Source organism: Pundamilia nyererei, unplaced genomic scaffold (assembly GCF_000239375.1).
Source record: "Pundamilia nyererei isolate P.nyererei 1_Seehausen unplaced genomic scaffold, PunNye1.0 scaffold00025, whole genome shotgun sequence".
Classification (NCBI taxonomy): Eukaryota; Metazoa; Chordata; class Actinopteri; order Cichliformes; family Cichlidae; genus Pundamilia; species Pundamilia nyererei.
This window is the reverse complement of record NW_005187426.1, coordinates 3,002,617-3,063,982: the sequence shown is the minus strand read 5'-3', so window position 1 is coordinate 3,063,982 and position 61,366 is coordinate 3,002,617. Positions and strand designations below refer to the sequence as shown.

General features: G+C 40.7%; 1 protein-coding gene across 1 annotated transcript; it reads right to left on the bottom strand.

Annotated features, from left to right (window-relative positions):
* Positions 1 to 10,570: 10,570 nt before the first annotated feature.
* nkd1 (NKD inhibitor of WNT signaling pathway 1) lies at positions 10,571 to 43,292 on the bottom strand. Its single transcript, XM_005727627.1, has 10 exons — positions 43,086 to 43,292; positions 42,937 to 42,969; positions 42,568 to 42,707; positions 23,758 to 23,815; positions 19,012 to 19,115; positions 18,791 to 18,886; positions 17,016 to 17,163; positions 16,080 to 16,161; positions 15,502 to 15,629; positions 10,571 to 14,736 (listed from the first exon to the last, which is right to left on the bottom strand). The coding sequence occupies exons 1-10, from the start codon at positions 43,108 to 43,110 to the stop codon at positions 14,204 to 14,206; spliced, it is 1,347 nt and encodes a 448-aa protein (XP_005727684.1). The 5' UTR covers positions 43,111 to 43,292; the 3' UTR covers positions 10,571 to 14,203.
* Positions 43,293 to 61,366: the final 18,074 nt, after the last annotated feature.

Sequence of the window (61,366 nt, the reverse complement as noted above, 5' to 3'; positions counted from 1 at the left end):
GAACGTAAAACAAACTGGAGGCTGGCTTGACTGCAAGTCTCGAATTGGAGGCTGGCTTGACACCAGTCCTATACTGCAGCTGAAAGTGAAACTTGCCCTGATTCCAAGTCCCTCCCATAATATGGTAGCTAAATACAGGCGGAGATGTGGCATAGACGCAATGGTCAACTTCCCTGGTGCTTTCCAAACAGAGCAAACAATGGTGACTTGATACTTAAGGTTGGTTAAATATAGCTTGCCACACTCAAGCGCTTACATTTCACTGAGACTTCCACATCCTCTTGTCTCGTTTGCAAGATACTGCATTCTTCAGACCACAAAGAGGAACTGCAGTTTTTAAAAAAGCAGAAGGTTGAATAGAAAGGGTAATTCGGGGTGGGATTTTTTTCTCTCTCTTCTTTTAAAGAAAGTGGCGGAAACTTTTACGGGTCCTAGGTATTTCCAATCCTCATCGCAGTTTGGTGTTGCAACCACTTGATGGAACTATTGCATAAGAAAACAACATGGTGTCGGCACAGATTTTCCACTTTTAGCAGTTTCTTTTTGTATCACTAAAGCTGTCTTCTTCGAATCAATTCAATCAGAGCTCAAACTGTGTCTGTGGGCACAAGATACTGCGGTTCAATTAGAAATCAAGCAGAAAATCCCAGCAGATTCATAAAGAGGTTGTAGGAAATCATCTTGCTACGGTATCAGTTTTACAATGTTAGAACAGAAACTGAGAACCTGCAGTGTAGGCTGCATGCTGTGCATCTGATCTAAACTTCAAAAAAACCCAACCCTAAAACCGCACATAATGCTCCTTACTCCCTCTGCATTCTTTGAAGCTGAGATAAAATAGGTGCGAGAGTGACTTTTCGGGCAGTCATATATTTATCATTTTCATTATTACAGCTCCCTCCTGAGTAACATGATTAGCTTATTGTGTGTGTTCGCTGTGCCCTGTTCGAGAAAATCCTCAAACACTCAAGGGCAGGAGTAATCAAAGACAAACTGGAGTAAAACTTTCAAACGGGAGTTTCTCTTCTTCTTTTGCTTGTTCTTCTTGTCTGAAAACAGGCAACTCCACCAAGGGGAGTGTAATGCAGAGTGCTCTCTGTCAGGCATCTTACTTGAAGCTTTAAGGTGGAGTTCTGTTATCCAAATCACAGCAGGGGGGTCGAGAGAAGTTTCAACACATAAGAAAAAGGGTAAAATAATGTCGAAAATAAAAAAAATAAAATACACACACGGTCCCAAAAGACATAGCTGTATATTTCTGTGCTCTGTTTAGAGACAGTTCCAAACACTTTTTTTATTGCAGGAAAAATATGTAACTCCACTTCATTTGTTTGGACTATATAATATTCTTCATTATTAGTATTATTTTTATATTATTAGGAGCTGTTTTGTTGTTCAATCACTTTAAAGACAACTATATATATATAAAAAATTCTTTATCCTTCAAGTAGAGGTCCTCTGCCAGAGGCCTGGGAGCTTGATGGTCCTGCACAGTATCTTAGCTGTTCCTGGGACTGCGCTCTTCTGGACAGAGATGTTGCTCTTGGGATGTGCTGGAGCCACTCACCTAGCTTGGTGGTCACGCCACCAAATGCTGGGATTACCACTAAGACTACTGTTGCCTTCATCCTCCACATCTTCTCGAGTTCTTCTCTTAGCCTTTGGGACTTCTTCAGCTTCACATGTTCTTTCTTCCTGATGTCTCTGTCATTCAGTATAGCTACTTCTATCCCTATGGCTGTCTTCCTCTGTATGTGTATGCGTGTTTGTGTATGTTATTTATTTATTTATTTTTCATGACAAGCTTGAAATCGCAAATGACATCAAATTACGCTTGAACCACAGGATCTAATCCTTATCTTGGACTTTATTGGACATGAGTGTTAAGTCTTGACCCACCCAGCACTAAATAACCTCACCCACTAAATCAGCTTTAAACTGCATGTCTATGAGTAAGAGTGCAGCTCGGGGCTGGATCCTTCTCAGTCCTGTAACAGAGATGGAATACTTTGGCTGCAGCCATTTTATCACTGTGCATTCTTTCTGTGCAGATATCAAAAGCACATGTTGTGAGCTCAGTGTTAAGCCAGGTGCACTGATGGGCTGTTTGTGTACTGATTGCTTTACCAGAGATTCAGAACTCCCAGAAGCAAGCCAGCATGTTTCATTTTAGTGTAATCTTACAGTTACACAAAGTTTGCTTGTTTTTAAAACATATGTAGTGAACTTTGAAACTACTATATTGCAAAAAAAAATAACATAACATAACATAACATGATATGACAAAATCAAACAGTCAAATAATCAGAAGCTGTAAATGATCACTGTCAGAAATTCGGTACAATGACACCACAAACATGAGCACACCGATTTGCATTATTGTTAAAATGCATTGACTTAAAATCAGTCAGCTAACAGTTTATGTTTTGTATGAGATAGTGCTTCCTTAGCAGGTTACTGAAATTATAGTGGCACTTTGTCAAAAAGACTTTGGAAAACAGTCATATCTTTTTTACAATTAAAAGTTTCATATTTGTTTCAGAGATCAGTTCCCATAACTCCTAGACATAATTCTCTAGGAAACATAAATAAGAGAATATTAGAGATGTTTTAATCAAAATACAGAGAACTCCAAACCAGTGATGCAAAAAAAAAGCATTCTTCCCAGTGTGCTTGTTTACACAAGCAGTAAAACTTTTATTTTAACAGGTTGCAAACTAAAAACAACAAGGCAGCCATGTTATCTGTGGTATTGCAGGTTAAAAAGCTGAGTGTGTGGTATATTGACATGCTGTAATATTGCTTTCCACTGAGAGAATGGCTGAGTGAATTACCTCATTCAATTTCTAAAGTTAAAGTTGGAGGACAACTAGTGCAGCATGCATAAATATAAGCCATAAAATGCCTTTTATATTGGAAGGATTTATGTATAATTAGAAATAGCCTCTTCAAGCCAGAAAGACAAGTATTCAGCAGAGGAAGTGGATGGCGTCGCTTTCGGAGCTGACGGGTTAAGAGGAACATGTGTCCATGATGATGTGTGTATGGGTGTGTGTGTCAATCAGGATTTAATTGACAGGAAGATTAAAGCTCACATCTGAGAGCTCCCTTTTTGCAGGAGCAGCCAAGTTGAAGGAGTCTGGTCTCCGGCATCTGCCCGAGGTTTAGGGTGCTGTGCTCAAGGTTAGCGCAAGCACCCTGCTGAGTGTGCGCTGTCTGAGATGGGTCCTACTTGTTGGACATTCATTATCAAACTCTGTTTGCGCCTTTCATCTGCAGCTCTTTGCAGCACTCAACGTAAACTACAGAGGCACCTTGCAGCTTGACACCTCTCCATTCAGTCTGTACCTTAAACAGCATGCTGCCACATCAAAGCGCTGCGGCTGCCTTTGATGTTGCAAAAAGAAAGAGCTCCAATGATCTACTAAAAACCAATGCAACTTTCTGGAGCCTTGTTTTATTCATTTGCTATCTCGAGAAGTCTGGAGTCAGCCTCTGGAAGTCCAGACAGATTTGGACTTTGTAAAAGTTGGACAGTGCAATTTGCAGAATGGAGTGAAAAGGAACAGTCTGCTGCCTTTTGTGTTGTTGTTGTGGCAGGGTTTATATCTTATGGTGAGCTATTTAATTCATAAGTTAAAGCGGATTAAGACTGAGTTTAGATATAAATGTATGTAAAATGGCAAAACAACTTTGCTCTCTGTGTTATTACATCAGTTCATGCAATAAAACTGCAAAGATCAGGCCACATATCAATATCACGGATCCTCTTAAACCTCTCATGCAGACTGCTGTAGATGCAAAACAATCTATTTTAACTTTTTAAAATGGACTCACCGTATAGCCTCACAATCTCTTTTGCTTGGCAAAGGTAAAATAAAGGATGCATAGAACATTGTTCTTTACTTCTGCCATTCATTTGACCAAGTTCTTCAAAAACATAGGGATCAGAATATACAAGACAAAATTAAACTGTGATCCTTGTTTGTTGTTTTGTTTTTTTTATACCCAATACTAAATAACATAATAATAACTTAATAAACAGATTGTGTTTGCTTAAAATGTTCACATTGTTCTGGAGTTATGATATATAAGAAATACTGGACTAGTGGAAAAATAACTTTCAGTCCTATGCACGAGCCACCACAGCACCAGAGCTAAACAAAGTCATTGCCATCTTAGTAATTACAGGATGAATTAAATCCTTCTAATTATGATTTCATCAGCTATAACAAAGGAATTGTCCAAAATGAAAAGTGGCATTTAATGAAAATGAGTTCTGGGTCAGTCACACTGAACTTTAACACTTTGTCAGCGTCTTTCCTAATTGAATGAACTTGACAATAATTGAAGTGTTTTATTTTTGCCCTTCTTTAGACACATAAAAGACTGCCATGGCAATTAGCTTTAATTCTCTATTTTCCCCTTTTCTTTTCATGCTCTTGAGGAGGCTGGGACCGGCATATTCCGATCATTTGCATTATCCAAAGCAAATCTGCTTTGAAGTTCTGAGATTCTGTAAGAAAAAAGAACCACTTATCCCACATGAAAAAATGTTCAAAGCTCATAAATTCACTGGAACAGATGTACATTATCATTGGATTTGCCTTTCCCCCTCTCTTTGCTCCTTTATTGGTAATAGACTACCTCATGTCCTTCTCATCCTTTAGCGTTTAGCATCTTCCCTTTACAGAAGCTAGCACCCTGCTGTGCCAATCCACACTTCAAAGCTTTTTGCCTATCTGCTGGAAACAAAGCACAGAGGACATATTATGGCAGCCTCTCATTTCCCCATATTTAAGTCAATATCATTGCGTCTTGCCAGTGGTATCACAGAGATGGGGTATTTCTAAAAGACCATTCCTTCTAACCCATGTCTCCCAACAACTCAAATATAACACAGTACACATTCACAGCAGCTGTTTATCCTATTATAGTCCCAGCTAATGTGGATTTTTTCCATGACTGTCACCAGAGTCTTCATAGCCTTAAATATGGAATAACCACACACATGGTTATTATCTCAGTAATGACTTTAAACTAAACATAAAAAAATAATCAAAGTTTAGAAAAATCACTGTGTCACTATTAGGAAGTAAACTCTGCTGTGCTGAGCTCCTCACCTTTAATTACACTAAGCAACTGTCACTTTCAATAATATCCTCTTAGCCAACAGCACACTTAAATACCTTTATGATGTGCAGTGCTGAGAGAGTGCAGCTCTTTATTTTCTTCTGTAAGCTGCTTTTCTTGGTAATTGTTCACTGTAATTGCTGTTAGCAGAGGTTAGGTATGGAGGCCTATCTGCTCCCACCACTCCCCGTGCCAGTGGCAGACACCCTCAGATATCGGTGCGTTGGTGGTTCTTGGTGTTCGGGGATGAGCGTTCAGGTACGCACCGGCTCACTCCTGGTTGCTGCTTGTCGAGGCCTGGAGCCTGGGGCTCGCTCAGGTCCCTTCGGGGGGTGGGGTGCCCTCGGCCTCTGGGCCTGGGGCTTGGTCACTCTGGCACAGCTGGCTGCCGGCGGAGCTCACCGGCTTCTGCTCCGCGGCTGCTGAGTGACCCCTCATCTGGGGCTCTCCTCAGCTCTTTCCGGGAGAGTGGCACGGTTGTCCCTCTGTTGGTCTTCCTTGGTCTCCTGTGCTCTGAGGGCCTCTGGATGTCTGGAGCCTGGATCTCCTCCATACCTGCTTCATGCCCTGGAGGACGGGGCTGTGGCCCCCCACACCCTCTAGCAGATCATTACATGAAGGAACCTTTTGAATACAAGCGCGCTCATGCTCACAGGTGTACACACGAGTGCTCACACACACAAACTACACCCTTTTTGGCTCCTACCTCAAAGCACACTGCGCTGTCGATCTTACGTGCTGCACAATAATATTCAACATTTAGTATTTACTGTTATATTCACATAGATTATTGCGATGATGTTGTTCATTATATTGCTCTCTTTTTTTGCTTGTATTCTCTTTTTTCTTTCTCAACAGGTGATCCAGGTGATTGATATATGTATTTTTTGTTTGTTTTTGTTTGTTGCCCTTTATCACCGTTCCTCTTCCCCGCTGTTTTTCTTTCCCTACCTCTCTTTCTTTCTCCCTTTTCTTTCCCCCAGTCATGTCTGTCCCGTGTGTAGCAAGTGAAAATAAAATAAAAGAAATAATAAAAACAAAGGTCAATCAAATGGACCAATACGGCAAGGGATGGTCCATTTGGTAAAGTAAATCCATTGGGCATCTTTCTTGGCCTTTAGACAATAATTCTGATGGCAAAAGAACCAAACGGGACAGGCCAAAAAAAAAAAGAAAAAAAAGAAGTAGAGTTTATGTATAACTGACTCTGTGCCATATGCTCAGACTTTCTATCTATGGTGTAAGCCAGAAGTTGACCTTCCATCCATCAGTACCTCTAGATCATTTGCATTTGTATTTATATTGACTATTTTTATTAACTAGACTTTAAACTCATATCGGCACTCGAGTTTGCACAGCATATAGCATTCAAGGATAGAGAAGACCTGATTGCAACTCTAGCAATAAATAAAATGCTACTACTATTGCTATAAACAATAATAGTAATAACAACTGAATTATAACATTATGGTTTAACAGCACACAAAAACACTTTTCAGGTGGATGAAAATGTAATGAATATGGTTGGTAGACCTTCCTATTTATTGTAATTTATCTTCATTTGCCCAACAGTTTTTAAAGAACCTCATAAGCTCAGCAGTAACTCATCATCACCCTCAAAAAGGACAATTAAAGTCTGTTACAACTTGCCAGTTAGTAGTAATGGAAATCAATACTGATATCTCCTGACACCTTGAATAATTCTTGCTATGTCTGCTTGCAGACAATAACAAGTTGCTAGTTGTTTAAAAAAAAAAACTGTTGGAAAACTAGACATCTGGATTGCGTCTCACAATGGAAAAAATTGTATATTTCCAATTGTCATATGACACAAAGCCCATATCAGCTAAGCTAAGAATAATGATATAATGATATCTGTTTCAAGTTTGGCTTTTTTGGAAGTCACATGATAGTAGTCCCCAGCCCATGTGAGTGAATCCAAAGCCTTTTTTTTAACTGCAGGGCAATTATTGCGCTCAACAGAAGAGGCAAGAGTTTCATAAAAAGCACAGTGGGCAGCATTGTAAAGTGAAAAAAAAAAACAATGTCCGTCTGTACTAACGAGCTTATAAAGAAAGAAAGAAAGAAAGAAAAAGAAAAAGAACTGCAAAAGAACAAAGGTGGCAAATGTAAGACCACATATTTATTTTGCTTGGCTGGATGATAAATCAGTAGAAGAAGAACAATGAGAGCGTAATAAAAAGGGGAAATCATTGCATGTGGAAAACCATATCTAGCTCTGCTTGTTGACTATAACTCCAAGAGCTGAGAAATGGTACAACTTCAAGTTATAGGCTTATAAGGCTTATACACAGAGATCATTTCAGTTAAAGTTCTTTATGAAATGACAAAAAAATTGTGGATGTTCAGATCTGTAGAGGTTAACAAAGTTGAAATGAACAGTCAGTAGTAGATCACCTTTCTTAAGACCTCCAAATTTGGAACTTGCAAAGCATGTTCTACATCCTTAACACTTTTACCTGCCACACTTATGAAGTGTCCTGAACCAAAGAGATTGAGCAGCAGAGACAGGCTTACAGATGGGAAGAAGGCACTGTCTCCAGTGCCGTCATTTCAAAAGGCGTGAATGCATTATCCAACCGTTACTCTGCACTGGAGGAGAAAATCTCCATGAACACCAAGGCTATTACCAACATATGTGAAGAGTTGAAAGGAGTGGAGATCAAAGTCAGTAAAAAAAAAAAAAAGAAGAAGAAGAAGAAGAAAATGTCAGAAAAAAAGAAGAAGCAGCCTCATGCCAGGCTACAGAGAAAAGCTGATGCAGTAGGATACAGTAAGAAATGGCACTTTCAGCTATATGGCATCTGAGACTCGCAATGTAGATGTATGGACTGTAAGTTTTTGAACACTTCTTCTTCTTCTTTTGAGAAAAGAATTTCAGGGTTCATGTAACAAAACATCCATCTATGAACCCAGTCTGAAATTCACATGTTTAGAATAAATTGCAGTTGGTGGTTTGCGAATTTTAATAAAGGGCCTGAAAGCTCCAGTCAAAAATGGTCAGCTGGTGTTTCTTTTACTGATTGCTCTGCTCTCTTGGTTTTCATTAGTTATGGACAATGCAGCTTTACACAGGGCAATTATGGCATTTATTAGCTTTGCCAGGATCTTACAAAAGATTTCTGTTTATGATGAGCGATGCTCTCCGTGATGCTCACTTGCGTAATCTTTAAATCACTTCAGAATTTTTTATCTGTATACAATGTGATTAAAGGCTTGTGGCTAACAAACTACAGCTCTGCAGGAACTATTATGCTCTTTATTATACTTCAGAATTGCTTTCAGAGGATGACCGTTTTGAGTTCGAGAGCGTTTCTTTAGTTTGTATGCACCTAATGATACACCTCAGGCCAGGACTATACTTTCCCTTCCATCTTTGAAATTTAAAAATCACTAGGATAAGTGCAAGTAAGCCTGTCTTATCCCAGGTGGTGACTAAAAGTGCATCTGATATAAATGGATGACCATGTGGAGATTTCTCAAAATCTTAACACTTGGAAGGTTAAAACTTTTCGTGTGATCTGTTGATGGCTACAAACATCTGAGTTCAAACAAATACTGTTATGTGTATCTTCCTATGTATGTTTTTCCTCCTTAACCTTATGCAGGAAACATGTTAAACATTAGCCGAAAATTAGCTTCATAATACTAAATATATCTGTGTTTCCATCGAAAAGCAAGAAGTATTTCTGTGGTATGTTTTATGTAGTTAAAGCGACATAGCTCATGCTTTCCATTTAAGTGATCACGCTGTGACAACTGTAACCACTTACTACTTACCTCTGATTGGATGTCTGATGCTTTTAATAGCCAATCTTTAAAGCAGTAGTAACAGTAACCTGGTAAGCTGTTTTAGGATAGAAACCATTTGTAATGATGATACATACAAGTTCTGCGGGTTACACTGGCTCGCTCACACAAATAGCCATGTTCGTGAGAGGAAGCCATATCACATTGCCAAGAGGCAGACTCTCTGCAGTTGCCACGACCAGAGATAAGCTGCTAAGCTTCAGATGAAAGTGCATGTACATGTCGAGAGTGTGGCATGGTGAGCAGCTGTCTGTGGTCAGCCTGATTTGGGAGCCCTCTGTGACACCACCAGTTAAGATACAGTGGAGTGGAGGATTTACTGTATACATTTCACCCACACCCTTTTTCATCAGTCCAGTTTAATTCTTCCATCCATCCATCCATCCATTCGCTTCCGCTTATTCTTTTCAGGGTCGCGGGGGGCGCTGGAGCCTATCCCAGCTGTCATAGGGCGAGAGGCGGGGTACACCCTGGACAGGTCGCCAGTCTGTCGCAGGGCCAACACACAGGGACAGACAACCAACAGTTTAATTCTTGGAAAATAAAAAAAAAGTCAATCCACCAAAAAGAAGAGCAAATTACACGAGATATTTAATTAACTAGAAGCAGTCTATTGAGACAATATGGAACTGAGCACTTTAAGATGTGATGGGGCCTGATTATTCGAGACTTTGAATGTGAGCAGAGGGATTTAAAATTCAATTCTGAATTCAACAGGGCTGCATGGTGGTGTGGTTGTGCTAACCACCACACTACAGAAGACCCTGAGTTCAGCTCTGGCTGTGGCCTTTCTGTGTGGAGTTTCAGGTTATCCCTGTGTTTGTGTGGGTTCTCACTATAAGCAAGGAAACTGTAGAACCTAAAATTAGAGTAACATTAAATCATTCGACTATTTTGTTTTTGTACATGCTCATTATGGCGCCTTGGTAATATATACATTTTACCTTTTCTGAACATGGATGAAGGGCTGGTGATTATATTGTGCTTTTTCATTCTGATTGACCATTCAACACACTATTAGTCCAACCCTCATTCACCCAATTACACGCACACACTCTCATACAAGCTCTTTTTTTAAACCTAGCATCCACACTACTTCAGACACACTTTGATGGATATACTGGGGGTAACTCAGGGTTTAGTATTCTGACAATAGATATTTTGACATGCAGTTACCTTGAGGTCCAGTAATTTCCCCTAGGAGGTACACAGTCATGTAGATTGTATCTATAGGGATATTGATACAGTCTACAGTTCTTACAGTCTACAGAAATTGTGCATCACTATGGAGGAGGAAGAGTAGTAGCAATCTATATACACTGAAAAAAGAACAAAAAACCCATGATAACATATCTATACATCCCAACTGGTTTCTTATATTTCAATGCACAAAGTGTACATAAGACAAAGTGTAAAGTTTTTATGAGTGCTTAATGACTACTTAATGAAGACATTGCTATAGTTTCAACAGAATCTGACATGTAGTCAAAAAAAAGAGGAAATTGACACAGCTTTCCATATTGATCTCTGATATTGTATGTCCTGTGCATAATTTTTAAAAACATTAAACAGAAAATATTCTTAAGTAACTCCAGAAGTCATGCAGTTTAATAGGAACAGGTTCATACTTTAATAAAAGGGTATTTTCCCTTGGCACAGATCTGCTATCAAATAAATAAAGCAATTAATCAAATACAATCTAATATAAACTAAATGTCATGGAAATAGAAAAAAACATTAGGTGACCATGGAAGATGCGAAAAGACAGCTAGAGCTAAACAGGTTTACAGCAAACAGCAAGTGAAAGTGTATATCTCTGTGGGTGAACAGACAGATTTCCTTCCAGATAAGTGGGACGGTCACTGTGGATACTATGGGACGGCAGGAAAATGAAAAACCTTGACAGTTATTTAACTATAAAAAACCCTATCTTTATATATGATGCTGGTTTAACCTTTCTGCAGTCCAATATATACATCAGGTTAAAAACAGTGATGATACATAAATATTATAAAGCAAATTACTGGTGCATTAGATACTACTGTGACTCAGAATACTGACAGTTCAACAGGACCAAAGTAGGTGCATCAAAAGCAGTTTGTGTGACACAGATTAAAATGTTATGTTTGAAAAGCGGCATTCATACATTGAAATTCATGTTACACTCATGCCCACATAACAATCTGCCAAAAAGAGTAATAAAAAATACATTTTGTTAGATTTTGAGGGACAGCTGAGGACTTGGCTGCTAAGAAACGAAACAACAACAAAAAATCTGAGTTTTCTTCCTCACAAAATATAACTCCGTTACCTTGGTGTGATAAAAGAAACAATAGGGATAGCAACAGAGGGAGGTTGTAAGAACACAAGGTTTTCTTAGAGGTTGAGGTACGCTCCCTCAAAGAAAGTCTGCTCGACAAACCAGAAACGCAACTGCTTTCCCAACCCTTAACAAATGCTGTTGAGGCACACGCTATCAAGAACATTTGAGGTTTTTAGTGAAGGTTAGTCTATGAATGTGAAGCAGGGCATTAAAAAAATTCAAATGAAGAGAGAGCTCTGTGTGTTCAGTCAAACACTTTCAGGGTTAAAAGAAATTTTAAAAATTCCAACCTGGCTTTTGGTCTGAGTCACTCAAATTCCTTCAGAAGCTCTCGTCCACCATGACAAATGAGACCACCCTACAGTCGCCTGCTCACTGTCCATTACCACAGGAGAACCATTTTCACACTTGTATTTGGAAACTAGTATCTACAAACCTACAGCGCTGAGAGGGCTCCAGTAGAAATGACTTTTTATCTAGGAAAAACAGTAAGAGGTGAGAAAGCTAAGGCATGGAGCACAGCTGTGACCCCAGCCTGAAAATGAGGCCGTCATTGCCACCAGGTCCCACGAGATGGCCCGTCTGACCGGTGCTTCTGCTGAAAACAGGCTACAGCTGTGAGACAACACCACAGGGCTAAGGGCAAGACTGGCATACGCTGCATTCCTGTGTATTACAATCACACACACACACCCTTACGACAAACTAAGACAATCAAAAACAATCCTTTCAATGTACTTCAAGTGGATGCATTGTGGACAATTATGAGCCCTGGGGCCTGATTTGCAAAAGCCATATGGTGAAAACGCCCTTCCTCTGAATGTAGATTTCCATTGCACAAGGCACTTAAACACAGAAAACTACAGCTGCGCAGGGGCAAGTTCTTTTCAGTGTGACACTGAAAAGTGCTTGCCTAGAACTAAGGAAATCAGCACTCTCATACCAGCAGCTAGTAGGTTACTGCTTCTGTCAGAGCTGAGATGGCACAGGTATGGTGATGCTAGTCCCCTCGAGCATCAGGGGACAATATGAATAGACAGTCCCGGTGCTGGCAGGACAGCAGCAGTGAGCGGTGAATTATGGCTGCAGTGGAGACTGCAGGGCCCCATGTCATCCAGCACCAGAGGAATGAGACAGCTGAAAGAGCACCACAAACAGAGCCTTGTTGGCTGAGCGCTGAGGCCACATGGCGGCACGGTGAAAGACCTGCTGACAGCTGAGGGACAGGAAGATGCCATGGAAACAGAGGGAGAAGCCGTGTGACCCTGGGCAAGGATGACAAAGCTGCTACCAATTGGGGAAAGAACTAGACTTGGAAACAGAAAACCAGAGTGCGCAAAACTGTGGACAAATTCTGGGAGTGTGAATATGTGTCTCTGCTAATAGCCGAAACACAACACTTCGGAAATATTGCATGCATGCTCAGCAAAGCATTTTTGCTGCATAAATAATAAACTGTAAATAAGTCTTGTTAAAGGCCACACTGCACTGTGATGAATGAACACACCCACCTTGTGCTGGTAACAAGGTTTCAATTTATGCAAACATGCCACTAAAGCTATGTGATTTATCTCTAACATTTTAAATATTTAAATAAAGAAAGAGCTTCTTGGAGCGCATCGAGATCTTTACACCAGATATATTCTAAAAGCTAACTGCTGTCTGAAAAAATCACAGGACATAACATAAAATAACATAACATTTTAAAAACACTGGCAACTCAGTTTTGCTTGTGTCATGAGTTGGAGCTTCTGAACAGCACTGTTGAGGGTTGGGATTTTAGTCACTTGCCATAATTACAGGTTACATTTGGGTGAGAGTTGAAAGTCAGTGTGAAGGAGTGTGTGACACTGGATCACTAACAGAGTTTGATAGAAAAAATGAGGCTGCTAGTGGTCTTAATAAAAATGCAGTTGTGAAGGAAAACACAGAGCTTCCGATAGTGAATACAAAGATATCACATTATCAATAAAGCTTATAAAATTGACAACAATATTTACTTTATGTACAGCAAATGTTAGTTAATAAATGTAAGGAGCTATTCAACATTTCAGTACTGCAGATTGTGACAAAAATGTTTAAGTACATTGAAAATAACCTCTGAATACTTAGTCAAAGTCACCTTTACAACAACAATTAGGATAAAATTAGAGGTAGCAGCGGATTTAGGATCGCTCTTCTTTTTCACTTTAGAACATTTCAACATTTTCCTTCCCATTTTTGCTGACGGGGCGTTGTATGCTTAAATCAGAATCTTCATAATCATCTCTACAGCCTACATTAAATACTCACACACAAACGAGTGCACTTCAAGTGGTTTTCAGCAGACAGCGGTGTTGTGACACTCAGACACGCACACGCAGACCCTTGTTTACCCATGCATTCACACAAAATTTCGCTCTCACACACACACACACACTGCACCCTGCTCTGCAATCACTTAAATTCCTTCATATGTTTTCATCTTAATGTCACTCTTCCTCTTGTCCCTCTTTTCCTTGAAAACCTTTTGGCTTAGTGGTCTGGAAGGATTGTGGTGCTGGTTTGGAGTTGTACAGTTCATCCAGTAGAGGATCAGAGAACCAGGGCGAGAGGAACAAGTGAGCAGCTCCTCTTTGCTTCCTCTCAACCCCCCACCCTCAAGCTCCTTAGTCTTATATTACTGTACTGTGGCCTCCTGCTGCATACCCAACCTTCTCTATGTTTGGCAACCTCTTTAATAATACTGATTAACAACATGTCAGTATGTGCACCCGTCCCATGATCCTCCTCTCCACCTCAATGTCTATCAGCATGCCACTACATGGGTAACTGCCCAGAGTTTTAGGAGGGAGCAGCCTGCACTCTGTGTCTGCTGACCGGGATGGGTTTTGTGGCCTTACAGGAGTGCTGAGCTGTTCCAGGCAGGATGGAAATTCAGGACTGGTAAAAATGGTGGTAGTGGTGATGGTGTTCGTGGTGATGGTGATGCTCATGCCGCTGCACAACTTGCGCCAGACCCCCCTCATAGAGCAGCACGCTAGGTAGGTCCCTCACCTGCTCCTTCTCCACCACTGGCCCAGGTGCTGGTAGAGGGCCTAAGGCTCTGTAGCCCTGGCTCTCTTTGGACCGTTGCTTGTGTTTGCGGTACGGAGCTGTAGACTGATGAGGAGGAGTCTGACTGGGTAGAGCTGGAGGAGGGGGAATACCTCGGCTCCTCATCACTCTGCCATTGATCTGCGCAGGAGGTGTACGGCTGTGTGTCTTTGGAGAACGGAGGGCATGTTTCCCTGAGTCTTGGCCTCGCAGCCGGGCAGAGTGGAGGTTGTCTGGAGCAACGGTGTCCACAACAGTCTGTAAGCGGCGGTGATGGGGATGGGAGTGACCATTTTCTGGTTCATGGGAGCGAGAACGAGTCTGGTTAGATGACCTGGCCTGAGGCTCTGCTTTAGTCATCTCTGCAGCAGGGGCTGTGAAGGAGAGACAAAAATTTTTATTTTAAACAACTGCAAACAACTACAAACTATGATGGGGTCACAGAACTGACATTCAAAGTGAAGTGGGCCCTTTAAATTCAGTAATAAAATCAGAGAAAATGGAGCAACTCAATGACAGAGTGGTTAGAAAGCATATTGTGTGGCAGAGAATGGTATAACCTCCCAGTCTGTGGCATCTCATTCCCCTGCTCTCTTTACCCAAATTTCCCATCTATTCCAACTCTGCTATCTTAACAATGGCAAATGGCAAAAGAAGAATTTGATAAAAGTAAAGTGAACCACAGTGTAAAAAATGCTGTGTGACCAGCTTTCTAATAAATTTTGTCTTAAGGTTTGACGGTAGGATTCTGGCAGCCACGTGTCAGGTTCTTTCTCCGCGCAGATAACCCTGAAACAACTTGACAGAGAGCAGATCTCTGTTAGCACTTTCCTGACAGAGCTAACATTAAAATAATCACATGTCATCACTAACCATCAGATCAAGGCTGTTGCTCATTACACCTAATACTTCACTTAACAACAGCCCACTCTGTTGATGGGCTCTAGCCTTGAACACTTGATGTATTGTGCTTGCCTGAGCCCAGATGTTTGTACTGGCGAGGAGCGCAGTGGGCTGCTAGTTCCATCTAATGGCTCCAAGCAGGTGCCGCAGTAATGAGGGCCCCTGGATGCAGCTTCAAAGGGCCACCGTCTGCATTTCTCCCTCCCCTCCCCTTCCACTGGCCCCTGTCCACTCACCGGCTCCGAAGCGGGACGTGTAGTTTTCAATGCCTGCCAGGTCCAAGTAGTGGTTCCTGCGTTCCAGGTTCTCATCCACACAGTGGCGCTGGCAGCCAGGCTGGGTGTGGTGGTCACTGTGGTGGCGCCTGTGGACACAAGCGGCACCGCTCATTAGGTAGCAGTTTGGGCCACTGAGGTTCACTATGGTAATGTTTGGAGAAAGTAAAACAAGTGTTCCTTATGATCAGCCTGTGGCACGGTAATTGTTAGAGAAGTGAGATTGTGATAGGAAAATCACTGGTTTGAATGTCAACTGGGAGTACTTGAACAGCACAGAGAGTGAAGTGTCTCTGCTGTTTATTCTTCCTCATTGCAATGCACTGGGCACAGCTAATTAGAGAGTAAAGGAATATTACAGAAGCCATGTAAGAAGTCCTCCTAAAACAAACTTTGCCCCTAGACGTGTTTTGTAGGAATGTTTCTACTTTTAGATTGAAAAATCTGTGGCACAAGCCTTAACATGCTGCTTATTCATATGCAACTGTATACACTACAACCAGCAGACACTGAGACACGTACAAGAGAGATGGGTTTACCTTAGGAGTGCTCGAGACTTCTTCTCTGCACTCTTGGGGTCTTCAATGCACTTGTCATTTTTCTCTCTTGGGTGGGGTAAGTCTGAGTATGTGTGAAAGACAGGAGGCTATTATCAAAGAGAGCAACACAGAGCTGCCACACACACACGCACCCAAGCACGAACGACAACAGTCACACAAGCCTCAGAAGAAAGCAACCTTTGTTTTGGGGTTTTACTTTGAAGATCTATAGAAAAGGAAAAACAACAGTGCTTCATTTATTCTATTTTCAACTCCCAGTCTTTTATAAGGCGTGGAATAAAAAAAAAAACATGCAGACTTCAGAAATAGTTTATTAAGGACGTGAGATCTGATGCGGTTTGAAATTAGCATGAAGTCAACCAGCAATCTTTTCAAAGCATGCTCTGCCTCAATCTCTTGACAGATATTTATAGCCGAAACAATAGGACGCAAACACACAGGAATATATACTTTTTGAGATATTTCTCCCTGACGACTTGTTTACCAAGTCGTCAGTGAGAAAAGTTAAGTTGAACGCAGCTATATTTTCCCAGCAGCTCTGAGAAGGGGGGACGAAGAGAGGGGGAGCAGGGGGGAAAAAAGGGAACTTTGGAGAAAAGAAAAATGGCTGTGGTTATCAAAAGGACTCAGCACATCTCTTAAGGTTTCTTTCAGAGTATTTGAAGGCGCTGAGGGAGGGGGCTCTCTCTTGGCTCTGTCACTCCCCCCATCATTAAAAATGAACCCCATTGAGTGGGAGAGATGGAGCGACGCCGAAGCTGCAAGGAACAAAGCGCTGACAGGCCTGAAGAAGCCGCCTTTCTGCATGACAACAAACACATGTCTGGATGAGCTGACAGCATGCAACACAAGGGGGACCCCGAAATGCCCTCTCTTCTCCGCTGCTCCCACCCACTGCGTTAATGCGAGCTTTACCTGTGGCACCCTGCGTGCAGCTCCTCCACCGCTGGCTGGAGTCAGGAGCCACAGAGAGCTTGACACGTAATGTCTTGCTGCTGCCAGGAGAATGGTTGACTGAAGCGTCGACAACCTCGTAGATGGTGTGCAGCAGGCTGGTGATATCCTGCAGGAAACAGAAGATGAGAATTTGTTAAATTGGAGAGCGTTTTTTTAATCTTTCATTAATTAAATGTTCAATCTTGCAGATTCTTAGTCACACTGGTACAAATACAGATTCTCAAGAGAAATGGAACATGGGAGAGTATTCTTATGCCGACACTCTGAATCCAAGAATCTTAAGCTTTAAGCATTTAGACCATGCATAATAAATATCATGCTAGCGAAGAATTTACAGAAGTGTCTTAGACAACAGTGAACAGAGAAACTGACATCAGTTACTTCTGCTTTCCAAGTGAAGCGATCAAGTTGGGTATAAAGACAAGTTATAAATTCATAAAAACAAATGTCTTGTCAGTGGCACGGAAGCCTGTCAGGCCTGATATGAGTTGTATTAAGCTGTGAGCGCTGCACTTTCTATATTTGTTAAATTTGTTGAAGATACATCTACAGTAGCGGCAACATCTAGGCATAGTAACACATACAAACAAGGATCAGATAAATACTATGCTGAAAAGGGGAAAAGCTAAAACTGTTTATACAAACGAATAACTTTTGTTGTCAATACTCTAAAATGAAAAATGTTTACATAGCAGTAAGCTGAGTGACCACACATTGTAACATAGTGCTAGCTCTTGTGGCTCGTTAATCGGTATATTTTGCACTGAACTAATGACTCCCGCTTAAGTATCGGGAACTATGATGGATTCTTTCCTGGGTACAGAAGTAAAATGTCCAGACTCGTATCATGTGCTGCATCTCAGATGTCTTTAGGAAGTAAGAGGGTTTCACTATAACTGCTAAGAATCAAGACCGAACCACACAAGACTGCAAAAGCATGATTTTTACTCACTATATCACTATGACTCATAAAAAAGACTATTATAAATTCTACAGGGATCAGTTCCACATACTGGTTTCAGACACAGACAAAATGTAAAAAATTTCAATTAAAATAAAATAAAAGCTTCCCGTGTCATTTTTGGGTTTCCTTTTCTTTTTATTTGTGTGAATGGATTACAAAAAAAGAGAGAGAGAGAGCTGGAGAAGAAAGCTTTTCTTTCCCCCCTCCAAGCCGCTGTCTCATGAGCCGTGGAGCCACAGGCAATGCCAAAAAAGCTGCACAGCCAACCACACAGAGGACAGCTCCAGTCTCTTTGCGCTGTTTCAAGTTGTTCTCAAAAAACACGGGCCTTTCTCGATGTTCTCTCAGATCTGTACCAGGCAGACGCAAGCCACAAGGTGCCTCACAGGAGCGGAAACACATACCTTTGCTGGATTCAGTTCTTACAAGTAAGACTGGGTTACAGGCTTTTTCTATCCATGCTTCCCTTTCGGGTGTGGCGATACCAAAAAGAAGTGAACAGGGAAGTTATTGATTTTTATTCCAACCTAAGGTGGGACATGATTCAGGATAAGCAAACTGCCGGCCAGGCTTTTTCTGTGCAAATCTCTTTAATGTGTGAAACATGCAGGAGAATAAACAAATACAGATTTCACGTTTCAAGGATTTCAATTTAAATTTAGTGCATGTTTTTGGCAGTTATTTGGATGTATTCACTGTCTTATTATCACGTCTTCTTTTATTTATTCATTAGGCAATTAAAGGCTTTTCCACTGAAGCAGGCGATTACCTCTCGCGTAACTTTGCCGCTGTTGTCAAAGTCGTAGAGGGTGAAGGTCCACTCCTGCCTGTTATCCTCCTCCACAGACACAGCGCACTCCAACTCCTGAAACAGCCCAGCATTGAATCAGTACCATACAGTGTGTGAGTGTGTATTTGTGTGTCCTGCTATTGCCCTAGTTTCATCCAGAGGGGGAAGTAATAAATGTCCTGTTTTGTGTTGACACTCACTTCAAACTGGAGCTGTTTCTGTGGCCCTGCGGGAGATTGGCTGTCCCTCTCCTGCATCTTCTCCTCCACACAGCAGCTGTCTGTCTTCTCCGGGGGTAAAGCCACTGCAATGGCACACACACAGACACACACAAAGATAAAAGAGAGAGCCTGAGGATGGCAGCATTGGGTGCAGCCACAACCTGAGGATATGTCGTTGCAATCAAGTGCGCCTTGTAAGCTCTGACTTCCGAGTTTGGCAGCCACAATTAAGACATGTCATCCATTCCAGCGCTCCTGGATGTAAAAACACAGCCAAACTCTTAACCGTTTTTGCCTTACACTTTTTATCATTAAATTGTATTTCTATTTATTTGATCCCAGTTATATATTTTGCAAGCAGAACAGCACTTTGATGAGCTTAGGAACAACTTGCAAATTAGGTTGGATTTTCTGTTTGGTTGGGGGGTTTTTTTTCCACTGGGCTGCTGAGGTGCACTGAAGTTGTAGGTTTTATTTACACTGTTTTTGATCATGCTCAAAGGCTGCAGAAAATCAAAGCACAGTTTGGTTCTCACAGTTCAAAAATGCTTTTTGGAACATTTCATGTTAGCAATCAGAGCAAACTGATCCATGACAGTGTGGGGTCAAGTCCCTACAGCGATAAAAAAAAAAAACAAGGAAGTGATTCTTGTTTTTTAAAAGACATTTAAAGGAGCCTCTACCAGAAACTGAAAAAACACTTTTGTATTTTTCTGCATGAAGTTAGGCAAAGAGTTCATTACTTCATCATTCCATTGAGCAGAAGTACTACAGAATCAAAACAATAAAATCAAGGATGGGAGATGAAACGTTGAAACTGTGACAGCCCTAATTCTCTGGTGGCAAAAGCTCTTCCATCATCCACACACATAGTAATAGTTTTAAGCCGTTAGCTACAATATATTGCATATCATCTCAGTGGGTTCACCCTGAGAGGGGATGTTAAACATGAAACTGAATGGCATAACATGCCTAAAACATGATAGAATATGGCAACCAGCATTTGAATATAAATGGTGGAAGTGACAGAGCTGAAGGTCTCCAAGAGGCCCCCGAGCCCAGCTCAGTGCTGCAGAGCTCACCATTTTATTGGAAAGATATATACCGTACATCACCATCCAGGCTCACGGTTAGACAGTCTGTGGAAAATGTGTCGCATACATTTTACCAATTAATATGACATCGTTATTCACCTCTTTACTGAACACAGAGTCACCTGGACAGGGTTCAAAGTAACAGTGTTGTGCTAATACAAACCACGAGACCTAAGCGTTCTTTCAACCCCAAATCAGTGAGCATAGGTGAGGCTATGTCCCGCTGTTTGATCAGAGGTGCTCAAAGTGAACACTGTGTGTGAAAGCAAATCTACCACTGATGTGAATGCATCTGCACTGGCTCCATGACTCTGCCTTTTGATGAATCAGTTGGCACAAATGTCTGTATAGAGTGCTTCAGGGATGATGTGTTTTTGTAGGCCAACCAGGAAGAAAGCATCGCCATGGTTACCTGGGGGAAAAAATCCATTGAGATTTTTCAAAGATTTTTGGTTTACTGGAGAAAATTTGTTTATGATTTTTAAACATATTCTCCTCAAGTTAATTCAGCTGTGACAGTTGTGACAATATATGCAATGTTACGTCCCTCTGCAGCTTTTAATCGTCTCAGTGTTTTCAGCTGGTGCTAATTGGCCACACCTAGTCAGGTGTGGATAAAAGCATACCTGAGGCAAGCTTTCCGGCAGTGCACTAGTCTTTGCCTTGGTGGCACCAGCCATTTTAGCCAACCTGGTTTTCCATTTTAGGATGAAACCTCTTCTCACCCACACGCTGTTATTCATCTCCTTTTTTTTATGTTGCGGCTTTTGAGCCGGGTCGTAACAGCAATTACCAAAAGTCACAATGCAATATTAGCTTATGAACAAACAACATGACAACTTCAGCACCTCCACCACCACTAATCTCTAATCTCATTTGGTGTGATGATGTTAAATGTCTCCAACAACGTGTTTAGTTTCGTTTAACCTTGTATTAGCAAGCGCCTTTTCTGGGATAAATAAAAGCTCTGAAATTCACCGGTTGAGTATTTAAATGATCAAAGAGTTGTGTTAACCACTCTTTGTATGTTTTGGCATCTAAAGAAACATAAATTCATAAACCTTGACTTTGAAATGAGTGAAGTGGAAGTGCCTTTACACATGAGGTCAAAGTTGAGGAAGGAGTTGTTGTTTTTTTACTCTATTACAAGGTTCAACTGTCGCTGTTCAGTTCAAAGTCTAACTTTCAGTGTTGCGTGTTAGCCCAGATCTAATGCAACCAAAATTGTCTTCTATGCTTTGAAATCAAGCATTTGTTTAGAACACGAGGCCACAGACACAAACAGTATGTAACTGAGAATCAGGAGGTGTACCAGTCAGGACCTTTACAACTCTATGAATTACCCAGACACATCATTACCTTATTCTCACAGATGTATTCAGCCGTAGCCCCTAGTACGTTTCACCTCTGGTCATTTAGGTTTCCCCTTCCACCATCCCCATCACCCAATCACAGCCACAAAGGCTGTATCCACCCATAAAGCCACACCCCTCACCCCCACCCTCCCCAAACCCCTCCCACCACACTTTGAAGTTCCATTCTCAAACCTTCTGGAAGAGGATCAGACCGGCTGTAAAACAGAATCACTAATTAATTAAGCCAAGTCAAATCTGAAACACTGTTTGTTTGCTCGCCAACAGAGCAGACACAACAGCCCAATTTCTTTCCTCCTGATCCAAAGCAGATCAAAGCAGACCTGTCTCATCCCTGGGTAGGGGAAAATGCCAGAAATGAAAGGCATCATCCCAGGGAGCTTTTACCAACTTTTTGGAGAGAAGCAGCATTTGGGGTCCTGCTGTTTGATCATCTGAGGTGCTCAAAGGGAACATTGTGTGCGAAGGCAAATCTGTTCCGAAGCAGGCTCAATATGGTGGTGAGATGCTTATCTCACGGCTAATGAAATGCCGGGAGGAGTAACAGTAATCTGTTATCACCCTCCTCCCCCCCTCTGACCCCCTCCCAATCACAGACATAAGCCCACTCTTTATGAGTGAAGCTGCCGCTACGGGATTGGCTGCACATCAGATCTGAGGGGCAAGATGAGGGCAGTCGAGTCTGGCACCCTCCATGCCAAGGCCGTTCCAGTGACTGCACTACACTTGTGCATGCATACGCGTTATGCAAACACACACACACACACGGAGAGAGCATCACAGGCAGGTTGGGAAAGCTGCCACACACTATGAGCAATCACACTCAGTCGGCTTAGCTAAAATACTTTATTACACATAGCAGCCCCCCACTCCCTCCCCTATATGTACAGGCAGAACCAGCATGATTTTGGGAAGGCCTGGATGTTTTGCTTTTTGTATTGAAAGGTAACTTTCCTCCAGCAGTTTTGTGACCAGCTATAATCACTGTGTATCCAACACGTGAGCCAGATGTGAAAGGATGTGATGATGGAAAGGACTGTTTCTCTTTTTCAACAAAAGGTTAAAGAGTATATTAAAAAAGTTTGCAACGGTAGGTTTTCTTGAATCCTAGCAGTACAGATGTAAATAATCCTTAAGCTAATTTCATCACTGAGCTTTTTTTCCTCTTCTCAATTTTTGCTGCATGTTTTCTTTAACTTACTTCCTTAAGACAAAAGAAGCCCTTTCTCTTTGTTGTTCGTGCTGTCATTTCTTCTCTCTCTCTTCCCATTTTATCTGTACTCATCTTTGTGAAATCTATAGATACTGGATCTGATCAAACTAAATGGAGTTAATGCTATAAAACTTCCACAGCTACTCGTATTAGGGACCTAGTAGTCCATTTTTATGTTTACAAAAGGTCAATTTATTCAAGACTGAAAACAGACAACATGAACATATCAAATGCCTATAGAAATATTTTAACAATTCAAGCTATAATCAGCTTTGCCGAACCTGAGATCTAAGCAAGATCTGTAACTACTCTGTTTCTCAAACAAAAACAACATTTTTTAGAGGTCAGTACTATGTAGATATTGACACATAAACTATGAAATCTTTTATTAAGCTGTCTTGAACTGTGGCTATTAATCAAAGTGAATGAAGAGAGCAGCATACTCTAATTAGCAACATCTGTCTTGAAGGGAGGACAGGCTTGGCCCATACACAGTTTAGCCCAGTTGCTAAAAATCATTTCAAACTCCATTTATCAGTCACATTATCTCTTGTCTCTCTGCTATTATCCACTGAAGTGAAACTGAAGTAAAACGGAATTTTCTGACATGCCTCCAGATTCTGGCTTGGTCTCATTCGACCCTACATTTTTGCCTGCACCTCACGTCCAATCGTGTCTTTAAATGGGAGGGAGAGACTTTCTCCTCCCAGAGCTCTTAATCCAGGATCACATCACATCAGGGAAAAAACATGGGGGAATGGAGGCACTTTGCAGTGCACCGCTGGGGAGGGGCGGATGAGAGATGGAGGAGGTGAAAAGGCAGGAGGGAAAGTAAAAGGGACTTCATCAGCACATTGCTGGGGCTTAGAGAATGGGTGTGGAGCAGAGGAGGAAGGGATGAAGCACTGGATCAAAGAGCCACACAAATACCTGAAGTTCAATTCCAAATAGTGTTTTTGGGATAGGGGTTTTTTTTTTCCATTCAACTGAAACAGTACTCCAACTAATTTCACCACAGAGAGGAAAAAGATTGGGAGAGACCTACCTTCTAAACGATAGTGTTCATTGCCAATCCCCTCAGCACATGCTTCATCCATGGAGTCCTGAGCAGAGAAAGAAAAAGACGCATATATCATTGTTTTAAGTCACATAAAGCAAAAGTCGTCATATTTTTGTCACATAAAAACAAACATCTTTAACGATGCAAATCCACACCACTGCTTTTCAACGCAGAGTGACATGGCCGAATCGAAATTACAGCTTTTATATATCTATATATGAACAAAGTTTGACAAGTGCGCGCTGAGCTTAAACAGCAGCGGAAAGTTTAAGAGGTTGGTAATTGCAGGACTGAAACAAACTAAGCAAAAGACTGGCAGTCAGATTTGAGACTATGAAAGAAATTTTTAAATTACTACCACTGACCCGTCAGCGGGTTCTGAGAAAGACTGTTGGCTATTTCAGTGTCAGACTCTCACTACAGCAGCAGGCTTGGGGATTTCTTTTTATCCTGGGACATTTTCACCTGGGACCCCTCTTCTGGAAGCTCAGACTGTTAGTGCATACCACAGAGGCTGGAGGGATATGTGATCCTTAGAGTTTACTATGGAAAAGTCTGGCTCAGGTATCCATGTGGCAACACATTCATTCAGCTGAAAATCATTACTCACAGGCTGACAAATGCATATAAATGCATGAATGTTTTTCGTTGCACATAAACCCCTGCAAAAGAAAAGCTTGTTAAAACTGCACAAAATGTGTTAAAAAGCAGACTTGTCACTGGCGATGATTAACCCAGACAACTGTTAACGAACTTTAGAAAACAACGTGCATGTTTATTGTGCCTTCTGTGATCATAAATGTGAGAAAGACAGGTGTGTTACAGTGTGAGAGCAGATTTCTGAGTACTCCAGTGTGGTAAAGGGTCAAATTGGCTGATCCTACTCTCCTCAGTCTACTACTGGCTAGGTTACAACACCGTGGGTGGCCCGAGGAAGAGAATACAACTAACCACAGGACAAGGGCTGATAGACCAATACCCCAAAGCAGAGACCTGGGAAAAATCTGTTTGTTATTGGTATGAGTAGGTCAACACAGATTCCAACTTGGCTTCATGACCCTGCTCTACAGAAGATGTCTGCAAATCTGGGCAACTCACACCTGGCTGATTCACAGGAGAATCGGCCAGAGGAAAATTATACGAATTTGATTTTGAGGTTACTTATCCCTGGGATTTCCAGTAAATGTTCTAGTAAGCTGCAGTTATCTTAAATAAAGTATCATTATAGGTCTGATAATACTAGTGTTTACTAGTGGAAGTTTTAATTTCTTATACAAAGTCTCTTGTTTTAAAGAAAATTATTCAGCCTGAGTTCGGTTAATCACTACTTGCCCCAGTCACAGAGACTCCCTTCCACAGTACACATATCTCACTACTAAAGTGCTAAAATAATACAGAATAACACTGCATGATTACTAGATAAAGTATTGACTTCTCTTTTTATATCAGTATACATAATTCCACCTCATTTTTAAACTCAGATAGTGAAAAAGCCACAAAGGAGTGAGACTGTTGATGTGTGCGAACCTATTCAGATGGTTTATAGACACTGTCACAGTCACTTAACCCCAGAAAAACAAAATCAATCCACAACAAACATTCCTTTAATTCCTTACGCACCAAAAAACAGACCCTCACGCACGCACACAAACAGCATCTTGAATGTGTTTCAGTTTTTTGATGAATGATCCAGAATTATTGAGGGGTTAGCCAAGAACATGAGAAAAAGGGGGAAGAGGAATGTACTAATTGGTTGTTGTCTGTGGTGATGGATGGGAGCTATATTATTAGCATGCTGGGGTTACTCTCTGGGATTTGCTCTGGTCAGTGTTAAGAAGAAAATATCTCAGGATTTTTTTCTTTTTTTTTGTAATTTCACATGCACACACCCACACACAAGCAGATCCAAACACATTCGCCTTCTCCTCTGATCAAAACTCTCTAACCACAAATAGATGTGAAAATACCAAAAGACCAAACAGAAATAATTCTAAAACTGGAACAGAACAACCTTATTTCTCCTCTAAAGTGCATTTCCCTTTTCCATGTAGCATGTCAATGATTATTTTTGACAGTCTAATTAAAAACTTCATGTTGTAAAGCTGTCAAGTATAAAGATATAAAGGTTAAATCTGACTTACAAAAGTACTTTACCTTGAAGCATAACTTCTGTCTTTGGCAATGATGGATCAAATCACCAAAATGCCATTTAGTTCTAAAAATAAACATTGTTTGCTTCAAGGTTTCCCACCACTCAATTGGTCACAAGAACAATAAAGCAATTTTTTTGTTTAGCAACAGAAAAGGGAAGATTTTTACTGCAAAACTAAGATTCTTGGATTATTTGTGCGTTTTATGTGACCTATTTATATAATATGCAGTCAAGGTTTCCAAATAACGAGGTCAGCATATATACAAGTAATTCTCACAAGCCAAATCCTCACTAGACTCTGCTCTTCAGTCTTTATAAGGTCATCTCAAACATGCTGCTATGGATGTAACAACCAAAGCCCCACCCACCTGCTGTTTAAACCTTCTGTTTGCAACAGGCGGCCAATTAGAAGAAAGTTGGCTTCATGAGAGGGTTGCCTTAAAAGGGAGAGAGTGAGCTGAGGGAATTCACAAACGGCCAATATGAGATAGCCAAGATTATTCTGAATAATTGAAGAAAAAAAGGTGGCGCTGGAAATAAGAATTACAGGTCCCTGTTTAACGTCCTCAACACAACTGTTATGTCATTCCAAATAAAAGATGATTGTTTCTAGTTATCTTTTCTTTTCAGCTACACAAATGTCCTTTTTTGTTATTTTATCACCCAATTCTAGATGCAATACGAGTCAAAAACTCCACCAAAAAACACCTGAAATAGAAACAACAAATACTCATTTGCACATAATGAATACATTAAAAAAATGCCATTAAAATCACATACTAGCAGCTATAGTTGATCTTAAATATAAAAGTCACATTTTTCAAAACCACAAAAATAAAAGTTTGAACTCATTCGTGCTGGTTGGATTTGAAATGAAAAAGCTCAACATGGATTTGCCCTAAACTGCGATGCTGGTCATCCTCTTGAAATGTATTTCTGAACTAATGAGTGGAGACGAGGCTCGACTGATGCAACATTTACAAACACGTAATGAGTCTGAATGCTCAGGGCTATCAAACGAGAAGACCGTGTCTCATTAAATTCACACACAGTGTGTGTCCGCAATAATCTTGAAAATGCATGTAAAACAGTAACCACAACAGAGCCATCAATCTTATTTGGAAAAGAAATGAGGTAGTAATGGGCATCTATGGGACTCTTGTAAATTCAGAGGGCAGAGGTCACTGTGACAGAGCGCTTCAAAGAGAAGATGCCCTTTCACCCCTCTCATCTACAGTAGCACAACCTCAGCTTAGACAAAATTTAAACCTCCATAATGACATAAAATCCACACTGACGCACTGTTGATCTGACTCTGTTATACAATAGGTGTTACAGCATTAGGTGTTTGCACTCCTGTTTCTCATTGAGGCAGTTTTATGAAAACTCAATCATGGAGTTACTTTCCAGTAGTGTCTCTGTGGGATTCAGCCCAAACTGCAGCCTCCAGGGCACAAACAAACATTTTTTTCTTGACTTGGGACCAGCTAAAACAATTTCCTGACATGATGTTAAATGTTCTGTGGAAACCAGAGCATAAAGCATTTCGCTTTCAATAGCAGCCCGTTCTTTCAGAGCTTCTTCGAGCGTTTTAGTGTAAGCGTACACGTGTGAATCCTGTGTGCTTTAAAGTTGTTCAATCCCCTTCACCAGAAAGTGATTTATTACTGGACTGTAACACAGAACACAGTGTGCCAGTCCCATTACAACATCCCATCTACATTGCTCACTGGTCTGAAGGCCTGTTTAGTTTGGCCATTGGAACTGTTTTGGAAACCTCATCAACGGTACACTTTATAAATATGGATTTGGAAGTGCCAAAGACGGATGAAATGTTTAATAATATTTATTGTGCTAACATCATATACAGTGTTACAACTTTAAATGTCTTTTATTTGTCTTATTTATTAACAAAACTGTCAGATGTTAGACGTTATAAAAAAGAATGCCAAATTAACATCATCTGTTTCATTGATTGGGGTTACATTAGTATAAAGCAAACTAAAAATAAAATATTATCTGGTGCTAAAACTGTGTTGAAAAGATTTCAACCTTCCAAAACCCATTAGTCAGAAAATGTGTCTTTAGATAGTCTAGACATAGATGGCGGGTTTACATACCTCTTTGTCCATGTTTAACTCTTTATTAAAGATGTTTTATAATTTACTACTTATTTTGTGATTTTGGCTGTTAAATTACAAAATAAGAGAGTGCTCATAAAATGGGCGGGTCAATGGTAAAAGCAGGTTAACGTCACACTATTTTATTTAAATTGGCAATATGTGTAAGATAGCAAAGTCCAAATCCAAAGGTAGCAAGCTACAAAAAAACGATGACTGATACAAATTTCCAATATTTATTTGTTAACTAAAGGGAAAATGATGAGGTCACTGTTTATTAACGTCGTAGCAATGTACTTCAACTACCTTACAAATTGTATGTATTTGTATAGTGCTTTACTAGTCCCTAAGGACCCCAAAAGCGCTTTACACAACCAGTCATCCACCCATTCACACACTGGTGATGGCAGCTACATTGTAGCCACAGCCACCCTGGGCTGTACTGACAGAGGCGAAGCTGCCGGACAGTGGTGCCACCGGGGCCTCTGACCACCGTCCTTGTGCCCAAGGACACACGACAGAGACTGTCCAAGCCGGGGCTCGAACCGGCAACCTTCCGACTACAAGGCGAACTCCCAACTCTTGAGCCACGATCGCCCCCATTGTTGTAAACAAAGCTGCCTGGGTAGCCTTCGCAGGAGGCAACACACATGAAACCACTAGCACCCTGTGAGTTCACTAGGCAGTTCCCACACAGATGCAATCAGACATCTTTGTACAATGGAGCTGTCAGGCTGAAGACTGTTTAAAGTTTTTATAGCAGTGTGCATGAGACAGAATCAAAGCTAATATGGATATATTTGTCATAGCCCAACCTGATACGAAGCCAATTTAATTCTAAATAATTTGTTGTAGCACATTCTGAAGGAAATTAAATTAAAATGCCACAGTCCTATTAACACATTTTACAAATTATTTTCATCTTGCTTCGGGTAGACAACCTCACGGTACTAAAACGTTGGCCTTGTTGGCAGTTAAAATAATATTTTCTGAGATTAATGTCAGTGCGGGGTGAGACACATGGATTGTGTTTTGGCTAGATCCAAATGTGGCAAAGACCTGACAATGGGTAGGAAGGGGCACACAGTTTACTTTAGTAACACCCGGAGCGCTAAAGGCGGATTTGGAAAGGAATCGGTGTTACGAACAGACCAGGATGTCAGAGTGAAACGAGAGACAGCACTGATGGAACCAATGGAGACAAACGAAGGCTGACGACCAGAGAGTATCCGAGCTCCTGACGTGAAAGGAACGAAGAAAGCAGGTGAGGGATCTTCCTTTTGAAGCCATCCCCATGGTCACCAGACTACTGCCTGAAAATTGTAAAAAATAAAATGACTCAAAGGATCCCTTATTTGAATCCTGAAATAATCAGATAAGTCCCTGATGCAGATCGTGATGTCTGGACAGACCTTTTATCCAGCCTAACCCAGATAAAAGGTCTTAAAATACCTAGTGGAGGCTCTGTACCTGCCTATCATATCCACCATGCAAAATCATCTGGAAGTCTGACTGGCAACAGTTTTATTTTTCAGCATGACACTAATCCCAAACATATATCAAGGCAGTAAAGGTATATCCAGGTATGCTTTTACTGCACTGGCAGTAAAAGCATACCTGGATAGGTCTGTGAAGGTTCTCAGTCATCCAGGTCATCGTAGTCAAAGGAGCTTGCAAAGAAAAGCGTCTGGACTTTAAATCAGGTTTAAATCTGGGACTCTCTGCCATTTGACCTTAGAACTGAAGAAGCTTCTCGGATGAGAGGTGAAACGTCTTCAAGCAACTTAAAAAAGTCAAGACGCTTTTCTTTGCAAGCTCTTTTGACCATACCTGAATAGAGAAACACACAGTGGAACACTATCACTCATGGATTGGCCTCCCCAGAGCCTGAGCCTCAACATTATTGATGAAGTGCACGATCATCTTGACAGACAATGAAGCAAAAGGCAGCCACATCCAAAGAAGAGCTTTGAATGTCTTTCAAGAAGCCTGTAAACATATTCCAGAAGACAACTTAAAGAATTTAGAAGAAAGCTTGTCTAAGTGAGTTCAAAATAATAACAACTGTGGTCATATCAAATATTGACATTCTAGCTTGTTACAATCATCCAAACTCTGTTTTTTCCTCATATACTGTTTTTCCAGTAACTGAGTGGGTTTGGTCTTGCCTCCCTGGATAGAGCAAGGAGACAGCAAAAGTGAAAAAGTGAGCACATGTCAGCACAGAACCAACTTGCAGAGTTAAGTTAGAAAGTTGCCTCTAGTGTCATTCTTACACAGGCACTGCAGACATGGACCCCACTGGGCCACTTTTTCTTCAAGTCTGTGTTTGAAGGAAAATGGTACATTAAAGTGCAAGTAATATGTACTTGTATGTGATTGTGGGGAAAGTCCCACAAGGCTTCTTGGTCTCTATGCTGTCTGCCTTCATGACCCACCACACAGGCTGACAATTTATGCGACTGACGACAGCTCTCCCTGATCGCGCGCCAGGGCTCAGTGGAGTCAGGCCTCGAGAGCAATGGCAGCACTACTGGCACTCCATCAAAACCCAGGAAAAATCTCATTAGAACTGCGGCCCTCCCTCCGTTGCAAGAAAACACCTTCAGAGTTGCACAGTTCTGAGCAGCGGTGCGGACTTGAAGCGGCGAGCAATGCACACAGACAGCCATTTAGCCAAACAGGCAAGACAGGCAGAAAGTGGAAATAGCAGCGATGCTTCTCCAAGTATGGCTGCTTCCCTGAGTCTTTCAAACACGGGAGGGCTGAGGGCACTGACACTTACATAAAAGCCACCAGGCACTGGAAGGGGTGAAGAAGAGTACTGCAGAAAGTGAGAAGTGATTACTCTCACTTGTAAAAGATTCGCAACCACAACATGTTCAATATTTGCATTTATATATGTTAATTCACAGGCCATATCACAGAATACAAACATATGACTTGCGCATCCTCATACCAGGTATGTGAAGACACACTGAAGTTGTCACCATATATTTATACATATTTCCATAAATCTAGTCCACTTGGCAACCGGAATGATTTTGACTGATTCCGAGTAACCTGGACTGAAGCCATTAGGAAAGTTCATGAATTACTAATGGAGAAAACAGCTGTATAGCATGGGGATTTTTCCGAAGCTCCAAAGCACACACACACAGCCCCAGTGCTGAAAACCAAGAGTAAAACAACCACAAAAAATCTTATTAGTTTTAGAACTGCAAATTAGCTTATAGGTGTAGTGTTACCTCAAGAGAGGACCCCCTCCCCCCCTCACCATCCTAAAAAGTAAAGTGAGGCAATTTCAAAGGACTGAGCTACACACCTCTTGGAATCTGGAGCAGTACCTATCCTGCAATGTATGCTAAGCGTCACGGTGGTGCTGCTGAAGGAAAAAAATGGACCACCAATAATCATCAAAAAACAGTTTAGACCTGGATTCAAGCTTCTTTTTCAGCTCTTTATGCTGGAGTGCTCCTCACCTTCCAGCAACATTAAACAGCCTCATTCAAAACACTACATAGCAGTAAAACATGATGCTCTGAGATGGAGCCAAGATAGAGGGTGTTGATGTGAGGTGGTGAAGCAATGCACTGCCTCTGAGTGAGGCTTCAAAGGGGATCAGTTTTCACACATGAAATAAAGATCTCAGATAATCATATAGCATAGCAAAGCTGACGTGAGACGGTCCCATTTATGGAGGGTAGGAGGATGGGGCCAATTTTTAAACCACCTACAGCCTGAGAGCCATGGCAAATTAATGTCTCTGCATTTCTCTCCAGCCAAACATGATAAATCTGTTTTTTTGTTTTTACAAAGAGACTACCAGGCTTATCGTGATATGATGAAGTAGTTTACTGAAATCACTCCAGTAGAACAGATGCTTAGGCTGTCTAAAATTTCAGAGCACTGCAGCACTCTGAACAAATGCGTAAGACACATTTCATAAGTAGTCTGCAATGCCAAAAGGAAGTCATATCTGCTCTGTTTTACAATGCAATTTTATGCCTTTGATAAGAAACTCAATGCCTTTCCAAGGGGTCACAGTAAGAAAATCTTTTGATGTTGAGCCTTTCACATGCACCCTTTCACAAAATAACTGCTATCTGGTGGATGCTTTTAATCTGAAGCACCTTACGGTACATCTGGCGTATGTTAGACGTACTGTATAGTAAACATACTACACAGCTGACCAACACTGTTACCGGTTTAATGAGAAACAAAAACACAACAGAAGGCTTATAATCAGATTACACAATGTGAAAAAGTGTTTCCTCTCCTTCATCTCAACCACTTTGTCTGCGTTGATTTTTCACCCCCTCTACAGAAAGAGCAACACTTAAGTTGAGTGGATAACAAACCTAAAGAATAATTGAGCAATTGCAACTCCTTAAACTTTGTCGACTAAAGAGGGCTAAATGTGTAATTTGACGTCTCAGAGGGAGCTTCAAAGACATACACACTCTCTGCAGACTCGGCGGCCCCATGCCTGACACCCCCTCAGTCACGGCACACCCACCTCTCTTCCTGCACCCCAGGAAGGAAATTATAGCCACAGAGTTTGGATCCATCACCAGGCAGGTTGGAGGAAGCAGCTCTATGATTAAAGTGTGCATGGTCAGCAATACACAAAGCTGGAAGGGTTTGAGGAGGCTGCACATGCCGGAGGGCTTACCGTGTTAACTCCAGTTCACAACACAGGTCATGGAGAGATTCTCCACACACAAACATACACACACACACACACCAGGGTAAAAAAAATCCTTGCATATGGTGTGGCTCAGCAGACCTTGCCCTGTGTGTTGTATGCTAAATTAAACGACATGTGTCCGTGTGGTGAAAGTGCAAATTTTGCACACGTGTTGGCTTTCTCTTCAAATTCATTTGTTGTTATTGCTTTTTTGTTTTTGTTTTTTTACACCACCATCAAGGGCAGCGAATGGATGCCTTTCCTTTATGGAGCGATAGTGCACAGCCACCAGTCATTTCTCCACGTCAGATTAACATTGCAAACACTGCTGGTCACATTACCTCACCCACATCAAAGGCTGCCTCCTGAAAGGCTCAGTGGAATATTAGCAGAGATTTACAGCCCTCATCTCTATGCTTCAGAAACATGCTGATCCAAAGTAATCTCCCTCCCCCTCTCGCTTTTTTTGTGTTCTATGTGTGAAGTTGGCCAACACTTTAATGACCCATTTACAAAACTTTTACACCTGCAAAGATAAGCTTTTACAACTCAGCCAGCCCCTCGGGCAGTAAACCCTGCGTGTTACTTGAGGTAACAACCTTGATTAGCTTTTGAAAAATATGTAACCACTGCGATTAACATTTATCACAGTGTTTATCAAAGCCACATCTTGCCAGACAGGAGGAGAGGGGGGAAGCATGGTGTCAAGATCAAGAGTCTAACGCCATGATCGTCCCTACAGCAATTTAGACAACTCATCACGTTTGTTTCGTTTCCTACAACGGGAGAATTATTGGGCTTCATCTAGGAAACTTTTCTTACTTTGTTCAAACCCTACTTGAGATATTGTAGAGTATTAAAAAATAACAGAGCCAGCTCTGCCAGGATTAGATATACTTTGCCAAAGCTGTATACAAAACTATTAGCATGCATGCACACAGGTAACAGCAGTTACCACTCCAACATGTTAACCGTAGTCATTCTGCGTCTTCTTTTACTGAGATGTCTACAGTTGAACTTCTAGTTCAGAGTTCATAGAAAACAGTCACAGACAGACATAAAGATTACATGTGAACAGAAAGCAAGGTTTTTATTTTAACTTTTTCTTTGGGAGTCAAGAGAGTTAAATGGGATATGAGCAAGAGGTTAATCCTTATAACATGTTCTCAACCAGCCAGTGAACTGCATTTTGGGAACGCCAATTCTCAAGTGAAAGCTACAGTTTCGAAGAGAATGGAGACGGCCTGTCGCTTGGCCTTGATTTACAGGTGGTTCCCGTCTGCCAAAAGTAACAAATCACAACATTATGGCCCTCTGAATTCAGAGCCAAGCCCAGTTCCAAAGAATAGGGAAAAGAGAATAGGAGCAGATTAACAGAGAAGAGAGGGTGTCTTACACAAAATGACACACCTCATCTCCAAAAGCGTATGTGGTTAGATATCTCATGAAATTTGTTCCATTTTGAACCTTTCTTGGCAAAAAGGGCAGAGCAGTTCTTCTGGGGTTATCGAGTGCATGCATGCACTATGGTTGGTTAATTTGCCAAATATATTGGCACAACTACTTCCAAGGTGTAAAGAAGAGGTCAAAACTTCAGCAGCATTTGTATAAAGAACAATTTCATTGCTAGGCTGAAGCAGCTTCTGAGTATATGGGCATTGGCATAGGTCATCATCTGGTGGAGGTTTTTCTTGTTTTGTTTTATTTTGTTTTATTTACTGATCTGACTTAAGAGCTGTACTAGAGCTAAGAGTTGTAAACTGACAGAGATTCTCATCATGTAAGACTGGCAAATCTAGTGATGTAAAGATCTGTATGATCCAGGTTAAGTACGGTGGAGGAAAGCACCAATGTGAAGGTGTTTCTGTGTCCATCACATTTGTAACTAACACGTTATTTCAGAGACCATTCTAGGTTAGCTAGTTTACTTTTAGTAGCTCTCCAGGAGAACCAGGCTGTGCATTTTAACAGAATATTGTATTTGCCAAATGTGTCAGTCATTACTGCAAAATAGGATGGATTATATATTTAAGACAAATGCTTGGAAACACTCTTGCTTCCGTGTCTGAGTGCAAGACTCAATGTGTTACATTGTGTCTAGAGGGTTTTAGTAATTAGTCAAAGCTCTCTTTGAGGAGAGACAGTCCTTCAGTCGTCTGGGTGGCTTCAGACGCCAGTCTCAAGTACTGCAAAGTGTGGGAGGAAAAGGGTTTTAGTCAAGAAGTCTACCTCGAGGGCAGCAAGACAGTGACAGGCACTTCAGCCTTTTACCAAAGACAAATGAGAAGATCCACCCCAGTAACTTCACATGCCAGTGGCTACAGTTTAAAGTTTTTGCTCCAAAATAGCATAAAATGCATGATGATGATGTTTCCACGATGTTTTAAAATCTTACATTTTCTGAACAAAATCATAATTTGTATGTAAGTTTGTAATGTTTTAAGAAAGGACTCTTTTTGAGCAATTTTTCATTATTGGATATACTACATGTCAGATTAAAAGCTGGCACACACCAAATATCTCATCTACTAAGCTAGTTTTGTAAGGTCTCTTTTAGGTCTGCCTTCTGGGCTCATTCCAGCCACCATACACAAGAAAACAACCTGTAGATTAAATGCCATAAAATCAGATCTTTGTAATCAAGTTCCCCCAAATGACAGTTGCTGGTGCATTTATTCAAAGCCAAATACTAAACCTTGTCACTGTAATAAACAGTGGGACTCCGCGTGGTAGGTGGCAGTTATGAAAACCTCTAACATGTGCATGCTGACCAGATGGGACTGACCTCAACACCAAGGTGGCCAAATTCTTCCTTTCTGCCTGTGCACACTCATGCTCATGCACTCACACACACATGAACGCGCAGCATGTTTGGAGCAGCCATCTTGCCAGCCACAAGCCACCACCTCAAAACATCGCTCACATCTGACCTTTTAACTGTGGACTTATAATCTCTGTAATTACAGAGAGTGTTTCAACTTAGCAAGTAAACATAGCAGCAGAAATAGACACTTCAACTACTATATACAAGCGCGCTGGTGCCAGAGGCACGTTTCTATTCATAGCTGACTGGAATTAGTGGCTTGTGTCACTGCTCACCATAATGAACTTGCCGTGGAGTAGTTACACAATTGCAAACTGCTTCCACATTTTACTAACATTGTTCATATTAAAGCATAGATAAAATTAAAAATAAAATTCCTAATGGTTTAATAGACCAGCTGCATTGTGTCAGAATCGTAATTGCCATAAATAGCATACAGGAAGCATTAACATCCTTTATGAACAATGACAATGAGAAGATCAGAGTAATATACACAAATGTAGGTTTCAATTTAGACAGAAGGGGATTTAATTTAATGTTGTTTGAATTGGGTTCCAAATATAAAGTTGTCTAAATGAAGAGGAAGTATTTGATGGTAAAAAACAGGACACTTTAACACTCTAAATACACGCCTATGGTAATAAGACTTGCACATCATCTCTCATAAACCCACAGCCAAACCTATATTTACATTTCAGACCATGTTGTAAGTCTAAAGAGCTTGAAAATTAGACTGCAGTCCCTAAAGACGTACAAATCCTACATTTAAGAATTTTTTTACATGTGAGTGGGACATTTCTGTTGCTATTAAAAAGTTAAGCGAAGAAGTTGTGAGTTTGAAAGACAGGGTAAATGGCTCTTTGGGGAGCAGAGGGCTGATCTTCTCCATTCAGTTCCTACAGGGTGAGGTCCTCCTTGGATTGTGGCACCTGTGGAGAATAAACACACCGGGGGTGGACAGCTTTCCTTTCAGCAGGGTTGATCTTCTGTTTAACTTTCCTTCCACTAAAAACATCCCCTAACAGACAATCCAGACCTCCTCCATCCCTGGCGCCACAGGAAAAGTTGAGGAGCCCTGGAACCTCTGTCAGTAAGAGGCACAATGCTCTCCCACCTCTGTTTACCTAAACCCACTTCCTCCATTCCCTCCACCTCAGGTGGCCTTAGAGCCCTGGTCACCAAAGAGCACAAACACAAGGAGGATAAATACACCAGCAGGGTTCAAGGAAGCTGTGAACTCCATCAGTGGCATTTCCCTAGGTCCAGTTTGTAAGACAAAGATGCGGAAGAGAATCACACTGAGACTATTAGCTGTGATAAATAGATTCACATAACAGGATAAACACATGGATAGTGCGTGTATGTATATCAGTGAGTGCTTCTGCGTTTCATGGTCCACAAGTGTGCATGTTCACTACACACTCATGAGAGCTTGATCGCAGTTTTATGCAGATGTTAATCTTGTCTTATATGAGAGTCAGTTTGAGTGCTCAGTCAAATTATTCAGCACTTACTGCATGGGCCACAGCGCAACCCGCAGGGGAACCCGATAAACAAACAACAGAGAATTATTCAGGGTTTAAACACTTAAACACCCACTTCAGCTGAGCCTTTTAAGTGGGTGATTAAATTGAGCACTGAGCTCCCACAGAAACCCCAGGACCACCGCAGGGTCCCCAGTCACCTAGAGTTTTCTCCCAGACCCATGCACACAACGCCGCCTATCCCGGAAGTATGAAAGTCTAGTTTTGCATTCGCTTTACGCAAGAAAAACATGGAAAAATAACTACAACATATCAGACCACAGCTTTCTCATCCTCTCAATCTTCAAAATTTTGCAATTGGCTCCGAGAAACTTCTAGCTATCTACATGTTTTACATTTTATTACTCTTATTTATAACTTCATGTTTCTTGTCAAAAATGTAAAAAGCAAAACATTTATAAGTTTAGCATGTCCCATGCAGAAACACATCAAAAAAGATAATGACGTCAGTTAAAGAAACTCTGTAATTAGAGTGGCACCATCCATACTGTTTACTACTTATCAGCCATTTCAATCCACAGGGAGACTAAAGAGGAGAACATCCTCTATCCATTCTTTCGAGTCGTGAAATAAATACCACCCTCAAGTGTGGAACAAAACTCTCCAGCCAGAAAGACACTTTGATCAACAGCTATCCGTTGCTCCGTACTGAGCATATATTTGGGAAAACAAAGCACAATCTCAGCTGCTAATCCCCTGAGATTCAGAGCACATTCCCGTGGAAGCCTTTGATCTGTGAAGTGCATCCGGACAGCTGACTCCAGACACACTGCACACTTACATGCACACGCTTGAACAGATATGCACATACGTGAGCATTTCACTCTGGCTAATGACATGTTAATAATTTTATGTCTACTGAGACCTACAGTGACAGTTCCTTCACAAAGAATATGTTAAAGACTTCTACGTCTTAATAAATTCCGTTGTAGGTATAATATGGTGAAATATATGGAAATTGATTCATTAAATTTAATAAAAAAGAAACACAAGTAACCCTGATCAAGTGTCTAAATGCTACTAGAGCTCAATCTTACACAAAACCTCAACATTCTTTGACATAAAGAAGACACCATTCACAACAGCTGAGAGTTATCCACTCTGCTTTGTCACACAGGAGAAACTCTTCCAGCTTTCAGGAATCTTTTTGACATATGATGCCTGATGTGACATTAAAGCCACGTCCACTTCCTTGAACCTCCCAGTCCCCCAGCTACGCTGATGTCAGCCCAAGACTTCCACAGCATCTTCTCATGGGAAAATAAGAAGAAAATCGCCAAGCCCCTCCATGGCCAGGTGGTACCCCTCCTCCCAAAGGCCAGGGCTTTTCTTCTCTTTAGAGTGTGGCTCCAAACTTTTCTCCCAGCCTCTTCAAAGAGCAACAACAGGCCCTTGGTCCCTTGGGAGCACAGAGGGGGTAGAGCCCAATGGGAGAGGGGCATACGTCACACAGCACGCACAAGAGGGCAGCGGTGGGAAAAGAAAACGCACAGGGAGAAAACAGAAAGAAGGAGAGAAAGAGGAAGAGGAGTCTGCATTTGAAAGGTGCTTTCAGCTTCTAGACAAGGGCCCTTGCTTTGTGAAAACGACAAGGAAAGAAAAAGCACAACAGCAGAAGCGAAAAACGAAAAATGAAGGGGGTGCAAAACCTGCCATGTCTTTTATCAGACTTGGAGGCTGAGGGAATGCGTTTAAAAGCTTTAGGCCTATTTCCAAAAAAACCTTTCTACTTTCAAAAAAACAAAACAAAAACAAATCAAAAACCTAGCAACCAACTGTGAGACAGGAGGAGTTGGGGCCAGAAGTTCCACTGTGATTCACTTCTGAGTTGCATTTGTCGACTGATGTACCTTTGCTTTTTTTCTGCGCTCCTCACAAACTGATGGAAGTTCAGCTGAAGAAAAAAACTAATCCAGGCTTTGGAGAGTGGTAGCTTGGCAAGACTGGACATGGAGGGGGTTTTTTCTATACAGAGGGTAGGGCTTTAGGGTGGAGTGGCCATCAGTGTCACTAAAAACACCCCCTAGCGTGGCCCACTTCAAATGCAGCCTCGTTTCATCAGCCGCAACTGACACAAGGCCACAGGGTGAGCGCAACAAACAGATGGAGGATAGGAAGGGAGAAAGGAGGAGAAGGGAGAAGCAAAAGCGGGGGAAGGGGATTTCAGAATTGAAAGGGAAAACTTATGAAGAAGGCAAGTGACAAGTGGCACTCAGTTCCAAATGAGGTAAGCTCAGAAAGTAGTCACCAGAAACTTGAACTTCCAAGTCCAAAAGTCGTGAAAATCTTCAATCCCTATCAATGTCTCTGTCAGCAAAGAATTTTACAGGCTGCACATAACATATCAGATTTATTGGTACGTGCAGACACCATGCTGTGCACTCGGGCTAAAGTGTGCCAAGGCTCACATGACCTGGATCTCGTGTGTTGAGGACCAACGGGTCCACCTGCCCACACCACTCACTCACTGTCTGCCAAGCTCCCGCAACCTTACATCTGACAACACAAATCATGAATGGGTGTAGAGCCTGCGTGGAATCATCATTAAGTCTTCAAGTGCTTTCAAGTACAAGCATTAGTGTGTCCGTGTGTGCTCGAACACAATTTCAATCTAAAACCATTAAATGAAGAAAAACTGCCAATGTGAGGCACTCTACTGAACAATGACCACTTTAAAATCTGCAGTGTTCTGATGGGGAATATGGTTTGAAGAAAAAAAATGGTTCAAAAGAATTCCAAGCGTGGACTCCCCACTGTTGACACCCGACCCACATTCTGCCGGACCCTGTTTCAGCATGGAGAGGGGGCTTAAAGAATAATGGGTATAAATAACTATCTCACCAGGTATTCTACGCAATATGGACAACTTTTAAAGCAAAGAGAGTAGACTTGTATTTTCGCACAAAAGATTAGCTCCCATTTTTGTTTTATTGTATTTTAAGCTTAAAGCACCGCAGGGCCAGCCTCTTAAACTTCTTCTCACACATCATTAAGTCTTTCAATTTAGTTAAAATGATATGGTAAGCATTTTCTTTAATAGAGGCAAACCTACTTCATTTTAACAACGACTCATGATCACTAAGATAATGCATTATTTATGGAGTCAATGAAACAGGTTTGGAATGACCTCCACTCATGGAATTATTCTGTAAATCCACTGGAAAGGTTGAGACTTGGTATGGTTTGTGTAACTCTTCTTAACAATACTGGGAAGAAAAGCAACACACGGTGCTTATGCCACACAACCCAAACATAAAACGTATGACTATGCAGTTATATAAGACTGTAGGGAAATTACGGAAAGCTATTTCACATCACGACACAGCTTGTAAACCACGTTGCTTCTGATTAATGATTAGGTTAATGTGAATGTTTATTCAAAGGCGACATTCGACCGCTCCCTTATTCACAAGGGGTTTCCGCATGCGGGTAGCTTGGCATATTTTTACTCCAAATGCCCTTCCTGACGCAACTCCCGCGGGATTTGTGTTTCTTCCCGGGATCAAACTGAGTATCTTTTGCTTATTAGGCAAATGTGTAACTCAGTACACTACAGAGCATGAGGGATTGCAAAGTCTTCTCTTTATAAAAATGTAAACTATGCTTCATGCCCTGGGACAGAATGGGGGAAAAAAACATAAATGCTTTAAACTTTAATAATCATTACAGATTTAGAATCCACTTTATAATCACAAAACAAAAGAGAAAAGTGCTCAAATAAATATTGATGTGGAAACAACTTTTCTTCTTTTATTCATTTTCCTTCTGAGTTATAAAATAAGCTATTAGACACCGAGACTTGAATTATTTATACAAGCTGAACTCTAAATTGTTCAAAAACATCCAACCCTTTTGGCGGGGGCCTCATCCATCCTGAGCCAAAACTTCACACATGACTGTTGCTGGGAAAAGCAGCATGTGAATATGTCGAGGAAAAAAGTAACGAATGTTTGTTTTTGCAGTAACAATTTATGGTAATTGCATGATAATAATGTGGTTTTAAATGCTTAAATTGCCCGAAGCATATGAACCCCGCTGAACATATAAACAGCTAAATAAATGGAATGGATTTTTGCAGCAGCAGCAGCTACATGCTCTGAAAAAGAAACATGGGATTCAGATTGTTTTTCCTCCATAAAACCCCTCTTCAAAATACATCCCAGTGCCTGCTGTGAGTGTGATCCTGTTACCATATGATGAAGTTTGCTGCAGCTCTGGGCACATGTCAGGATGAACAATTTTTCATGTACGTAGATGCCAAGCTCCCTACACTTTATTCTACAGCTCCGCTTACCAAATCTACCAAAGAACTCTTGCACCAGCAGACAAAACAACAGCGGATTTTATCTTTGGCTTTGGTGGGAATCAGCAGACCTTTTTGTTGCCTTACACTTTCTCGGGTTGTATGCCAATGACTTCTCATACTAGTGGTTCATTAAGGAATTATAATCTGCATGTGTATTTCTGTCTCACTTGTGTTATTTACAGTTCAAAAGCATGGGCATAACATGGTTTCAGCTTGCTGCATGAAAATGATGCCACGGAGCTGCATGTCGCTGATGATAGGATTCTAGTCTTTAAGAACACTGAACACTAAAGGATCTGTCGAGTATTTTAAAAAGGAAAATCATGCCATGCAATAACACAACAGAATATTACAGTAGGTGTGATATATCCTGGATTGTGGGATGCATTTAATAAATTGATGTATTTCTTCTCAAACTGTCTGGATTGTGAGTGGAGGGACTGATTTTCCTTTTCTTTTTTTTTTCTTTTTTTGGGGGGGGGTTGTTGTTTTTTTAATTCTTGATGGGCTCCAATTCCTCAAACATGCTGCCTTTGAGGAAGGCATGGCAAACCAAAGAGGCTTAACGCTCCTCTGAAGCAATTCCAAAGGATTTTCCCGCTTGACAACAACAGCACCGTGTTTACGGCAATGCCAAAATACAAAACAAGCATGACCTCCAACATTTCTCTCTCCAGCCCTTACGATCCACACTTGTCACCGGACTGTCACACTGAGCTGCTTTCAAGGCTTGATCTATTGTTACCTGAAAAATAATCCCTCAATCAAGTGCATACGGCTGCGCATTTGTGAGCTCAATGGTCTTATTTTGCTCACAGGGAAAACAAAAGTAAGATTGCGATTGGTTTACTTTAATTACCTTTTATCCTGTCATGAGCGACATTTAACTCACCGTGAACAGCCACTGTTAAAAGTTTATCCACCAAAGAGTCAAAAAAGACTGACAACACTTGAGGTTAAATGTAGCTTCGCGTGCTATCGTAGAAGTGGCATTAAAAAAATATGAAATAAAATGTTTTTTTTTTAAATGCTTAAAGTGTGAAACATGTACGAGGAGACACGCAATACTTGAGTTACAAGACAAACTTTACAAATAAAAGAAGTCGTGGAGCAAAACTTCATTGTGAATATCCGAGTGTACGTATACAGTCACACTCACCCGTGCAGTTAACCCGCAGTTATTCTTGTGGTGACAGTCCTGTTGCTCGAGGCGCGAGCTCGTGCAGTAGTATTTCTGCTTCACGAGCCAGTCATCGATTCCCTTCCTCGCCAAACAGGCATTCACTACAAAACTGTCGCCTGAAACACAAAAGCAGCAGTATTAGCAGTGAGTACAAACCGTTTTCTTCCTCTCTCTCTCTAGTGTGTTCACACTACAAGCGCGTTAACCTTCAAAGACTCTCGGAGTCTTCGTGCTGCAATAAACTGAGGCTGATACGGACTCTGGAAACTGCTCCGCTGTTCACAAACTGACCGAAATGCTCAGAAAATGTTTGAGTGCATCATGTAGGGGAATAAGTGCGCTTACCTTCTGGACTCTCCCGCGGTTTACAAATAGCAGCTTTTGAGAAGGAGATAGAAAAAGAAAGACAAGAGACAATGAATGTGTTACTCGAAAGTATCGCAACACCCAGCAACTACAGCTGTGATTTTTCTCTCGGGAATAAGACGTCTTACCATGTTTCGAGTGCAGTTTACCCATTTCTATGCATCGAGTTGGAGTTGAAAACCATTAGATGAATATAATCCAAAGAAGGAATAACAAAAAAATAGAGACGCGCTATCCAGACAGAGGAGCGTCCGTGGAGACCGAGAGCAGACTGCGCTCAGAACAGGACCATAAAACCAAGGAGCCAAACGAGCCTTTGATCCAGAGCGCCGCCACTGACGACACGCGCGATAGACAATAGGCTGTGCGACTTCCTTACACCGATTTCAGATTAAAGCACAAGCGACTGGCGATAGCTCAAGTAAAAATGGACCGAGAGAAGGGCATGTCATTCTGACTTTGAAAATAGCAAATATTTACAATGCGGCACACTCTTAGAGTCTTAAAGACGTAGAGCCAGAAACCAAACCTAATCTGGTTACAGGTGCACCACGGGTTAAAAAAAAAAACACACACACACACATACAACAGAACCCCTCAGTGACCTATGTTCGTGCTTTACAATGCTTTTATTATGAAAATTACATCTCAGGTTTTCCGGAGCGTCGTGACATTTTCTGTCTGCCTTTACGCTCCCGTTCGGCTCTGGCTTTCAAGCGCGCGCGAGGTGACGCCAAAACATTCATTTCTCTGTTTCATTTTTGCCAGTTGGGGTCTGGTGGCATCCTAAATGATCCCAAACCAGCGACCTCAGCTGTTATTTCAAATCCAAGCGTGTATGAAACGTCTGTTTGTTGTGGTTTTTTTGTTTGTTTGCTTGCTTGCTTTTATATTAAAATGAAATACAAATAAGCAAAACATAAAATAGATTCACTGGCAAGCTGTGAAACATTTCCCTCGGCTTGGGGTTTGGGTTGCTTACTCGGGCAGAATAATTTCTCTGCGTCTCACATCGCAAAGTATGTAAAATCTTTTCTTTTTTTTCATTATTTTGATTGAATTACCTTTGACGAAGCGTGCAATCATTAAATACAAATTCTCTTTGTATTCTCTTTTGACCTCTGACTACTTTTTCACTTTTTATCAACATTATCCTCTCAGATGGGCTTCCCAGGGGTAAAAGTCATTTCATACGGGGCTCCGTGGTCAGTGCCCGCCTGTCTTTTTGGGGTCTCTAATATGAAAATAAGGGTCTTAGTGGACTGAGGCAGCAGATGAAAGCGGGCTAAGATTCTTTTGATGTCTTCAGATATAAGACAGAAGCCACTGTGCCATTTCATGCCAGGCTGCCAGTAGCTCAGTGTGAACGTAATATAACGCACAGTGGGCATCATCTTTTGAGAAAACACTGCAAAGTCGATACTCTAATCATCACCAGTGAAAGACTGAGCTTGAACAGGAATTGAATATTAGATTTATTTATTTATTTTTTGGCACCAATTTTAGCAGCATTACAATTAGTGCTCAATCACAGTGTTCTTTTGGTCTGAAACACATCAAATCCAACCTGATTCATTATGTGAAGTGGAATTTTTTTTAGAGTGTTTAGTTCAAGAAATAGATAAAAGAAATCTTTTCCTATCACTTGTACAACATTTTCTTCCTCAGATTCTTGTGTGATTTAATCTCAAAGAACTCACACTGTACAAAAAACTAATTAAAGTATTAAGTTCTCAATTCAGTCAAACCATTATGTCCTTTTTGATTTGAATTAATCCGATCAGTCATGTGTCCTTTATTTGGTGTAGCTAGGTTTTATGAACAAATGTTTCACCTGACACTTCACATCACATTTAAACACATATTATAAATAACAGGAGGATTTGAATCATAAAAGTTTTCTGAGGACTGTCACCTGAACGCAGGTCGTGAGAATTGCATAAAAGGTAATGTTTCATGTGCGTTTTCAATCAAACAGCAAAATGCTGGCATGGTTTTCCTAGAGCTGGATGTCTAAATTTAGTCTTCTTTTGTCGTTTCTGTGTCATGGAAATTTTTTCCTCTCCCTTTAAATCTTAAAACAGAAGTCTTTGTTCAATTTTAGGACAATTTTAATATTTGATGTCCTTGGATGCAAATCCATGTTGTTACAGTGCTGCTAATCACTCCTATACTATCACTGGGTCCTGCTGTCAAGAAGTCAACACTGTGTTTTTATGTTTACATATTGCCTTTACCCGTGTGCCTCCAGCATACAGGCTGCCAGTATGTGAAGCACACATGCTGGCAGCCTACAGACTGTTGTTTATTTGTTTAAATTAGAAGGCAAGCTGATTTTCATTTTTGTGCATATTTTATGTGATCTTTATCCCACTGTATTCACCTGAGGACTATTCCCATTTAAAAAGCACAGTTGTTGATAGCGTTACATTTTTGAGAAAGGGCCTCAAAAAACTTGCTTGTAAAATGCAAAATGTAATGAAGCTTTCAAATGCTCAGCATTGCCGATTTACAGTTTTAGAAAGCCACCTGCGATTCCATCTGTCACAAATTTCACAAAAGTTTTGATACTTTTGTGGCAATCTCCACTCCCACTGAAACATACAGACGTGACCAGACTAGATGTTTTGTATGGTTTAAATATACCGGAGACGAATATCAGCCACATATTCTACATTCACAGGTTTAACTTTCACTGAAGTCTAACCAGCATGGGAGTTTAAGAAGTTATAACTTGTGTAGTTAAGCAGGTAATAACCACCTCTGCCTGGAGGAGAGTTGTTAATATCAAAACTCTAATCCTGCCTCAGACCCGATTTTTAAGGAAGGACACATCTTTCAGGATGTGGCTGTACAGTAGACACATGTCCTTAGGCTGGTCCACATGCACAATGTTTTCCGCATCATGACTCCATCGTCACGTGTTGTACTAAGAGGAATCAGACTCCCCTTTGAACTAGTCTGCCACAGACACAGATGAACGTGTTATTATAGCAACTCGTCTGAATTCGGTGGAAAAGAAGGCCTGTCCCTCTGACACACTTCCTGTCCTTTGAAGAGGCCAACGGAGAGATGGCTTTGCAGGCCCTATTTCCTAGCTTTCCCTTTGATGCCTGTGAGAGAGGAGGAGGTGGAGGGGGGGTTTAGAGCCATCTCCCGAACGTGAACCCCCAAACCTCCAATCAATCCCCATTATCAGGGGTACAGTTTATTTTTTGCCTGACACACAATCAAATCAGAGAATAAATGGAGTAAATATTTTGCTTCTATTGAGGCATTTGTCAAATGGAGTTGAAATCAGTCCCTTGATTATTGTTCTGTTTTTCCATTATGGCAAAAAAATGCTTCATAAGAACAAAGCTAAATTCTCTAGACACCTGTCTGATTGATGTAAGTATTTATTTGCCTAGGGGAGCACCTACCTTGGTGGTCAGCTCTGGCTCATTCCATCATAAAACTGGGCATTCTCCAAGGAAACAAGCATAATGGGGGGTATTGAGGCAGCTAAATTCAGGGGCATCTAATGGTTTGTCTGTGTTTATGTCCTTGTAACAATGTTAGGGGCCTGATGCCTGGAGAGAGCGCTGGAGGGAATGCTGCCTGGTGGTGAAGAGGGGGATGTGAAGCATATAGAGGGAGAGAAGAGCAGCTGCTGGCCGCTTAAAGCTCAAACATGTGACTGTTGCCTTTATCTTGAGGAACAAAAGGGCGTGGATGTTGTAAAGGGCAGAAGACAATCGAGACTGAAGTACAGTGTTGATTCCTGCAGTGGTGGTGACTCAGCCCATTGTAGTGGCTCAGCATGCGATGTGTCAGGCAAAGGGTCTGCAGGGGGGGAACGACAGCCTGGCATGTGTTCGCCTTTCTGCATGGTGGAAGTAATGGAAATAACCTGGATTCTGAATATTTCTAGACTCTTTGGTGTCAGTTGGTCTTTGAGGCAAGTAGAGTAAAAGTGTGTTAAATCACATGAAGCTACACACTGCAACACTGTGCAACAAGTTTCTTTAAGAGCTTGGAAATAAGCACTGAAAAGAAAAATAAAAGATAACAAATTCCCTGCATTTGAAATTATGAAGACCCCCCCAAAAAACACATTTACTATTAAAACCACGGGTTGTGTACATGTTAATGGGAACATTTGTAGTTTATATATAGATTATCCAAAATATTGGAAGACTTAAAGCAACACTCCTAGTCTTGGTTTGGTCCTAACTTGTTTTGTTACAGCAGCATAAAATGTACAAAATGCAAAAGATAAGTATTGGGTAGTGAAACAATAAATTTGAAAAAGTGCATGTTGCAGACAGCACATTCTAATACTAAGACTGCTGATCCTGTACTTAACATTATTGGTTTGTAGTGTAAAGTAGGGGAATCCTTATCATCCCGCTTAAAAATTCCTTTTTATCTTAACAGCAGCACATAAAACACCTCTAACGGGGCCTGAAGCTCGCTGACATTTCTTTTTAGTAAAATGTGTCTACATAAAGCGAGCAATGAAGAGAGCAAGTGGCGTGCAAAGCAACACACAGAAGCAGACCTTTTTTTTAGGAGCACCGCTGAATGACTACTAATTCTTCTGATGTCAAAAAGTCTCCAAATTTAGGCCAATATAATCAATACTTTCTGCTTCTGTACTTCTCTTTACTATCTGTACTAGACACTGGCTGCTTTTTTGAAGCGGTGGGGGTGTAGCCCCATCCAGAACGAGGACACAATTAGTGTATTCAGCCGAAAACAGTGGGGTTCCCCCTTTGATGTGGGGATCAAATGAAGGAGCTGTGTGTTTTTGTCCAAAATGACAGGCTTGCCAGGTTTACTAATGGGTAGCTAATAGAAAGAGAGGTTTATGATGCTCATTAATTACACAGTCTGTCATGTGTTGGAAAGCTAGAATAGAGGAGACGGGGAAAAGAGAAAGAGAGTCGGGTGCAACAGAGGAAGCAAAAGGAAGAGAGTGGGGGTAGTAGTCGTGGAAAGCAGGCTGGGTGTACCCTGAAAGGGGGAAAATATAAATGAATGGAGTGAAAGAGCAAGGGTACGGAGAAGATCTCCTAAAAGATCCATACAAAACCTGTCTTGATGGAAAGCAAGGAGAAGATGAAGAAGAAGAAAAAGAAAGGAACAGGAGGAGATAAAATAATCCGTTCCTAAAGATAAGAGCAGCCACCAAGACAGGAGCTTCAAAGAGCAGGAGACACTCTCATGGGAGCGTGCCATAAACCTTTTCCTCATCTTCAGAGGAAAATTCAGTCCCTGATCCAAACACGCCCAAGCTCTCAGCACCCACCACTCTGCAGGTGTCCAAGGCCCGGCGACTCCTGGGGTGGCGCGCACACTTCCAAGCAACTCTGCCTTTGAACTCCTTGGACTCATGTCGAGTGGTGATGGTGATCTGCACATAAGGTGCAAATGTGAATAGTTAATGAAGAGAGAAGAAAAAAAATCAGAGCCTGTCACTTCCACCACAGGAGAGGCTAGTGATCTCTGCTATCAGCTTCAACCAGCACAACTCCTATGAACCCTCTGGAGACACAGTTTGTCATCTCAAGCTGATCCACTAACAAAAGCCTTGCCAACAGTAACCTATCCGTAGAGACATAAGCCCCTTTTCCATTAATACCTCCTCAGATCAACTCGCCACGGATCGCCACAGATCGCCACTACTCGACTAAGAACAACTGGTTTTACATTACAATCCTGTACCACTTAACCTGTGTGGTTGTCGTCATAGCAATGCGTTTGAGCGTCCGACGATGTAATTAATATGTGACACAAGCGCTAAAAAAGATGGACGTCGAGGCAAGAATATACCTGCTGCCCGTCTGTGGCTTTTCAGCAGACCCTCGTTGCCAGATTTTAATTTTCGTGAACGAGACGCTGTCATGACTCATCGAATGACGAGCAGGATACGCATTGATCCAAGAAGGTAGTAATGGAAAAGGGGCTAAAGTGGAGGTGTGACTTGTGGGACGTTGCTAGCAGTTGTCACGGTAAGTTTAGGTTAAATGAGGCGTCCTTATGACTGAGCCCAGCCATTGAACTGTGAGAAACCAAGCAGCTCTTGTCCACGTAGGGCTGGGCACCAGTGGGGCCACTCAGTCAGACAAGGTTTATTTAGCTAAGCTCGAAGTCTCCCACACATAGAGGCTTGTGGTGCTATGGAATTCATTATCCTGGGCTGTTAACAGGCCATTGGTGTTTTGAAAAGTTTCAGCAGCCTTTGAAATTGCTCTCTCTGCTTGGGTTCAATCATGGAAGCCACGATCAAATTGCACTGACTGTTATATCATCTTCAAAGCATTCAACTCAAGAACTGAGGTCCACACAGGTAAACAGTTGTAGGATAATACCCAAATATTTAGCAGCACTTTCTCCCATGGTTTGGCACAGTGAAGCTCTTTCTGCAGAAAGACTTCCTGTCCACAGGCTTGTAACCTTTCACACTGAGATCCCCTATCCAACCACTGCAACTCAGAGTTGTAAATTCTGCAAATACGAACTGAGTCACTGTAATACAAGTGTTGAAAACACACAGTCTGACAAACAAAATACTGACTCCTGCTGAGAGAAGCAGTAAAGGCACCAGAAGTCATTAAATTTGCACATTAGTACCGTGTTGTGAAACACAGGAGCAAACACAGGTCCTTTTAATAAGTTAAGGTAATCCACACAGCTGTAGGAACCATCAAAGTCAATCAATTCGACCATTTTGTCGTTCACCTGTGTATTCCATTGTAAACAATTTAAAAAGTATTAGAATTGCTGCATGGAGTTAGATTTAGTGGATGCCTATATTTTCCTAACTATATGCAGTCACACGTCATATCAGTCTCCAACCACTGAGTTGTAATTTGGATTGTTGTGCTGTGCAAACTAAACTCAAACAGTTAAACACTGTTTATCGTTGTGCAGTACATGATTGCTCTGTATTAAAAGTTTAGATGGCCTTACAGTCCAGGGTCATCTTGTCATGGTTGTCACATAGTTTTCTGCCAAACACTTACCTTGACTAATAGCCATACTTTTGCACTAGAAAGCACATGTTGCACATGTACAAATACACACAAGTTAATAACTCAGGTGCTCTATTGTAGTGTATTGTATTGCAGTATTATTGTACGTATAATTGTATTTATGTCTGTTATACATGTACCTTTGGGACTGATACAAATGTTGTTGTAATCAAACTGATATTTCTCATGCTATTCATTTATGAAGCTCTATTGTTTAAACTTCTGAACTACCTCTCTTCTATTCTCATTTCAATCTTGTTAAATGCGCATGATTAATTGAATCCTTAGATATTCATGCACAAACTAAGCTTGGTAGAAATGGTTTCAGGCACTGTCTCCCTTTAAAAACTGGGGGTTGTTTTGTTTTGTTTTATCATTTTTGCATCTCTTCTGTTGCTTCTACCTGATGATTTTCTTTTCAGTGTTTAAAATCTCTCTTGTAAGGGAGAGTTTAATCTCAATAAAAACTTTTTTTTGAATAATTTAAAAGAGATTATCCTATATGCTTTACTTTTTCAACATTTTTTTCTGCTATACAAGATAATGCTTGTGGGCTGGACCTGTGGGCCATATATAAATAAAGACTATTTAGAACAAGGTGTCATGTAAACTTCTCAGTAGTGTCCAGGAATGAGCACATGGGGATAAAAATGAGAGTAAAGCCCTCTTTTAATCAATTATTTTCTTTACAGATGTAGATTTACTACGGAGGAAAAGTTAGAGAAGTTAGAGACTTTTATAATATGTTCCCGACAAAGACAAGACATGATGGCAACATCTTAATTAACAATCTAAAAATACTAAAAAACGTATGCATGGCTGTGGCTCAGGAGATAAAGTGGATCCTGAAGATCCTGAACCCAACAAATCCCCCAATGCATCAGTGCTAGTTGAATGATAAAGTGCTCTGAGGGGTCAGTAAAACCATAAGTGCTATGTAAATACAGGTCCAATGAACATTTAATTATTCACATTCACTAAATGATCAATTTATTAAGCTGGAGGATAATACAATAACATTTTATGAAATGCTCTGGAAGAACTATCAGGAGGATTTTGCAGCAAAGTATTTTTTAATGTCCTTACTTAAAAACAATCTCATAAAGCACATCATTTAACCAGACAAAAGCTGCAGAGTGCTGTCAGCAGAAACGGGCATGCCTCATCAGCTTTGTAAGCAAGTACTTAAAATTATTTTTCCACAGCAATAAAACATTTCTCAACTGGCTCACAGCTAACACCACAGAAATCTGCCTGTTGATTCTTAGCAAGAAAGCAATTAGGAAATGTTAGAAGAAAAACAATAAAAGCAACACTAATTCCTTACTGGTTGGTTTCTATCTCCATAAAATGTTTCAACCACTGTACAATACAGTGAACAAATAAATAATAAAGATTACTGATTCTTTTTATAGTCCTATTTCAGTCACAAGCCAAACCTATTTAAATTGTAAGTGGTAGCCTCCAAACTTGAATACTGTATGGTTACAATGTGGAGACAGAACAAAGTTAGACATTTAGTTTTTAAGTCTAAGCAGAGTTCTTTTTTCAAAACAACATTCATAGTTTTGATCAATAATGTATTGAGGGGAAAAAATGCAGGGTCCCGGTTTTTTCACAAAATATTGTCTTAATAGATATGCAATTACACTGGATATTTATATATGCATGGGTATATCACCGGATTTGATACATGACTATAAGTACACTCATGAAACATGAGTAACAATATTAAGAATGTATAGCCACACTACTGGCTATGTGAAATAGAACAGCAGGGCTTGAAATTAAGCACCATTGGAAAAAGCCCCCAGTGACAAAGCTAAAAACTGTTTGTCAGTCAAACCACTATAGTCATGACTGATATTTCCAGTAATATATAATTTGGCAGCATAGCAATGGGACACCTCACTACCCTTCATACCCTGCCGGGAGAGCAGCATCAAGGCAGAACAAGTATACATCAGTGACAACAGATATGATATTGATTAAGACAGCATGAAGGGCTTAGCTGCGGTGGAGATGGGTCACAAAGTATCTTAGAGCTGTACAGGCAGGCTTACATAGCATGCACAACAGTGGATACTCAACTAGATGTGTACAAGGCTGTGCGCTGAGCCATTATGCTGAGCTTCACTCTGTGCCCTGCCTAAACTAACTCTATGTTTGATTTAAACTTATCATTCAGGCAACATACTGTCACTTCTCCAATTACTATCCAAATGAGGCTCATTGTCGTTATGCTGGCATGCAGCGGCTTTGATTGGCTTCTCTGATGGGATTTTTTTTTTGTCTGGGACAAAAATCTAATGTTGCTACCAGCTTATGTTGCCAGTGGTTCCAACTCTTTTTTTTTACATTTTTCAGTTGGTATTATCTGTACTTTGGTTATTGTCTTATTTTTGCATATTAGCACTCTAACATTGGTAAGATTAGATCGCTTAGTTTAACACCAAACTCACCTATGTTTGTTAAACATCTGTACAGCTTAATCTGGAAATACTGATACTGATAAGCACTGATATTGTGTATCTTGGAGAAAAAGGTAGAAGTTATGTCACTGGAGGTCAGAAAAAAACATTCAGCTGTGTTTTAATTTTTTCTCTTTGGCAGAAGTCTACTTGTTTCCAAAATGTCTTTTAGTTTGGCTTGAGCCAGAGTTTTCACCGCAAGGAGAAATCACCGAAGTTGGTTAGCTTCTGTGTCACTCTATTGTCAAGACACGCCTATGTACCAGCTTGAGCATTTTATGTTGTATACAGACAGTGTCCTTTACAGAGAAGAAGAAACTACAGCTCCCTCTAGCAGCTGATAAACTGCTCTTAAATTAACCAGACTTTCTAACTCGCCCCCCATTTGTCCCCCTGTTGGTGTGTGCATTACTACTGCTCACTTTGTAGTACGCAAAAATTTTCTATACGCAGTCAGTAAAGCTGGCTACCGAAATTGTCCTCTTTCCTACAGAGTGATGACCAAGGTCAGTTGTTAGGCTACAAAAAAACACCCATCAAAGATGTCAAATGCAGCTGGTGCAGTAAATGACCATCAGCTCCTTTCATCGTGAGAGGAGGTTATACCTTTAGGGTTATGTTGAAGAGTAAAGCCAAAGTCAAACTGAAAGTGTGAAAATTAAATACACATTTACATTTTCAGATGTAACAATAAAAAAATTTCAAACACTCTTTGAGTCATTAGAGAAACTAAAGCTTTTACCACCTCTGCTAAGAAACTAAACTGGCCACACAGGTAATGATAAAGTATTTCAGTACGTACATGTGACTCATAAAGTATTGCAAAAGATGTGGAGTGCTGCTCAGTACACTGGTGCTTGTTTGGCTGTGAAAGCGTTCTGGATTGAGGAGAGGGGGCAGTCACTCAATGATGCGTTACGTGAGATGCTTTCCAAACAGTGAGTGAACTGACCCCTGAAGCCAGGTCACTCCATGATGCCCCAGTGTCCAGCCAGGCTCCACCCTCTCCTGTGAGAAGGGGCAGTTGGGGACTCACAATGCCGCAATTCTTCTCTGTAATGAAGTCTTTTTCCCATGAGAGAGAAAGGCTGGCCCATTGGATGTCTGGCAGTCAAACAACTGACTCCAAAGTTGGGGGTGGGGTTGAAGGTAAATGAAGAGGGGGTGAAGGGTCCAAAGAGGCTTGTCATGTCATTCTGCTGGAGGCTGTCCTATTTAGTTGGGTACCAGGAGGAAATTCAGAGAGGAGCAGGGACTGGAATTGGTACATTGTTTATTGGCTTAAGATAAAAATAAACAAAATCATAATGCTTTACAGTTGGTACAAACGTTATTTTACATCCAGCGATCCAAATACTTTGTGGGTCAGTGAATTTGAGAGAAAGAGAGAGAGGAAGAGAGAGAGAGCATGACCCCATCCCCCAGGCTAAATATAAGTGAAGCATCTGCCAGCTCTCCATGATCAAATACTGAGTTTTAATGCATCTGAATTCACAATATAGTTGATAAAAGTTTTTGTTTTCTGACTTTGCCATTATGCCATTATGGCTTATAGATTCTATCTTCAGTTGAACTGCTGAAATGCAGGTAAAACCTCGTTTAATTTCTACAACTACATTATTAATGAGTCTTTGTTTTGGAGGATGAAGCAGGGTCAGGTTTGTCTCCCTTTGCATGTTGGGAAACATCTGGAAAGCGTATGGGTCACGGTACAGTCTCTGACTGTGAGACTCTCAATGTCAGTGACCTTCACCATCACCTGTTAAAAATTTGTGTGCCAAGTACCTTATAATGCTCTATTTCAGTGACTCTTATTAGTATGGAAGTTTCAAACGTTCACTGGCTTACAGACTAAAGAAGCACCAAATCCTTTCAGTGATCCTTTTTTAACACATAAGGAAACATGCAAGTGATTTAACACATGCTAACATCTCAGAGAGTTTTTAGGCTATTTTTTTTAGTAATATTATTCATGCAATTTTTTTTTGTCTGACATAGGGATATGTATACAATTGCTGTAACTTAACAGGAATTTGAATATGCAAAATCTCTTGGCAAGGAAAAAATATTTCTGGCAGCAGAAGCTTTTTTGTTTCTGTTTTAATGCACATGTAGTATAAACTCTATGACCAGTTATGCTTTATCAGGTTTTGGTTGTGCAACTAAACAGTAGACATGCTGAGCAAAAGAGAGTTTTGGAAAATGCAAACTCTCTCTTAAAATCACTGGCTATCATCTGAAGACAATTTAGCTTTTTAAAATTTCTTCTATGTTTATAAACAATGGCTAGAACATGGAGAAGGAAATCTCTGTAAGCCCGGATATCCATTATCCACCATCCAAATAATCTGGCTAGACCAGATGTCCTCTGCTGCCATAGGTTACATCACCACACTAGCCAATGACTTTCCACACTGGTGTTACCTAAATCTTTGAGTATTAAAAAATACAAACAGAAAAAGTTAAGCTTTAAAAAATATCATTGCTTTTGTGTATAAAGTCGAAGAAACACATAAAAGCTTAACACACAAGCGTAATAATTAATAATTAGCTGTTGCAACCGCGTCTTGGTATTTTTCTCTTGGTCTGTTCCAGCACAGCAGAATCAAAGAGGAGCTTCTTTGGTTTCTCTGTTGTTTCTACTGTATCTGACGTTGAGGCATGATTATTGCTAGTAGACCTCTGACCTTAAAATGGTATTGCAGCTTAATCCAAGATTACGCATGTTTTCTCAGTACAAAGTACAAATCTCCCTCCATCTATCAAAGTTAAATGCTTTGAAAATCGGAGAAACAGCCCAAGGATAAATCTGTGAGGATAAAAAAGCAACAAATATGAAAAGGCCATTTCTGACCTCAGGACAACCCCAGATACAGCCAGTCACATTATTTGCTCTCACGCAAATTCAGATGGAATGGGAAAACAAACAATATCCTATTCATATTCTGTTCTTTCTTGTTTAACTACTGCTCACGCAGATCTTTCCCCCTTCATCAGAACATCTACATGTCCACATCTACATCCCCATAATATTGCCTCTAATATTATCTTCTAAGACCTGGCAGCACCTTAATTTAAAGCATTTTGTCATTGGAAGATCGCACACAGAGCCACACCTTGACGTGGCAGACCTCATCACTGGTTTGTTTGCTCAATGTCTCCGGTTGTTCCTCTTGGTTTCAACACAGTTTGAAGTCTTTTCCACTGCAAAGTTTGCAAGGCTGTAATTGGGAGCAGATGAGGAGGCCCCTGCGTGCCTCCAGAGTGATGTCAGCCATGGTGTAGAGAAAAGGACTGAGCGATGAGGAGGGGGTTAAGGGGATGGGTTTGGGGCAGATACATGTATTAAGTAAAGGTGGGCAATTCTTTGCAGATCTGCAGGTGGGCCAACTGGCATCAGCACCACTACGAAACACAGTCAAGGCATTCACACAGATACCAAATGTGTATAAACCTATTTTTTTTTTAATCCTTAATTAGAAGCATCTTTGGGGTAGTGTTAATGAGATAGATTCTTCTTTCCATGATGGAAATTATGGTCTCTTTATGGTATTGGAAACTAAGCAAAATGCTTCTTTGCAACACAAGACATATTAATATGCTGCACAATGTTTTCACCATCTATTATCTAATCAAAGAGACTCGTGAAGCTTTTTTTTCCCATTTTAAGCTTTAGTGTGACTGCTTTTTGTAGTGCCCTGCTTGTTGAGATTCTGTGATCTAAAATGTAAATTCGTTAAGCACTTTGCTCTTATCCTAGTACACACAAACTGTGCCCACCTAGTGCTGCCCTGACCCATTTCGCTGCATGCAGGACATTTGCATGAAAGGAATGAAACTCGATGCCAAAATAAACATCAATTAAAGCTGTCAAACGCCACCAAAAACAGCTGCAGCTTTGAACAGCTCGACCAGCAGGCTTCAAAAGAAAGCCATCTTTAAAGGGCTGCCTTGCATGTACCAAAGGCCAGGCTGGAATTAGCACGGTCTAGGTTAAAACAGAAATTACCTCTGCTAATGAACTGAGACGAAAGATGATTTCAGTAAATCCTCTGATAAAGTAACAGATATCGCTTCTGTCATTTATCATTCAATTGCACGTGTATGCAATGTATACATGTGAGTAGTAAAGGAAACATAAGAAAAAATATAGGTTTGTGTTTTCTAATACAGACAAATATGTATTGCTAATATAACTTGAAAACATGAGCACTTTTTAAGCAGACACATTTCAGTTCTGTTTGCTCTTTGCAGCTGTAGATTTCAAATAAAGCACCGCAGCTATTGTAAAGATAAAGGTTGTATAAACAATGCTGACAGGTTCTCGGGAAGAGGGGAAGGCAAACAAATATTTGTTCCCTTCTTTGCAGAGAGCACAGGAAGAACTGTGGTAATTTGTCAATACAGCCTTTTGTTTGATTTTAATCTATTATGGCTCCTCTACTCTTGTCCATTTACTCATACAGAGCTCCCATTGCGTTACTGCCACGGTTCATTATTGCTTCAATATCATATTTTTTTTTCTAGACAGACTAAAAAAAGGTTTTGTTCAAGATCTGGCTTCTCTTGGGCTCACACACACTGTAGCAAGTAATCGCTGCATTTGCTCTTTAGGATGAGTACAGTGGGATTTAGACAAATAATAACCTCACTTATACAATATGTAATTAATTAATTACAGGTATTAAAAAGATGAGAAAGTAAAGAGAACCCAATCAACCATTAATTGGGATTATTATGTTAGTTCCAGTAATATTGCAAACATTTCCCATTTCTCAAGTAACTGAGAGGTATACTACAAAACCAGGCTTTCTTTGTGTTAGCTGGTTTGACAAAACCTAAAACCTCAGAAGGAAATAATGTGTATCACAACAGTAGTTATCAACTTTGTCTGTTAAGCCAAGCTTTCGGCTTCTCCCTCTGTTTGCTCATGTAAAAGGGGGCATTTCATGTGTCAAATAACTCTTTTTGTGCAGCTGCCATGGCTGCAGATTAGAATTCGAAAACTTTAAAGTGGATACATTTTAAACATTAAAGGTTAGCATCCCACAGCCTAATAAGGGAAACATGAAAACTGCTTAAGTAGACCAAAGTGCAGTACATTTTTTTGATTGATCAGATATTATTGGAGTGTGTTCTGTGCTCTAGTTGCTGCACTTCAGCAGACAGACTTAGCAGCAGATCAGAAAACATTTATATGTTTTCTGTACCACCAAAGGAATGCATGCAAATTCCAGTGCAAATCCACAGTTTGCGCTGCTTTAACACCACAGCTGGGCTTCATTTATATTGTTACTAAGGCAGGGCTTAACATCTTGCACATATAAAACATATTTGCCCTTCAGAAAAATCTATACTGCACTTAAGAAAAAGAATCAGTGGCACTTCCAGGTGACTAAAAACAAACAAACTCTGAACACAACCAGCTTCTGACCCCCAGCACTAGTGCTCAGCACTTGTTACCATGGAGATTTAGCCAGTTAAAACAATAACCTGATTTTAAGCTCAACAGAGCTCGCTAAGTTATTTAATGTTAATCGCACTTTGTAGTACATCCCTGAGGCCACACTTAATAGTATGTTGTTTTACTGTAAAGACATCATTTAATACTCATTTGATATAATGCTGAACGTCTATCGCAAGTTAGCACTGGCATTGCCATTGACACTTGGGAAGAGATGAAAAATAATCACTATTTTAAAGGTAAAGGCACTGAATAGGCTGATTGTTTAAAATGGCAGGTAGAAGAAGGATGGGTACAGTCAGTGAACTCAAGTTTGTAAATAAATTACTTTTCTTTTAGCCATCTTACTTTTCCTCTGTTTCCGTTACATGACCAAACCTGCCACCACATGTACGCAGGTATTTTAGTAAACGTTTAATATTGTCTATCCGTTTTGGCCCTTCGTCAAAACCAAAATGTTTTTTTGTCACTGAAAACTGAGCTTTTGAAAAACTCCTGCCAGCATGAAGAGTTTCAAAACCTCTGCGTCTTCATTACTATGTGGACAAGGAAACCTCTACGATTTTATCTACCAAAGTCAAGGAGTGCAACTTTATCAGACTGTGCTGTGTTATTGTTTGTGAGCTTTTGATTAGCCAATAATTCTTCACAATTAGGGTGATGTCGCCGCCTGCTGCTTTGCATTTTCATGTGAACAAAGATATTTTTCAAAATGAGCTCATAAAAAATCTCTGTTTAAAAAAATACTTGTGTATGTGTGGACATAGTTCAAGATGGTGACAATAAAGGGTGAAAAGTGTAGAGCTTTCAAGGTTTAAAACGTTGATTTACATGTTTTAGTATGAAAGCTGTCAAAATAATAAGTAAGCATGAAAAGGAAGCAATTTGAAATACAGGGAATTATTATGATAAGATCCTAAAACTAAAACTAAACTATTTAATACTTAACGGAACAGAGCCAAGCAAAATATATATTGTGCCTTGTTATGGTATGTTTTTTACCATGTTAGCATGATAATACTTATTGGGATTAGAATGTAATTAATTTTGCAGATATTTGGTCACATTTTGTTAAAATAATGTTGTTGTTTTTTAAATGACCTAATGGTGGCAATAGATGATAAACACCACTAAAGATACTGCTGTTAATTTTGTGGGACACAAACATCTGCATCAAATTTTCCAAACATTTAAGAGTTGTTGGAAAGAGTTATTGAAAACTACCACGAGTGTCAAGCAAAGCAGCAGTCAGGGAATTGAGTGTTTGTACAAAATGTTATGATAATTCAGTCAGTAATAAAAAAAAAGGGAGAACTATCCAAACAAGCAGTGTTTCCATCTTTAAAGCCACACTGGTATAATGACCAAAAGAAGAAAAAAAATAAACAAAAGATAAATATAAAAATCCCTTTTAGAAAGGCTCAGTGCATTGTTTGTGCTCATCTGTCTTTGGACTGGCTTTTTACACAGTTTAACCGTGCTGTTACGATTTTTGTTTATTAAAGTCTCCTCGAAATGAAAGCAGAGCGTGTTCCTTCTGCTGTAAATTCTCTCTGATGTAGACAATAAAACATTTTTTGGTCTAAAAAGTTTACGCTATCACATTTTGGAGGTGGTATTAAGCACATTCATATTCCTAAGGACCTAAACAAACGTAGACCTCTTTGTTGTATTTCATATGAAAAGCAAAGCAATGAAGGCCCTGGGACATTTTCTCCACTGAAAGGGTAAACACATTTTCACCTTGCTACACACAGAGTAAAGCACCAGCCAAATTACCAAATTAACACAGAGCCATTTGAACGTCGGAAGAGAAGAAATAAAAGCTTCGCCCGCTTTGATCTGACGTCTGCAGGAGGAATCTTCTAGGCAAAATGTTAATCTACCCTCTACATTGCAGATTACCCCCGCCCTCCTTCAAAATGTGACTTTTCTCAGATGGTCAAGGTAATTTTGACCCACTTAGGCTGCTTTGATCCGAAACCCCTTTTAACAGATCCTCCATGCAAGAGTTCAAACTGATTTTGTCACTGCGACCACAGCCCCTTTGCTGAGATGCTCAGTCGAAGCTAAAGCTCTTCGAAGCTGCCAGAGTTGCTGACAGCCAGCAGAGTTGAAAGCACTTTCTAATGCTGACGTTCAGTGCAAGTGACTTGCTGCTAATGGGTTGCACTCCCATTTTTTTCCAGTGTGTGTACGTGGAAGGGGATGTCTGTCTGATACTTAAGAACAGCAGTTTTTTATTTCTTTTCAAGAAAATTATGCAGTTTGCAAATTACCTTGTTTGCGCCTGTATTTCAGATTTTTTCTTTCCTTTTTTTTCTGAGACAGACTGACACCCTGCTTTATGTGGCTCTCCTTTTAAAGTCTCTCCTACTATGATTCTGGTTGCTCTGTTCTTAGACAGTGAATCGGTTCGGCTTCACAGCGGTACCCCACAGTAGCTGAGAGGTGACAGCAGCAAAGCACTGTCACAGCGGCATCACACACAGAAAAAAAAGAAATGTGATTAAAGAATCAGATAACGAGACAGAAACACAAGAGAGTGTTGAGAGACATGTTCACGGACTCTTCAGAAGCGATCTCAGAGCCTCTTTACTTGGAGACCTGTTCGCTGTCAGCACTACTCTTTTCTCCAACTTTTTTCAGGAATGTGTGAGCAGCATTCTGTCTGAGTTTACTTTGCTCAGTAACCAAAAAGCAAAAGCTTTACACTTCAGCTTCACACTGCAGTTGACTTGTATTTTCATTCCTTACTCTTGATGGATTGGTCACTTTTTCCCACTTAGCAGATATCACTGAAGTGCCTGGTTCAGCTCATGAACCCATAATGCTGGGAGTGTGGAAATATGTCTAGCAGTAAAGTGGTACTTTGGCACTAGACTTTGTAGGATGGCATAAACATAATCAAATGCTTTACGCACCAGCGACCTGTGCAAGGCTCTAAAATATGGAATGATTGCCATGGTTTCGCATTGCTGTCTGTGTATAACACCCCAAAAGTCTTCAACATGGTTTCAAGGCCAGGTGTGATCAATACTTTATGATCAAACTGTCAGTTTGGCAGCAGGTAACACAACAGGCAACAACAGCAAAACACAGTGTGGGTAGAGTTAAAAGGCAGTTTAGCTTGTCAGGCTTATGATGGTCGGTAACAGGCAGGCAAGGAAAGCGGTTGGCAAAAAGCTGTATTGACTGGTTGACATTTCCCGCGTGTAGTTAGAGCAGGCAGCCTGCAAAGTTCTTTATGTTAGCTGACCTCTATGCAGGACCACCTCCTATCAACATTTTAGAGTCTCCTACAAAACAACAGTGCCTTCATGGGCTCACTTCACTTCAGTATCTTTGAAAAACACATTTTAAGTACAGAAAACACTATAAGAATGTTGTTGTGGGGCTGGGTAAAAGGGGCAGGGTAAGCTAACTGGTGGCTCAAGTGTGAGGTTTCAGAAAGT

Bases quoted from the DNA above. Each gene is read 5' to 3' on its own strand.
- nkd1 (XM_005727627.1), bottom strand. From the start codon at position 43,110: ATGGGTAAACTGCACTCGAAACATG. The intron at 23,816-42,567 runs GTGAGTGTGACT...TTCTCTGCTCAG, and splicing joins ACTGCGGGTTAACTGCACGG to GACTCCATGGATGAAGCATG. The intron at 14,737-15,501 runs GTGAGTGGACAG...TCTCCTTCACAG, and splicing joins CACGTCCCGCTTCGGAGCCG to CCCCTGCTGCAGAGATGACT.